Source organism: Helianthus annuus, chromosome 6 (genome assembly GCF_002127325.2).
Source record: "Helianthus annuus cultivar XRQ/B chromosome 6, HanXRQr2.0-SUNRISE, whole genome shotgun sequence".
Classification (NCBI taxonomy): Eukaryota; Viridiplantae; Streptophyta; class Magnoliopsida; order Asterales; family Asteraceae; genus Helianthus; species Helianthus annuus.
The window spans coordinates 44,774,073-44,846,161 of record NC_035438.2 but is presented as its reverse complement, the minus strand read 5'-3'; the positions used below and the strand labels follow the sequence as shown (position 1 = coordinate 44,846,161).

The 72,089-nt window shown below is 39.8% G+C and overlaps 3 protein-coding genes, 1 long non-coding RNA gene and 3 other non-coding genes across 7 annotated transcripts; 2 read left to right on the top strand and 5 right to left on the bottom strand.

Annotated features, from left to right (window-relative positions):
• Window positions 1-15,373: 15,373 nt before the first annotated feature.
• On the top strand, window positions 15,374-25,903 carry LOC110865536 (calcium-transporting ATPase 4, plasma membrane-type). The gene is made up of 7 exons (XM_022114813.2): window positions 15,374-15,602; window positions 21,200-21,254; window positions 21,319-23,270; window positions 23,799-23,954; window positions 24,026-24,197; window positions 24,934-25,232; window positions 25,320-25,903. The coding sequence occupies exons 1-7, from the start codon at window positions 15,432-15,434 to the stop codon at window positions 25,623-25,625; spliced, it is 3,111 nt and encodes a 1,036-aa protein (XP_021970505.1). The 5' UTR covers window positions 15,374-15,431; the 3' UTR covers window positions 25,626-25,903.
• Window positions 25,904-26,494: 591 nt separating this feature from the next.
• LOC110865537 (UDP-URONIC ACID TRANSPORTER 1) lies at window positions 26,495-28,670 on the bottom strand. The gene is made up of 3 exons (XM_022114814.2): window positions 27,962-28,670; window positions 27,278-27,381; window positions 26,495-27,186 (listed from the first exon to the last, which is right to left on the bottom strand). Exons 1-3 carry the CDS (start codon window positions 28,658-28,660, stop codon window positions 26,811-26,813), a joined length of 1,179 nt encoding a protein of 392 aa, XP_021970506.1. The 5' UTR covers window positions 28,661-28,670; the 3' UTR covers window positions 26,495-26,810.
• Window positions 28,671-33,925: 5,255 nt separating this feature from the next.
• On the top strand, window positions 33,926-36,338 carry LOC110865538. The gene is made up of 2 exons (XR_002550791.2): window positions 33,926-34,506; window positions 34,538-36,338. It is a non-coding gene; the product is annotated as an uncharacterized LOC110865538 (long non-coding RNA).
• Window positions 36,339-43,591: 7,253 nt separating this feature from the next.
• On the bottom strand, window positions 43,592-43,698 carry LOC118479956. Its single transcript, XR_004861598.1, has one exon. It is a non-coding gene; the product is annotated as a small nucleolar RNA R71 (small nucleolar RNA).
• A 5,672-nt stretch (window positions 43,699-49,370) lies between these two features.
• On the bottom strand, window positions 49,371-49,477 carry LOC118479930. Its single transcript, XR_004861572.1, has one exon. It is a non-coding gene; the product is annotated as a small nucleolar RNA R71 (small nucleolar RNA).
• A 3,748-nt stretch (window positions 49,478-53,225) lies between these two features.
• LOC110919058 (protein NYNRIN-like) lies at window positions 53,226-54,857 on the bottom strand. Its single transcript, XM_022163334.2, has 2 exons — window positions 53,973-54,857; window positions 53,226-53,927 (listed from the first exon to the last, which is right to left on the bottom strand). Exons 1-2 carry the CDS (start codon window positions 54,855-54,857, stop codon window positions 53,226-53,228), a joined length of 1,587 nt encoding a protein of 528 aa, XP_022019026.2.
• A 13,930-nt stretch (window positions 54,858-68,787) lies between these two features.
• On the bottom strand, window positions 68,788-68,893 carry LOC118480026. Its single transcript, XR_004861667.1, has one exon. It is a non-coding gene; the product is annotated as a small nucleolar RNA R71 (small nucleolar RNA).
• Window positions 68,894-72,089: the final 3,196 nt, after the last annotated feature.

Below are 72,089 nucleotides of genomic sequence, written 5' to 3'. Positions count from 1 at the left end.
TTCGATCGGATGTCAATCTGTTTGGATGGTCATCCGATCGGATGGCCATTCGATTGGATTGACATCTTGTTTGGTAAGGATGTGTTTATGTATGATGGCTTTGAAGTTTTCGTTGTAGCATTTTGAAAACAGAGAAGTATCTCTGCCCTTCAGGTCGATCGATCGAATGACGGTTCGATCGGGTGGCGATCCGATTAGTAGGACACTTAGTGAGAACAAGTTCACAGCAGGTTGTCACTCGATCGGATAGCAATCCGATCGGGTGGCAATCCGTTGGTTACTGATTATGCATTGGACATGTTGAAAATTGTTTAAGTGTTGAAGTTCCAAATGTCATATGGTCGGATGGTCGTTCGATCGGATGCCAATCCGATCGGATGGCAATCCGTTCGACGTTCAGATCCTTGAAGAGTTAAAATATAAGTTTGAGTGTGGAACCAAGTGTAAGCCAATCGGATGGCTGTTCGATCGGATGGCAATCCGTCCCAATGACCTGATCGTCTTTGACACTTGATTGTTTTGAAAGTTTTGCAGTTTTGATCGAGATGGTGTGATAACGTGCTAAACAACAGAAACCCCATCATGACCCAAGTGATCCGATCGAACAGGAATCAACCTAGTCCGGTCGGTTAACTGTTCAAGACGCTCGTTCATGTTTAACCCAAAATCGGTAGTCTCTTTGATAGAAACCAGATCTTGAACCAATACATCACAAAGAAGGAGTAGAAGATCAGAACAAGCTCCGATTCTATCGGTTTTAAGTGCATTGAGTGTAAAAGAGTTGAAAGAAAGTTAGAAAACCATCTTTCAATTCTTTTAACCATGAATATGCGTAGATCTATGCAAAAAAATTGGTAAATCTTGTGGAAATCCTTCAGATCTGAGTTGTTCTTGGTGGAATGAGGCCAAAGCTTGAAGTTCATAAGAACTCCATGATGACATCACCCTAGAACACCTCAAATCCACTGATTTCACAGTTAAAAGTTAAGATTCAAAGGTGAAAAAGATGAAGGAGTGCGTGTAGATCATAGAAGTACAAGATTTAGGTTGAAAACTTACAAGAATCGCGAGAAATCGAGAGAAAGAAGGCTTGAGTGCGGCTGGTTGAGTTGAGGAGCTGTCACATCACAAATGATGTGACAGCAGGGTATTTATAGGGTTTCCAAAAGAGGAAAGTGCTCAGGGTCGGATTGGCCACCGATCAGATGGCAACTCGATCGGATGGCAATCCGATCGGATGGCCACTCGATCGGTTGGCCACTCGATCCAGGTGTCTGGCGTGTTGTGTTTTGTCATTTCGATTCGCGCGTTGAGCGTTGCGATGCGTTTCGAGCGAGTGATGCGATAGATCAATAATAAGCACAAAAATGCTATATCTAACATACAATCATCATAATTAACTGGCGTTTAGCGTTTGCGATTTGATTGCGATAGAGTTGCGATTGTGTTTTGATTAATTACCACAAAAATAAAGTAAACATGCACAAGTAACACATAAGTGGCACACACACGTAAAACTATATCCAGAACGCATAATTGGGTTGCGAATGCGATTGTGATGCGATAAGCGATAAAGCTATTAAACATGCGATAAATATCGATTAAACCTCGATTATTCACAGATACTCCACATAATACAACTAAAGCAAATAAAATAAAGATTCGATTACAAGTCAAAGAAGTCAAAACAGTAGTTAAGCAAGGAGTGGCAGATCGCAATTAGCAATCTTTTTTCCTTTGACTTCAATCTTGACTTTGATTTTGACTTTGACTTTCGAAACACGGGGTGTTACAGGGCGCCGGGGGGGTGAGGTGGCTGGCTTGGAGTGACTGGTGAGACTTGACCGTTTGGGCTAGCCGTTGCCAACGACTACTTCATTTAAAAAAATTATTTCTTTTTTAAACATTATAAATACTCACCCATTTTTTTCAATTTCTTACCACTTCTCTACTTCTTCTATCTCTACATTTTTATAAATTCAACCCACTTAATCCTCTACAATGCATCCATTTAACCGAAACTACGACCCTACCAACCTCGCCAAAAAACCGTCAATTAACAAACCGCGACCATCCTCAAGGTTTAGTATACTCACTGTGTCCTGATCTCGCGGGATTTGCGTCGTATTTAGAAAACTGTGTATTCACGAACTTTTCATACAACGATTCATCCATTCCTGTTAACCTTTCCCAGCCTGATTTCGTACCTGAAACACAACTGCAAGACGTTGGTGGTTCGTCATCTAAACCGACCAAAAAAAAGAAGTCACAATGTTAAACAGATGAAGAGAAAGCACTAGTGGCCACTCAACGAACACAAATAAAGTGGACGCCTCAAGAAGAAACCACTTTGACAAGATGTTATATCGACGAATCGCAAAATCTGATTCAAGGTATTTTTTATCTAACAATATTATTGTTTCCAGTTTTATTATAATTTTTTATAATGCCTTTTTTTGGAATAGGGAATTCAGGACACCGCAAAGATTTTTGGGATTCCATAAAGAAATCCTTTCATACGCAAATGCAAAGCATTGAGGTGTATCGTGAAAATGATAGCCTCTCTTCCACGTGGGGTGACATAAATACATAAGTCACCGAGTTCAATGGTTGTTTCCATAAGCGAAGAACTCGCCAAGGAGCAGTGAAACGGAGGCCGACTTTATCAAGAATGCCATGGTATCATACAGAGAAACCAAGAAGCACAGGTTCAAGTACATGCATTGTTGGGATATATTTAGGTACACTTTTAAATGAGCGAGAGTCCCTACTGCTAATGAATCAACTTCATCCAAAAGGGTAAGAGCTTGATCTAAATTTGGATGATTTTGTTGATTCTCCTTGCCCACCAAGTAAAGACACGTCAAAAAGCGGATTCAAAGAGGGAGATCGGGTTCGGCCTCTAGCTCGGCCTCGGGTAAAGGGTTTGGTTGTGTGACAACCCGAACTTTCAAGGTCTGTATCTCTTCGTCACGTGATCATGTTTGTTGATATTTCTATTTCACATCCTTTACGATGATAGAAATTAGTAACACTTGTGACGGTAATTTAGTTGCTAAATGTTTAATGTATGAGTGTGTGAATTGGGCCGGACTTAGTATAGTGAATATGTTTGGGCCGCACCTCAAATAACCGAAGCCCACCCCCTTAATCAATAAGTATTGGTTGTTTGCCAATGTGTTTCGACCCACTTGGGCTTAAGCCCATTATCACGGCCAAAAAGGAGGAACCGCCCAATCAAGTTTATTAATATTATGTATACGTATCATGTTTTAGTTTGGCACAAAACAAACCCTACTCTCCTATATACTCTACGTACGGCAGAGGAAACCCCCCTCCTTGTGTTGCGACGGCAGTAGGACCCTCCCCATCTCGAAGACTTCCTCAACTCAATCTTGATTTCCTTCGGTTAGTTTAATCTCAATATGTTTCGAACCAAATCCTCTCGTCATGCATAATTGTTTTGATACTTGATGTTATGATTGTATGCGGATATAATCGTGATAATCACTAGTAATATACTTGATCAGATCTGTTTTAGTGTTGTTTATCAATCTGTTTTAGTGTGTTTATCAATCTGTTTTAGTGTTGTTTATCAACCTGATCCAAGTTGTGTGTTTAGTTTTGTATAACCGATCTGAATGTTGATGATATAGGTTGCTTATGCATGATGTATTATGTGTATAGATCATACAGTATAGTTTCTTGATTAAGGTATGAAAATTGTTGGGAATGTATGTATAATGATAAAGTTAGTGAACATGAAATATTTGAAAGCATGCATATGAAATCGTATGATTTAATAAACTAGGTTTTAGTTTTCTTGAAAGCTTGAACATGTATAGATGCCTAAGGTACCACACCTATGGAAGTGTGTAATTTGAATCTTGTATGTTGTTTCCTATTAATCAAAAAGGGACAAAACAGAATATAATGGGCTCCATAGAATGAGTTACATCCATAAGTAAATTAAACACTCACTTAGGGGATTTGTTAACTTGTAATGTGCATATGGATTTGGGGCCTTACACACACGTTAACTGGGCTGTTTCAATTGGGTGCACACTCCTGGGCACGAGCTGATGACAGGTGGGCTTCATCTAGTTGAAGCCGCACTTTGCTTTGGGCCGTTCTTTGTTTGGTCTACATCTGGGTACTGGCTCAGTTACAAGCAGCCGGGACCACTCCGTTTAGTTGGGCTGCATGTTAACATGTTTGTTTGGGCCGGGTTTCAAGGGTTAATGATGCTATTTGGGTAATTGTGGATCGATTAACCAAATCAGCTCATTTTCTACCAATGAAGGAAACCTTTAGCATGGAAAGGTTAGCCAAGTTGTATGTAGATGAAGTAGTATCCTTACATGGAGTCCCACTCTCCATTGTATCGGAGAGGGATAGTCGTTTCACTTCCTGTTTCTGGACAAGTTTCCAGGAGGCAATGGGAACTCGACTCAATTTAAGTACTGCATATCATCCTCAAACGGACGGACAAAGTGAAAGGACGATACAAACAATGGAAGACATGCTCCGAGCATGTGTAATTGATTTTGGTGGTAATTGGGATAACCATCTACCATTAATTGAATTCTCCTATAAGAATAGTTATCACTCAAGCATCGAAGCCGCTCCATTCGAAGCACTGTATGGAAGCAAGTGCAGAACTCCCGTATGTTGGGCATAAATAGGAGAAAGTCAATTATCAGGTCCAGAAATCGTACAAGAAACCACTGACAAGATAACTCAAATCAAGGAAAGATTGAAAACAGCCAGAGATCGCCAGAAAAGCTATGCAGACAATCGCCGCAAGCCACTAGAATTCCAGATAGGAGATAAAGTACTTTTAAAAGTTTCTCCTTGGAAAGGAGTAGTACGATTCGGTAAGAATGGAAAACTGAGTCCCAGATATGTTGGACCATTCCCAGTGATCCAACGAATAGGACCAGTAGCTTATCGCTTACAACTACCAGAAGAACTAGCTGGAGTACATGATGTATTTCATGTATCCAATCTCAAGAAATGTCTATCAGACGAATCCCTGGTAGTACCTCTTCAAGACGTAGAGGTAAATGAAAAGCTGAAATTCATAGAAAAACCTTTACAAATAGAAGATCGAAAAGTCAAGTTTCTCAAACACAAGCGACTAGTACTGGTGAAAGTCAAGTGGAATTCAAAGAGGGGACCAGAGTATACTTGGGAACTGGAGTCAGAAATGAAGCGGAAATACCCTCATCTATTTCAATAAATCTCGAGGACGAGATTTTTCTTAAGGTGGGAAGGATGTAATAACTCCCATCAAAATCCATAATTAGGATGATAATTAGTCAATAAGAAAACCCTAATTAAGACACCCAAGTAATTCTGCACTAACCCTAAAATTTTCAGAACAATCGGAATTAGGATCAGGGCCCTTAAAATTCAAGGGGGGATTAAACCCTATTGATAATTATCTTAAAAATGTGTTGTACAGATTGAATTTCGATTTTTAGATGATTCATGCAAGCTAGTCCCGTTTCCAGCTAGTCTACGTAATTAGACTGCACCCCTTACGGACCGTAAGGGGAAATACCATACGGTCCGTAAGCCTGTCCAAAAATCACTATAAATAGCAGACATTGGCACTTGCCTTATGTTGTTAATACGACGCATAAATTCTGTGTAGACGTCAAGTTATAAGCTGAAACAGTTCAAAAACACACTTAGTATCGAATTGCTGCCGCAAAACAGGGTAATCACTCGATCGCTATTACGATTCATTTTCCGACTGATCAATATATCCAATGAATGTTTAAGTGCCGCCCACATCAGGGTGATACTTTGTCGTTCGTCGTTAAATCGATGGATGTTTAAGTATCGCACTTTGTCGTTCGTTGTGAGAATTTGATCTCGTGAGTTATCGTAACTGCTGTATTGATTACTAACCCGGTTTTGTGTGCATTATTATTAAATTAGGTTAACAAGGCTAAATCCATATTCTGCCCGTGTTAAATCTGCAATGTGAGTCATTCTCTTTTTATCAAATGTTTTACAATACTCCAAATTATTTTCAGAATTATAATTACAATGATTAAGTTTATGTAATCACCAAATTACAGCCGGTATGTGGGGTATTGTGCACATTACTACTGTTTTAATCACATTAGGTGGGCGAACCTAAAATTAAGTGATATACGTCATTCATTGGGGCAGCCAATGGTGATATGACCACAGTCACAGATACGGTCGAGTGACAAATACTGTGGGTAGTTGGTTGATATCTGAAACATATGTAAAAACTCTTAATACTGTAAATTATAATAAATGTGTCGTTTTCAGTAAACTGAATGATTCACTCAGTATTTCCCCGCTGACAAAATCTTTTTCAAACATGTTTCAGGTGATCTATTGTAATTCAGGAAAAGTGCTGGGAAGCAGTGCAGGCTTAAAGTAGTGGCTCATTATAAAATAAAGAAAATATGTTTTGTAAAAATAAAGATTTCTCATTAAAACCATGTTATTGTAAATTACCGGGGTTTTATCCCGAGTTGTGAAATAAAATAATCGGGAAAAGTTTTTAGCTTTAAAACGATCCTGACGATAATAAACTTCCGCTGCTAAATAAAATCACATAATTAAATATCACGGGATTCCTGTCCCGCGGCTCCTGAAACGGGTCAAACCGGGTCGGGGGCCGTGACACTGAACAACCTCGAAAATCGACCATGACACTCAGCTCCAGATTGCAAGGTTCGTCTTCTGTTTACTTTATGCGTTACTTGTTTTGTAGTCACACACTCACAGCTTGCATGAAACGACATACTAGATACTATGGTGATTTGATAGTGTGACACTACTCTTCGACTTTTGTGATTTGTAACCCTGTAATACCTTTCGTTATGTTAATTGAATGTGGGGAAACTTCTAGCGCAAGTTAAGAGGCACTGAGATAAGCATGCAAATTACCTTATTATTGTGGGTGCACACATAATAATAACGTGAGGTGCATGTAAGTCCCAGTGAGGCTTAACGAGTGTGAGGAGGGTTCTACCCTATTGTGTGTAAACTTGGTAGTTTGTAGATTTCAACGTGAGACTTGACTCTTATCTCACCTCGACTCTTAAGTTTGTTCTCTCTCCTTATATAGAATCATGAGCGGACGAGGTCACGGACGTGGTCACATTGCGATGACCCAAGCTGAGCTGACAAATCTGATTAATACACGTGTGGCTAAGGCTTTGGCAGGCTACCAAGCTGGTACGATATGTGCCAATTACTTTTGTCCTTGTGTCGCGTACACCACCCTTACCCTTGTAATGTATTTTCTTTCGTCCATTAGGTCAGCAAGCGCAACAAAACCAAAACAATCCACCTGCTTGTACGTTCAAGATGTTCATGGATTGTAAGCCACAGACCTTCAGTGGGACTGAAGGGGCTGTAGGACTCCTGCGATGGTTTGAAAAGGTAGAATCGGTGTTTGCGATGTGTAACTGTCCTGCTGGGGACAGAGTGAAGTACGCTACGGGTACGCTCGAGGATGGTGCCCTGATATGGTGGAATGCCCAGGTTCAGCTGTTGGGCATCGAGGTGGCAAATGCCACTACTTGGGACGACTTTAAGGAGTTAATAAGGGAGGAGTATTATCCTCGTGATGAGATTCAGAAACTGGAGAATGAGTATTATGATCTAAAGATGGTGGGATCCGAGATTAAGGCATACGTGAAACAGTCTCATGAGTTGGCTATCATGTGCCCGAACTTGTCCCGACCTCCGCACCGGAGAATAGAACTGTTCATCAAGGGATTAGCTCCACGAGTGAAGGGTTTGGTTACTGCAGCGAACCTCAACAACTTGCCTCAGATTGTCCTTTTGGCTCACAAGATCACCGATCAGGAGGTGGAGAGTGGTTTGCTACCACCGCGCGTTTCTACCACTTCTGCTGCTGCAACTACAGCTACTACGCCCGCTACTGATAGCAAGCGGAACTGGAATGATGTAGATAAGGGGACTAACTCGAATCAGTCACAGAAGCGGCCAGACAATAACATCAATCGCAGCTTCAGTCAGTCTTCTGTTAATCAAAGCCAGGGCAACAGTTCGGGTCAAGGTTCTTACGCGGGGAAACTACCAAAGTGCAATAAGTGCAGCTATCACCATCGGGGATAGTGTACTCGAGTATGTCACAGGTGTAACAAAGTGGGGCATATGGCCAAGGATTGTAGGGTTTCACTTCCGAATCAGCAGCAACAGCACATCCCGCAACATCAACAGTCCCAGCAGCACGAAAGGCAACAACCCCAACAAAACCGTGGAAATCGTAAGGGATGTTTTCAATGTGGAGCCGAGGGTCACATCAGGCGAGACTGCCCTTAGCTAAATCAGAATGCTGGTGGCAACAATAATGGGGGCAATGGTGGAAATGGCGCGCATGGGAGAGTGTTCACTATTGGAGCTGGGGAAGCTCGTAACGATGGCAATGTTGTGACTGGTACGTTTTCTATGAACAATCTGATTGCTTCTGTTTTATTCGACTCTGGTGCTGATTGGAGTTATGCGTCTTCGAGGTTCAGTCGTCAGTTAGGGTTGACTCCCACACCTCTTGTAAATAAGCATATAGTAGAACTAGCTGATTGTAAATCAATAGAAGCTTCTCATGTTTTGTTTGGTTGTAAACTTGATCTCATGGGCCAAGTGTTTGACATTGACCTACTCCCTGTTACTCTTGGAAGTTTTGATGTGGTCGTTGGCATGGATTGGTTGTCCAAGCATCAGGCGGAAATCCTCTGTAAGGAGAAAATCGTGCGTATCCCTCTCCTCAGTGGAGAATCCTTGTCAGTACAGGGGCATCGCAGTGGTGCCATGGTTGGCATCATCTCAGTCATGAAAGCCCAGAAGTGTCTACGAAAGAGCTACCCTGCTGTTCTAGCTCTTGTCACCGATTCGCAACCTGAAGAAAGGAAGATCGAGGATCTTCTAGTTGTTCGTGAGTTTCCTGACGTGTTTCCTGAAGAGTTACCTGCTTTACCTCCACATCATCAGGTGGAATTTCAGATTGACCTTATGCAAGGAGCAGCTCCGATTGCCCGTGCTCCTTATCGTCTTGCGCCAGGAGAGTTACAAGAGTTGTCTAATCAACTTCAAGAGTTGTTGGATAGAGGATTTATCCGACCCAGCTCTTCGCCTTGGGGAGCCCTAGTGCTGTTCGTGAAGAAGAAGGATGGGTCCTTTCGGATGTGTATAGATTATCGTGAGCTCAACAAGGTAACCGTCAAGAATCGTTATCCTTTACCATACATCGACGATCTGTTTGACCAGTTGCAAGGGTCAAGCTTTTATTCCAAGATCGACTTAAGGTCGGGCTATCATCAGGTACGAGTCCAAGAAGAGGATGTCCCCAGAACGGCTTTTCGAACGCGGTATGGCCACTATGAGTTTTTGGTTATGCCATTTGGGATGACTAATGCACCAGCGGTTTTCATGGATCTTATGAACCGTGTGTGCAAGCCGTATCTTGACGACTTCATTATCGTGTTTATCGACGACATTCTGATCTACTCAAAGAACAAGGAAGATCACGAGCGGCACTTACGTCTTATTTTGGAGCTCCTGAGGAAGGAGCAACTCTACGCGAAGTTTTCCAAGTGTGACTTCTAGATTCGAGAGGTACACTTCCTTGGACACATTGTTAATGAATTGGGGATACACGTGGATCCTACAAAGGTTGATGCTGTTAGAAATTGGGCGGCACCAAAAATCCTACGGAGGTGCGACAATTTCTTGGTCTCGCTAGGTATTATCGAAGATTTATCAAGGACTTCTCGAAGATCGCTCAACCTCTTACCTCGTTGACACAGAAAGGTGTTGTGTATTCTTGGGGAAGTAAACAGGAGGATGCGTTCCAACTATTGAAACAGAAACTCTGCAGTGCACCGATCTTGTCTCTACCTGAAGGTACCGAGGATTTTGTGGTTTACTGTGATGCTTCTATTCAGGGTCTTAGTTGCGTGCTAATGCAACGCAACAATGTGATAGCTTATGCTTCTCGATAGTTGAAGGTTCATGAGAAGAATTACACGACCCACGACTTGGAGTTAGGGGCCGTGGTGTTTGCATTGAAAACCTGGAGGCATTACCTGTACGGTACCAAATGCACCATCTATACCGACCACAGGAGCCTTCAGCATATTTTCGACCAGAAGGAATTGAATATGCGATAGCGTCGCTGGGTAGAACTGCTGAACGACTATGACTATGCCATCAAGTATCACCCCGGTAAAGCTAACGTTGTAGCTGATGCCCTTAGCCGAAAGGAATCGAAACCGAAGTGAGTACGAGCCTTACAACTTACCATTCATTCAAACCTTCCTGATCAGATTCGTTCGGCTCAGACTGAAGCATTGAAGGAAGAAAACATTGAAGCTGAGTATCTACGAGGCATGGAGAAACGACTTGTGGAGAGATCTGACGGCCTTTATTATTTTATGGAGCGAGTTTGGGTTCCTCTATATTGTAATCTTCGAGAGCTTGTGATGGACGAAGCGCACAAGTCTCGGTATTTTGTTCACCTAGGCTCAGACAAAATGTATCAGGATCTCAGGGTTATGTATTGGTGGCCAAAGATGAAGGCTCACATTGCGGTATACGTGAGTAAGTGTTTGACTTATGCTAAGGTTAAAGTGGAGTATCAGAAACCCTCGGGTTTACTTCAGCAGCCAGAGATACCCACGTGGAAATGGAGCAGATTGCTATAGATTTCGTCACAGGTTTACTGAGAACTCAGGCTGGAAACGACACTATTTGGGTGATTGTTGATCGTCTCACGAAGTCAGCGCACTTTCTAGCAATCAAGTAAACAGATAAGTTCTCACATCTGGCAGCGGTTTATCTTAAGGAAGTGGTTTCTAGGCAGTGCCAACCTCTATCATCTCAGATCGAGACCCACGTTTTATTTCTGACTTATGGCAGTCGATGCATAAGTCGTTCGGTTCACGTCTCGATATGAGCACTGCTTATCACCCACAGACGGATGGTCAGAGTGAGCACACTATTCAGACACTTGAAGACATGCTGCGTGCATGTGTGATTGATTTTGGCAAGGGCTGGGAGAGGCATTTGCCTTTGATAGAGTTCTCGTACAACAATAGCTACCACACTAGTATTCAAGCAGCTCCATTCGAAGCATTGTATGGGCGGAAATGCCGTTCTCCTCTCTGTTGGGCTGAGGTGGGTGACAGCCAGATCACGGGTCCTGAGCTTGTACTTGAAACTTCAGAAAAGATTGTTCAGATCAGGAACCGTATGGCAGCTGCGCGTGATCGTCAGAAAAGCTACGCTGACAAGCGTAGGAAACCGTTGGAGTTTGCAGTAGGTGATCGTGTTATGTTGAAAGTTTCGCCGTGGAAGGGTGTTGTACGTTTCAGGAAGCGCGTCAAGCTCAATCCGCGTTACGTTGGGCCATTTAAAATCCTGGAGCGGATCGGTAAAGTGGCTTACAAGCTTGAGTTACCTGCTGAGTTGGGTAATGTTCACGATGTTTTTCACGTTTCGCAGTTGAAGAAGTGATTGTCTGATGAAACACTAATTGTGTCGTTCCAAGAGCTGAAGATCGACGACAAGTTGCAGTTTGTCGAGGAACCTATAGAGATCATGGACCGGGAGGTCAAGGTGCTAAATAGTCGTATCCCGATAGTGAGAGTTCGTTGGAACTCAAGACGTGGACCGGAGTTCACGTGGGAGCATGAGGATCAGATGAAGCTTAAGTATCCTCAACTTTTTCCTGATGACCAATCTAAGTCTGGTAGCACTGGTGAATTTCGGGACGAAATTCCTCTTCAAGTTGGGGATGATGTGGTACCTGAGCAAAATCAACAACAATCTTGATTTACCACTTCACTCCTCTATGCTTACTTGTCAAATTTCGGAATGAAATTTCTTTCAAGTTGGGGATGATGTGACAACCCGAACTTTCAAGGTCTGTATCTCTACGTCACGTGATCCTGTTTCTTGATATTTCTATTTCATATCCTTTACAACGATAGAAATTAGTAACACTTGTGACGGTAATTTAATTGCTAAATGTTTAATGTATGAGTGTGTGAATTGGACTTAGTATAATGAATATGTTTGGGCCGCACCTCAAATAACCGAAGCCCACCCCCTTAATCACTAAGTATTGGCTGTTTGCCAATGTGTTTCGGTCCATTTGGGCTTGAGCCCATTATCACCGCCAAAAAGGAGAAACCGCCCAATCAAGTTTATTAATATTATGTATATGTATCATGTTTTAGTTTGGCACAAAACAAACCCTACTCTCCTATATACTCTACGTACGACAGAGGAAACCCCCCCTCCTTGTTTTGCGACGACAGTAGGACCCTCCCCATCTCGAAGACTTCCTCAACTCAATCTTGATTTCCTTCGGTTAGTTTAATCTCAATATGTTTCGAACCAAATCCTCTCGTCATGCGTAATTGTTTTGATACTTGATGTTATGATTGTATGCGGATATAATCGTGATAATCACTAGTAATATACATGATCAGAATCTGTTTTAGTGTTGTTTATCAATCTGTTTTAGTGTGTTTATCAATCTGTTTTAGTGTTGTTTATCAACCTGATCCGAGTTGTGTGTTTAGTTTTGTATAACCGATCTGAATGTTGATGATATAGGTTGCTTATGCGTGATGTATTAAGTGTATAGATCACATAGTATAGTCTCTTGATTAAGGTATGAAAATTGTTGGGATTGTATGTATAGTGATAAAGTTAGTGAACATGAAATATTTGAAAGCATGCATATGAAATCGTATGAATAAACTAGGTTTAGTTTTCTTGAAAGCTTGAACATGTATAGATGCCTAAGGTACCACACCTATGGAATTGTGTAATTTGAATCTTGTATGTTGTTTCCTGTTGATCAAAAAGGGACAAAACATAATATAATGGGCTTCATAGAATGAGTTACACCCATAAGTAAATTAAACACTCACTTAGGGGATTTGTTAACTTGTAATGTGCATATGGATTTGGGGCCTTACACACACGTTAACTAGGCTGTTTCAATTGGGTGCACACTCCTGGGCACGAGCCGATGACAGGTGGGCTTCATCTAGTTGAAGCCGCACTTTGCTTTGGGCCGTTCTTTGTTTGGGCCACATCTGGGTACTGGGATTGGTTACAAGCAGCCGGGACCACTCCGTTTAGTTGGGCTGCATGTTAACATGTTTGTTTGGGCCAGGTTTCAAGGGTTAACCACTTGGGCCGGTCATGCGTTACATACTTTTGGGATTGGGTCAGAGATGGAGTGGCCCAATAATGACTTGTTAATTTATGATGCACGAATACTTGTTACAATTAACGAGTGTACTTGAATGTAAACTGAACCACTTGTGATATGGTGTGATATGAATTTGTATTGCTTTTACACCCAATCGCTTGCTATGATCTACGTTATAATATACGTGCTACTTATTCGTAATCTGTGTAGTAAATGCAAGTACATATGTATTGTGTGTTCATGTAACTGACTAACTCTGGTAACCACGGTAGGGTTGGGTTGACCACTTTTGTTAAACGAGTAGCTAAATCTACCGAGCAAACCAAAGGGGAGTTCACTACTCTTGAGCATGCGTCCTGGTGGTTGGGACAGTCAGTGGGTATCCCAGGGAGGGATAGGTTTGTTGGGTAAAAACTGGAATATTGGATAATAATCTCACTCTATCACTCTTAAGTCCCATCTTTTTGCTACCGGAGAGGTAACGGGGTATTAGTTGGTAGCGCTACTTAGGTTTGGCACCCTCACCCCATATCGGAGACGACGGGTGTGAACTAATGACCCAGTCATGCCCAGTGCTTTGATAGGAGCACTGGGGAACGGGCAAAACATACATCAGGAGCCGTCTTGTTCAGTATCGAGATATTATCAATATTACTTTCGGATTTGTTAACAAACTGGATTAAACACTTGGTAAATTAACGTTTTCGTAAAACTGTGAACTCGCCAGCTTTGTCTGATACACTTGTTACATGCTCGCAGGTCGTTAGATTACATGGATTTGGAACTTGCTGTCTGGAGTAGCTGGAGTGGTCATGGGTCGATCTGGATGGATACATGTGATGGAATTATTGATACTATACATTGGTTTTGAAACAATTTAACTATGGTTTTCTATTTTGCTTCCGCTGAACTTGTTGGGATTTATTAAACTTATTATTGGTACAATTTATTAATAATGGGTATTTTCATTTACAAATTTATTATGAGTTCAATGTAATTAGTGGCTCTTTGTTGGTACGTCACACGCCTAACAGGGACATTCCCTAGGTGGTATTTTGGGGGTGTGACAAGTTGGAAGAAATTGGGACGAAAATCGACACATTCAATTTCATCCAACAACAAAAGACCGAGATAAGAAAAAATATCCAAGCGTCGTACGATAAAAAACATCTCTAAAAGAAAAAGGCGAAAATATGAATTTTCTCGCCATGCCGGTTGATCACCTTACTGGCCCAGAATTGGAATTGACGTTGTAAGTGAAACAAGAAATTTTGAAAAAATATGAAATAGATAAATCATGAAGTTTTTAATCTTTTTTTATTTTATGTAGCTTTTTTAATTTTATGTAGAGCTTTCTTAATTTTATTTGTAGTTTTTAAAAAATTATATGCAATCTTCTATTTTAGTTAGTGCGTTAATTTAATTAAATGAAATTTTAAATAGTTAAAATAATTTTTTCTTTTATCAAAATCCATAAGAATTGCCTTATGGACTCCATATCTGCCATGTGTCGAGCAATACACACAACCCAACAGTCTTAAAAAATAAAAAAAAAGAGTAAATTACAACCAGTGTCCTTTACGTTTGAATCAAATTACAACTGGTGTCCTTTAACTAAAGAAATTACATGCTCTGTCCTTTATGTTACAAGTTTTTAGCATGGTACGTCCTTTAGCCCTAACCTAGTTAAGTTTTTATAAGTTAAGACTACTCATTATTTAAATATTTTACTTTGATTATAATTCCAATTTTAGACCATGCATTATATTTTTGTTTTAATTAATTGAAAAAATTGGAGGGGATAAAAGAGATTTATTTATTTCATTTTTTAATATAAAATTGAGATGAAAATACGATGTTGCCCTCATGTGAGAGGCACATGGTAAGACTTAAAAAAAACTTAACTAGGTTAGGTCTAAAGGACCTAACATGTTAAAAACCGATAACATAAAAGACAAAGTCTGTAATTTCTTTAGTTAAAGTACATCGGTTGTTAGTTTATACAAATGTAAAGGACACTAGTTGAATTTACTAAAAAGAAAATGGACCCGAGTCGGCCCACACCATGCTGTTTAATTGGGCCCAATATAATAACATGTGAAGATGGTCTTGTAGACCTGTACTTTTGTCATCGTGACTATAAAAGTAACCACAACCTTTACCTTACAGTGGTGGTACAGAAATGGAAAACTACCTGAAAGATTTTAATGTTCCGGCGAAACATCCGTCGGAAGCGGCGTTGAAGAAGTGGCGTAACGCCGTCTCACTCGTCAAAAACCATCGCCGGAGATTCCGTCATGTTGCTGACCTCGATAAGCGATCTATTCACCAAAACCGATTCTCCAAAATCAAGGTTCGATTTCTTCTCTTTCAAACGTACATACGCATCACTGTACTTCGATTCGTACTTATGTTATAGTATATATTGCTCTTTCGTCGTCGATTTGGAATCGCCGGACAAAAATGGAACACGACGGTTTTATTACATTTTCCGTTTGATATAAATATGTAATTAATTCGTTTTTTAAGATATTAAAGCCAAAAATAGTTAATTCGTTTTTTAAGATATTAAAGTCAAAAATGACGAAGGTAATAAAATTTGTTGTTGTAAAGTAGGTTGAAATTTATAGCCTTGAAAAAGACGATGATTTTGGTTTCTAGTTTTCCCATTCAATATTTTCGGCTTAAATCTGATAATATTGTCTAAAATTAGATTTATTTTTATTTTTTATTTTTTACCGATGATAAACCCCTCTTAATAAGTACTTTCAAAGAATATTGTCTATTGTAGTACTATCAATATCAATTTACTTTAAAAAAATCTATTGTCCGTAGAACTCGAAGTGGTACTAATTTAGTGGGGATAAACATCTAGGGTAGGTGTCATTTTACTAGTTTGAACGTTGTTTAAATCCTAGTCGAGACCAATTTTAGCTATCAAATTAATGACCGAATGGGGACCGATATACGACTTTTTTTTTTAACAGAGTACGCTTAGAATATCTACTAACCGAGTTAGTAGTTAGCATCATCATGTTAGTATTAAAACCCCTTGCCTGGACTTGAACCCAGGACCTCCAAGAGAAGCAAAGCTTCTTAGCAGTGGCGTCCATTTCGATTGCTAATTTTGCGACCATTTCGATTGTTCACTAGTTTTGCTACCGATGTTGTCTTAGCAGTGGCGTCCATGTATGTGTGACAAAATTAAACATAAAAAAAGTAGACGAACAATGGAGCTTATGTTACTAACGGTTATTTGGTAAACGACATTCACCCTCTTAGAATTTTCGCCTTTACGTTCTATTTATATATATCATCGTGGGGACCAAGGTTGCCTTTTCACGTTCATTTCTATAAATATTTATTTTATTTTATAAAGGTTCATTGTATATATACTACGCATATATTGTCCATGAGTTCACTGATATGCTTAATATTAATTTTATTGACTATGATCGGAATTTTCTACCTTTTGTCTTTGTCAAATAAATTCATGAGATCTGGCTTTTTTTATTTATAAAAGGAAGTAGAATATAAAATTAATATACAATAATTTTCTGACTTCCTTTTTATGAATCCCACGTTACTGTTAATGGTATAAAAAAAATTAAAATAGATTCGGAGATTGCGCAAAGATAGTGGGCCTGCACCATACTTTGTTCCCTATTTTTAAAGTAATTCTAACAAGAAAAGCTATAAAACTGTACATTATTTTATTACATGAACATGTTCAATTTTCTAGAGTAAATTGGCAAAATGGTTTGTGAGGTTTGGTTAATTTTTTACTTTAATCCAAAACTCAAACCTTTTAAATCTGAGTCCCTGTCTTATTAATTTTGTTGCCATTTTGATTCAAAATCAAAATTTAATCAGATTTTTCTGTTAACATCCAGCTTTTTTGTCTTTTTCCTCTCTTTTAATGAAGGGCAAAATGGTTAGATTTTTTTATTTTTTATAATAAAACGTTAAAAGACCATTTTGCCTTTCGTTAAAAGGGAGAAAAAGACAAAAAAAAACTGGATGTTAACTGAAAAATCAGACCAGATTTTGATTTTGGATGAAAGTGACAACAAAATTGAAACCACAAGAGCCCAAATTTAAAAGGTTTGAGTTTTGAACTAAAGTGGCAAAAGTGACTAAACCTCAGGGACCATTTTCGCAGTTTGCTCAGTTTTTTATTACATGAACATGTTCAATTAAAATCGAGTTTGTTAATAAAAATAGTTCTTAAAAAACATTAACGGTAGAATACCTGGTGTATGAGTGTATCTACGTTATGTTTGTTTAAGGGGGGTTTGGGATTCAAATAATAAAGCTTTCTATGCAACTATTCCTAATAATCACTACCACCTTCCCTGCAATTTACATATACATTCATTCCACATCAAGTTGGCAAATGATTCTCCTTCCACATCAAGTGGGCAAATGATTCTCCTTCCACATCAAGTTGGCAAATGATTCTCCTTCTCACTTTCTTCATCATTACGTAGACGACTTGAGACTTAGGTTTGTAGAATAAAGCGATCAGAGACCAAGACTTAACGTCATGAGAGGTGTTAGTCTTCATTGACAAGTGAGAGGGGTCACTACTCACTACCCTGCATTTTACATATACATTCTTTCCACATCTCGATGGCGAATGACTTTCCTTCTCACTTTCTTCACCCTTACGTCGACGTAAGGCTTGGGCTTGTAGGGTAAAGTGATGAGAGACCAAGACTTATCGTCATGAAAGGTGCTAGTCTTCATTGACGAGTGAATGAATATGTACTTGTTTCGTAAGGTAATTGAGGCATATGTATAAATGTAAAATACCTGTGTGTATAAACGCAATATTAAACACCAAATTCGCTTATAGGAGAGGTCCCAGATTTCCATCAATATCCTTCCATAACCATTTGAAGGGGACCTGCCTAGCACAAGCTACGATTTACCTGATCCTGTTAGTTAGCAGGGTGTTGATGGGTTTCTTTGATTTTTCCAGTGATGGGTTCTCATGTTAAAAGAAACATTTTTTTAAAACCTATAATACTTGTTTATTAACATAAAAATAAAATAAGATATATGTAACAGTTTTGTTAGGCATGATTCTTTTAAACATTAATCCAAAACAGTTATTTGTAGGTAGTGTTGGACCATGTTTATAGATATGTAGCATTGGACCATGTTCATGGATATTATACATTAATACACCGGCCAAAACAGGCCTAGACCTTGAAATCTTCCAGATATGGAAAGGTGTGGCCCCTTGTATGTGTCGAAAATATCAACCTTGATCTTTACTATCATTAAGAGAGACCCTTCATGTTTTATCAATATGCATATGGCCGGTTTATTTAATATTATGTTGCATCATGTGATGACTTTAATCTAGAAAATCTCATTGACATTATGTCTAATCATCTATTCCTGTGGTTAAGTGGCATTGGTGATTTGCCCCTATAAAAATTGTGTGAATTTAAATCTTTACATACATAGGTTGATAGGTGGTTTAGATGAAAAATATGTTAGTGAAAAAGCTATATTTTGATTTTTTTTTCTTAGAAAGGGGTTGATTTAGATAACTTTTGTTTGCTTGATAAAAATATTTAAATCTAGTGAACTTATACAATGGGTTAAAATTTAAAAACTTAAAATTATGTCACTTTTATAAAACTTGCACGCCGAATAGGTCCAAACGGGACAACACAGGCACAGCCCAACGTTGCTTGTTACCACTAGCAACTACAAAAACAAATATAGGAACTAGTTTTGACTTTAGCAAGTTGACATGTTTTTTAAGTTGTCCGCTTTTCCACCCGCGCTGCCCGTTTCCAGAGAAGTGATAGCGATAAAGGTAATTCTTTATACTACAACTCCCAGTGTTTACTTTAAAAAGTAAAGTGAAAGTGACACCATGGTCCCAAAAGTAAGTTATAAATTACACAATTCATAAGTTAAGGGTTAGATTGATATATCTACAAACTTCAAGGGTATTTGGGCATCTAATCCATTTATCCTCGAATTTGGCAACACTTTAAGATGCAGACAGATAACTGGATAACAGAGGAAATTTCTTCGAACTTTCATCCCACTATAGATGGGCCCACTTAATTGTCCACTAGTAATGAGCGTACGGCATATAGCAGGAGGAATAAATACATATTTTTTATTAAACGAATATACATCGTCTAGTATATCTATTTACCAATAAAACATTATATATCTGGTGTCTACTTCCTCCATGGTTTCATATGTTTTGGTATTTGCTCCTGCAGTATCTTTAGCACAAGGTAGTTATGGTAATATATATACATATAGAACGATTAATACAAAATTAATTTGAAGTAAAAAAACTGCATAAATATTAGCATAAATAATTGTACCTTTTGTTCTAACTATGATATGTAAGACGATTATATAACTGCTTACGTCACTCATTTATCTAACTACATGTATTATGCGGTTCTCATAGTTTTTTTTTCAACTTATAATTGGTTTGTATTAACCATGTTGCTGTATATATTAGTGTTAGATAATCAGATAATGTAGTTATCAAAGAAAACAACTTTAATTTGTGGGCCTCTGATGTGAGTCATCCATTTAGTCCTCAGTTGATGATGCTATGAAAGTTATTGATTGAAATACACATTTTTTGTTGGTTTAAATAATAGCAATAATAATTATTATTATCACTGATATCTTAACAAGAAATTTACTTGTTAACATTGAAAAGTAGGAGCATCAAAGTTTGAACTTGTCATATATGCTAGCATACTTTATAAATAGTTTATTTTAGACCCTACAATGTACCTCTTAATGCACAACTTTCTTAGAAGATTATAATGCCAACTAGATCATGTAATTTTGTTAGGCTATGTGCAGGCTATATATCCTAAGTCCCGTCAATCTCGTCGCACTACGTCACTTAGACTGTCCACTACCCTAAACTACCCTCTTTGGTGGCACCACTACCCTAAACTACCCTCTCCCTTGTTTCGCTTTTCTTTTTATTACACATACAAACAAAACTATCAAAGTCAAGCGGCAACCACCCAACCCACCCCTACCCGCCGGGCCTTAGCCACAGGATTGGTGACGGTGTTTGGCTGTGGGTAAGGGGTACCCGAGGGCAAGGGTTTGAGTGGCCTGCCCCCCTAATGGTTTAATCCATTTTAATTGCCACGTCAAAAAGTCAGTGCCACATCACTAGCACATAGTCATGAACTCTCACTCACTGGTTTTCACCTTTAGTGTGAAATGGTTTCACAAGTTTTCACTACCCGCCACCCATTAAAATAATATATAAATCTGATAAGTTAAAAAAACAACAATACAAATCATGTGATTCGTTGTAGTACATGGGCCCCACCATTCTCCTTTCTCTCATGCTGGTTAGGCAGCTCACGGAGGGGGCTTTCACACCCCTTTTAACTCCCCTAGGAGCGGTGTTTATTGTTTAATGCCCTTCACGCCCACAAAGTTGCCACCTCACCAGGGGCGTTAGTCCACATGTTGTTAGGGTTGGGCGGCTTGGGTACTTGGTGCCAAAATGGGTTCATCTTGAAATAGTTCCTCTAGTATATGGGGCAATATGAACAGGATGAGTTGACCTTCCAACAACTTTTACCCATTAGTTATGATTAGAAAATCAATATTATTGTTATAATAAGAATTAAAATGTTTAAGTCAAAACGATTTATGAAACTGTATGAATTAAAAAAGACTTTAGAAGGACTTTAACCCTGTTTCAACTGTTCTAGCATTTCTTACAAAATGATTTCTGATTGAACCAAGTAATTTTCATACATCAGGAACACTAGTTTGAATCTACATTTGATGAAGGTATACATGGTATGCATGAGTCATTGAGTCTACACATTACATGCATACCAGTTAATCATGATCTGCTTGTCCAACAAAACTTATTTTCAGATAATAACTTGATCATTTCGTTTTCACCTTTGGCAGGAAGATCTTCGGGTTTCTTTTATCGCCGTGAGGGCAATGATGCGTTTCATAGATGGTACGTTGTTTTATACCACAAACACATATTTAATCCTTCAACTTACGCATATGTTTTTCAACAGCTGGTGGTCAGCATCGAAATACTCAAGAACATCACCAACCAGGTGCAGTAAACGTTTCAGAAATCAGCAAAGATCCAGATAAACTTGCAGCCGTGGTTCGTAACTACGACATGAAGACTTTGCGGGCGGTTAATGGGGCCGATGGAATAGCAAAAGCATTAAATGTGTCGGTTAACGAAGGAGTCAAATCTAGTGAATTGTCTACCAGACAAGAGACTTACGGCTTCAACAAATACACCGAAAAACCTTCCAAGAGCTTTTTAATGTTCGTATGGGACGCGCTTCATGATCTAACGCTTATTATCCTTATAGTTTGCGCCATTGTTTCAATCGGTGTCGGACTCGCAACCGAGGGCTGGCCCGATGGGATATATGACGGGTTGGGAATTTTACTAAGTATTTTGTTAGTTGTCACAGTTACCGCTGTAAGCGACTACAAACAATCGTTGCAATTTCGAGATCTCGACAAAGAGAAAAAGAAGATTTCATCTCACGTAACGAGAGACGGATGTAGAAAAAAGGTGTCGATTTACGACTTAGTTGTTGGAGATATTGTCCACTTGTCGATCGGTGATCAAGTACCAGCTGACGGAATATTCATATCAGGATACAACTTGTTGATCGATGAATCTAGCTTAACTGGTGAGAGCGATTACGTTCATACCGACGAGAATAAACCTTTCCTACTTGCGGGAACCAAAGTGCAAGACGGCTCAGCTAAAATGCTTGTTACAGCTGTCGGGATGAAGACCGAATGGGGAAAACTAATGGAAACGTTAAGTGAAGAAGGAGAAGATGAGACCCCGTTACAAGTCAAACTAAACGGTGTTGCTACAATCATCGGTAAAATCGGGTTGTTGTTTGCTGTGTTGACCTTTCTTGTGTTGACCGTGAGGTTTCTTGTGGAAAAAGCAATGCGTAACGAGATTTCAAGTTGGTCATCGAGTGATGCTTTGAGCATGTTGGATTACTTCGCCACTGCGGTAACTATAATCGTTGTTGCGGTCCCAGAAGGATTACCACTGGCTGTTACGTTGAGTCTTGCGTTCGCGATGAAGAAGTTGATGAACGATAAGGCACTCGTGAGACATCTTTCTGCTTGTGAGACAATGGGTTCTTCGACTTGCATATGCACGGATAAAACAGGAACGTTAACCACAAATCATATGGTTCTCGATAAAATATGGGTATCCGGTGAAACAAAAGACGTTAGAGACAACAAAGGTCATGCGTTATCTTCCAAATTATCAGAAACCGTATCAACGGTTCTTCTGCAAGGTATATTTGAATGTACGGGTTCCGAAGTCGTAAAGGACAAAGACGGAAAAACTTCTATATTGGGTACCCCTACGGAATCAGCGATATTACAATACGGTCTGGATGCGGGTGGTGATTTCGACGCCATACGCAACGAGATTAAAATGCTAAAAATGGAACCGTTCAACTCCGCCAAGAAGAAAATGTCGGTACTTGTAGCTCTCCCCGATGGTCAGACACGCGCTTTTTGCAAAGGTGCATCGGAAATCGTGTTGGGATTATGTGACAAGATTATTGACGGCAGTGGAGAAACTGTACCGTTGTCGAAAGAGCAAACAGAAGTTATTACTGATGTTATTGAGGAATTTGCAAAGGATGCTTTGAGAACCCTTTGTTTGGCTTATATGGATGTCGAAGGCGGTTTTGATAACGGAAACAACATACCTGAAAGTGGCTATACGTTGATTGCTGTTTTTGGAATTAAGGACCCGCTTAGACCGGGGGTTAAGGAGGCTGTTGAAATTTGTTTAGCTGCTGGTATAACTGTTCGTATGGTTACCGGTGATAATATCAACACCGCTAAAGCCATCGCGAAGGAATGTGGCATACTTACTGACGGTGGATTGGCCATTGAAGGCCCGGAATTTAGAACCAAAACTGCGGATGAATTGAATGAAATAGCTCCTAAACTTCAGGTATTACAATTCCATTATACATAGAATTTATCGTAAATCAGTCAAAGACTGATATTTGAGATATAGGTTATCGCGGTGGGATATCGGTAATTTTAATATCATGCATAATTTATATATATATAGCAATTTAACACTAAGAAATTAACGTTTTGCAACTTGCAAAACACTAACAATTGTAGTAAGTAGGAACTGATTAAGACTTAAAAGTTAAAACAACATTTAACACTAACAATTAACAATTAAGACTTAAAACACTAATAGCAGCAATAAGAAGGAAGACGAAGGGTAGAATTATGAAGAAAGGCACTGATATCGGGAAAATCGGTGATATATCGGTCAATATCGCCGATAATATCAGTACCAATATTCTGACCGATATTTTTCACCAATATCTCACGAGGGGACATTGGTGATATATCTGCAATGTTAACTGCATAGGTACTGATTGAAATGGCTAAGGCTTTTGATTTGACCCGTTCGAGACAAAACACAACCCGTTCATAAGTAACTGATTTTTCATGTATACAGGTAATGGCTAGATCATCACCAACAGACAAGTATGATCTTGTAAAGCATCTGAGAGGCATGTCGGAAGTTGTTGCAGTTACTGGTGATGGCACAAATGATGCCCCTGCTTTGCATGAATCCGATATTGGATTTGCGATGGGGATAGCAGGAACCGAGGTTGGTAATGGGCATGTTTTTTGTACTTTTTACCCGAGTCTTGACATATATATTGCGTGCGATATATGCAGGTTGCAAAAGAACAAGCTGATGTCATTGTGATGGATGACGATTTCGCAACGATTGTAAAAGTGGCCAAATGGGGACGTGCGGTCTACATTAATATTCAAAAGTTTGTACAGTTCCAGTTGACCGTGAATATCGTCGCTCTTATGATCAACTTTGTTTCTGCATGCATCACAGGTGTGTTGGTCTTAACAATATTGTTGCTCTTCACGCAAATTATCTGTAATACAATTATCAACTTTGATAAACAGTACTTTGACTTTTTTACTTTTTTTTTGTTTTTTTGTCATTTTTGTATTTCTTTTTTATCCCTGAACTTTTAGCCTTGACACTTACAACCTCTCAACTCTCTAAAGACTTTGTAATCGAGTTTTACGTGTCGATATAAATTCAAGTTGATTTATGTTGTACGTTTTTTAGTTGGTCTACGTTTTGACATAAATTTTAATTTTTTTTGAGGGAAATGAGTCGGGTCAAATATAATACTTTTTCGTATTTATCTTTATGTATGTTTCCAATTGGTCTACGTTTTGACGTAAATTTTGTTCGGAAATGAGTCACTTTACGTTCGACACCACTGCTACGCGCCGCACCATTCTTTAACTTAAAAAACACTATTTTCTTACGTGCTTATTTTTGTGTCTGTATAAATACAACTTGGTTTACGTTTCGACGTAAATTTTCATTAAAGTTAAATTTAAGAGAGCGTTTACGTTTCCATTTACAATTAATTTAAAATCAGTCCGCCCCGCTGTCCAAATTAAATTTAATTTATGGTTTTTGGTCAATGTAAAACATGTGTCGATATTCTTTTGAGCATATTTCTTTAGGTTGCTATATTGAATCAAAATAGATATCAACCAAAACCCCTTAACTTAAAAAAATGTTAAATTTTATTCTTTCAAAACTGCAGGGTCCGCGCCTCTTACAGCTGTGCAACTGCTCTGGGTCAACCTGATCATGGACACTCTGGGTGCACTAGCACTGGCTACTGAACCACCAAACGACGGTCTGATGCAACGCCCTCCCGTTAAGCGTACTGACAGTTTTATTACCAAGACGATGTGGAGGAACATCATTGGTCAAAGCATCTACCAAATGGCCGTACTGTTCGTTTTCAATTTCACCGGGAAGCCAATTTTGAAGTTACATGGGGAGAATGCGACCGCGATCCTTAATACTTTCATATTCAACACTTTCGTGTTCTGTCAGGTTACACAACTTCTAATCACTTCATTTATGTCACTTTCGCGTATATTTTCCCATATTTTAGTATACATGTATATGTTTTTTTTGCAGGTTTTTAATGAAGTAAACAGCCGTGACATGGACAAGTTAAACGTATTCCGTGGCATGTTCAGCAGTTGGATCTTCATGGCTGTTATGGTTGCAACGGTTGTATTTCAAGTGATCATAGTTGAGTTTCTTGGCACTTTTGCAAGCACTGTGCCCCTAGACTGGCAACTATGGTTGCTAAGCGTTGTGATTGGATTGGTGAGCATGCCAATTGCAGTTGTTTTGAAGTGCATTCCTGTTGATAAGACTGCTGTCAAGGAACAACATGATGGTTATGACAGACTGCCCGATGGCCCAGAGCGCGTTTGAAGGAAAGCTAAAGCGTATACATATTCTACATCCTGCTTCGATTTTTCTTTGCTATTTTCCTGCTGTCAGGTTTCAAGTAGTTGAAAGTCGGATGGTATATAGCTTATTCAACTATCGTATTTTGGTCAAACCTCAGGGACTAAAATGGCAATTTACTCTTGTTGAAATGAAACTTTCAAGTTTTGTTTTTGCCCAAATAATAAGTTCTTTATTATGAAGGATTTTGGATTCTGTTCATTGTGTTTTTATTATTTGTTGGTGATTGATTTGAGCTCTTATTTTTCTCCAAAGATTGTACAAGTTGTTCAACTAGGGATAATTAAAGAATTATAAATGTAATATATATGACTATGTATTTTACATTTAAATGTAAAGATGAAAAAAATAGCATCTAATCTATAGTTTAAAAGTAGGAAAAATTACAAGTTTTGTCCTTTATCTTTATATCACTTTTTAGGCGGTGTCCTTTTTAATGAATGTTGACAGGCGGTGTCCTTTACTAGGTATTTTGTTGCAAGTTTAGTCCTTTACACCCAACCTAGTTAAAAAACCCTGTTAATTGTTGGGTGTAAAGGACTAAATTTGCAACAAAATACCTAGGTAAAGGACTAAACTTGGAACAAAATACTTAGTAAAGGACACCGCCTGTCAACAATTAACAGGGTTTTTTAACTGGGTTAGGTGTAAAGGACTAATCTTGCAACAAAATACCTAGTAAAGGACACCGCCTGAAAAGTGGTATAAAGATAAAGGACAAAACTTGTAATTTTTCCATTATAACTATTTTATATACATTTTCTATTAACTCTATAGTTTAAAATGTAAATTAATAATTTTACAGTATTAATACGCAAAGATTAGAATAAAACTTCAGGTTAAATGGACTATGTTCGTACTAACTAGTATTGTGTTTAGGTTCATGTTTCTGAAACGGTCCAATCTCCGGCTAACAATTACATACCACAAATCGAACAAAAAATTCCTATCGAAAAAAAAATCAAATCTTACGTCTGAGAGAGTGGACGCTGCGTGTAAAAACTCTTTTTATATGCTTGCAAAACCAAGGACTCGTGGTGCATCAAAATCTGATACAAGAATATGCTCACCTTCCTGCATTTTACTCGCTGTAAATAACCCAACCAATCGCTGTTAAAATATTTGGTCCATAGAAAATGTGACTAAATATCATTGGTATCTCCTCTTGGCTTCTCCATAAGCAACCACACCCATAACCGTCATCGAGTAACCAGCTATACCTATAAACGTAACTGGGTTTCTGAAAAGGAGTATCGAGATGACAACGGCTACAGCCCCTTTCGCATTACCAAGTACCTGGAGTGTTAATGCACTAGTGTTCTTAGTCACCAAGAAGTTGGTCAAGTTGGCCGCATAAGCCATAGTTGAGTTAACCAAAAGCAGTAGCCACATGAATCTATGTTTCAATGCTAGAGAGACGGTAACATCAATCACATCCGGTTCCATTACAAGTGCAGCGGGCAATAAAACAACAATAGCAACCGGAGACATATATAGCAACAGATTCATGGAGTTCAACTTTTCCCTGCATATATCATATGCTAATTATTATAAACTCATGCTACTGACGTCGAGTTTGTATGGTCAGTGTATTTTGTGGACGAAAAATGAATTACCCCTCAGAAGAAAGTAGGATCCCTTGAAGAACCGACTTGAAAGCCCTAGCAGCGGTCGCGCTTATGCACATAATGAACCCATATAAATGAAAACTTGGCTCACCCTGCCACAAATTAACGAAATAACTTATTAATTCTTTCCTTACACACTTCAAGAATCAAGATACTATGAAGTGATAGCTTTTAAGTGTGAATGTCTAAAATGCCCTTAAGCGGAGTCGAAACAGGGGATTGTAGTCGATCAAATTGATATCAACAATACTTCATGATGTAAACAATGAACAAATATGTAACTTTTTGATCTGAAATTGACCCCTGTTTGACCCTCAAAGGACTGCAGATCAAGATATTATGAAGTGCTGGCTTTTAAGTGTAAATGTCTAAAATGCCTTTAGCAGAGTCGAGTCACTGGATTGTTGTCGATCAAAATCGATACTTTGTGAGGAAAACAATGGGTAAATTGGTAACTTTTGATCTAAAATTGACCTCTGTTTGACCCACAAAGAACTACAGATCAAGATCAATGATCACTCAACAAAAACTAACAATCTTTACACAATAAAGATCACACATTTATGCACAGATCAAGACTAAATCCATCCAAACAACAAGAACCACATAATCAAACCCTAACAAAATAATTAAAATCAAACAATCACTTAAAAAAAATAATAATAAACATACCCCACTAGCAATCATAACACCAGTAACAACAGGAACAAGAGCACAATAAGTAACCCAAGCTTCTCTCTTAAACGTCATCAAATAAGCAAACAAAGCAGTAAAAAACGGCGTCGTTGCACCCACAGCTTGGTTAAAAGAAACCGGTAAATATCTCAAAGAAATATTCCCACCAACAACAGACCCACAAAACACAATGCTCAGAGTCCCAATTCTTAAAAACTGGGACCAAGATTTTATCTTTTGCAACGGCACAACTTTAAGAAAAACAATTGATATGTAACTGAGTATTGCACAGGCTGACATGTGGCACATTGTAAGAAAAATTGGGAATTTAAACCCATAATTAGAGAGTAGTAACTTGTTGAGAAGAAGTACACCTATGTTTGATGAGTACCAGAGGATTATTAGTGATGAAATGAAGAATAAAGATGACATTTTTGTGGGATTTTTGATGGTTTTTGAGGGATTTAAGGGTGAATGAGGAGATGGGTCATTGGGATTTAGGTTAAGGAAGGATAAAGTTGGGATTTTTATGGGTTTTGATATGGATCTGATAAGGGTTTGTTGGAGAATATTGTTGAAGTTGAGATGTTTGTGCCGTGATGGGGTGAATCTGTGTCGGGAGGTGGAGGTGATGTGGGGATGTTTGTGTGCAGTGAGGATGGAAAGAGGGGGTGGGGTATGGTGTACGTGTCTCATTTTTATTTGATGGGTTGGTGTTTGATTTTGGGTTTGGAGGAAATGAAGATGAGAAGCATGTTTTATTGAATTATGTGGATTGATATTTACAAGTTAGTGAAGGTTTACATTCATACATTCATCAATCTACAAAGTATTGGAAGACATAAGAGGACTTCTTTTTAGATAGAAAACTAGAAGTTTGTTTCATTCTTTTAACCGGTTGAATCGGTGTAATTTTAATACTTTAAAGTTTTCTATCAGTTGACTTTTATTTGTGTTTTGATGGATTCTGTTATAGCATGTTCTTAAACGGTGTTATACAATTAATAAAACTATCCATGTTGTTCATTCTTTTTACAACAAAATGGTATTTCTTCATTTTGAGCTCGTGAATCGTAATGCATGATGACTACTTGTGTTAAAGAACAGTGACGGATTCAGAAAATCCTTATATGTGCAACGTTTCAAAGAAAAAGAGTAACAAAATCGGAAAAACGTCAAATTATTCCAAAATTTACACTATCGCCGGAGCGTCAAGGGGCTAACAAAGTAGATCTGCCCCTGTTAAAGAAGTTACTAGTTATATTTTAGTTGTTACCGGGTTTACTTAGTTGTTTCCCGTATATTAAATTTACTTGTAGTACTTGTTATTGTTTTACTTAGTTGTTTGCGGTATGTTGTATGTATAGTTACTTACATACTATTACACTACATTTCTTCTTTGTATCCTATGTATTTTTTCATAGTATGTACCATTGATTTTGGTGATTTTTTTTCAAGATTCAATTGCAATAACATAAATCCCTAAGTCGATTATGCAATACAAATTATAAATATGAATGTAAAGTCTTTATTTTATTCGTTATAATCGAATATAAACTATTTAACTATTTATAATTAAAAAGTTAATTGTAAAAATAGTTCAAAAATTAAACAAAATACTAAAAAAAGCCATCAACGTGCTGCTAGAATAGTTGGTGCCACGTGGAGTGCTTTTTGCACAAAGTTTTTTCTTCAATTTCGTTTTTGCACAACGAGTACACATGTTATGCACCTGTTGTGTCTAGTGCAGTACGTTTTCACACAAAGATAGACACATGGATTGCGTTTTCACACATAGTGTACGAGTCATTTTTGAAGATTTGAAAAGTAAATATATATTTTGGGGAAATTGACCGGTCATATGCTCATTTTTGAAATTTGACCCGTGCACTTCATCTCAACTTGAGGTGGCAAAGTGGGCAAGTTGAATGGGTTTGGGTGATGGGTCAAGATGGTTTTGAGTTAGGATGGATATAGGTCAGAATAGGTATTTTAAAAAAAAGGGTTGGATGGGTAATGAGTCAAGATGGGTTTGGGTAAAGAAGAGATGAAAAAATAATTAAAAATTAAAAAAACATAAAATAAAATATACAAAAAAAATATTAATAAAAAATCAAAAAATTTCTAAAAAATAAAAAAAATCTAAAAATCTTAAAAATTTAAAAAAATTCTAAAAAAATATACAAATTCTAATAAAAATCCTCTAAATTAAAACAAATAAAAAATTGTAAAAAATTCAAAAATTATAAAAAGTCAAAAAAATCCTAAAAAATAAAAAAATCATAATAATTCTAAAAAATCCAAAAAATTCTAAAAAATAAAAAATCTAAAAAATCAAAAAAATTCAAAAAAAAATATAAAAATTAAAAAAAAAATCCTAAAAAATAAAACAAATAAAAATTGTAACAAATTAAAAAATTTCTAAAAATTCAAAAAAAAATCTAAAAAATCAAAAAACATTATAAAAAATAAAAAAAATCAAAAAAAAATTCTAAAATATCAAAAAAATTCTAAAAAATAAAAAAATCATAAATATTCTAAAAAATCCAAAAAATAAAAAAAATTAAAAATCCAGAAAATTCTAAAAAATTTAAAAAATTCTAAAAAATAAAAAAACGCTAAAAAATAAAAAAATTCTAAGAAATCCTAATTTTTTTTGAATTTATTGAATTTTTTTTGAGTTTTTAGATTTTTTGGATTTTTTAGAATTTTTATGATTTTTTAGATTTTTTTAGATTTTTTAGAATTCTTTGGATTTTTTAGAATTTTTTATGATTTTTAAATTTTTTTTGATTTTTTGATTTTTTTTTATTTTTTAGAATTTTTATGAGTTTTTTTGATTTTTTAGATTTCTTTTGATTTTTTAGGATTTTTTAGAATTTTTATGACTTTTTGGAATCTTTTTTGATTTTTTTAGAATTCTTAGAATTTTTTTTGATCTTGTAGAAGTTTTTGGATTTTTTATGATTTTTTAGATTTTTTTAGAATTTTTTGGATTTTTAGAATTTTTTTGATTTTTTAGAATTTTTAGATTTTTTAGAATTTTTTGATTTTCTAGAATATTTTGATTTTTTAGATTTTTTTTATTTTTTAGCAATTTTCTTATTTTTTACAATTTTTTTATTTTTAGAATGTTTATTTTTAATTTTATTTATTAATTTTAATTTTTTTTATTTTTAAACGAAGAACGACTGGAGAGTACTACTGCTGCGTTTTGATGCGGGCCCAAGTGTGGAGGAGCGGACCATCTTGTATTTAGAGGCCCAAGATCGCGTGACAAAAGGGGCTTCACTAAAATGGCTCTAACTTGGGCTACAGGCGTCCGTTTTGGGTGTGTGACTAGGCGAAACCAATGTGAGAACGAGCTCTATCTTACGGCGGTTTCGGTCATCGTCCGGGCCAAAAAACGCTTATTTCTATTAGTTATTTACGTTTTTATGTTTTTTGAAGTGTTTTGGGCATTTTGTTTTTGGGCTTGTGTTTGGCCCATTGTCTTTTTGAGGCCCATTTCGAATTTCTGTTTCTATTTATATGTTTCTCTTGTAATTTGAAAGATCAGACTTGAATTTTGGATTAACTCATTTTTCACTTCAAATTCTGTGCTCTTTGGGTTGAATTTTGGGGGTTGGGGAAGAACTACACGGGTATTCACTGAATCAACGTGTTAGATCTTCATTATCGTTTCACACGCTACATCACGATTGGTGAAGTCGCAGTTGTGAATAGATATCTACGAGTAGTAATTAGTTTAGTGATTTTATCTCATACAGTCATACTCATACTGACCCGCTTGGGTTTTATCTCATACCTATCTTAACCTACTCTTTTTTTATCCACCACTTCATAATCCATCCTAACCTAGTGACTAATTTTGTTTGAGCCATCTTAACCTCTCTTAAAATTTAAAATACACATATCAACTCAAAATAAAATGGATGGAACAATTTTGCCACGTCTAATCTCAACCAAATTTCAACCAACCTAACCCAATATCATGTGACTTATGCCCAACAATTGTTCAATCTCATTTTTCCTTTTGACTTAGTACTTTATTTCATTTTGGGCTTGATCAATTTTACTCACGGGCTTCATAATAGCCGAAGCGATAACAGCTTGGGCCTAAATATTTCCCCAATAACAACTAGATTGTACATAATTTTTACTTTTTTTTATTGACAGTTGATTCCATTTCCTCCTCATGGCACATGGATCATTTCTTCACTCGCTCATTATAGGCAAGACTGGAAAAGATTAGTCTAAGGAAGGAATGCTTATACTCACATGGCATAGGATGTTTAGATGGTTCATGATGCGACACCCTAAATCCGTTTCGAAAAAAGTGATCATTAGGCTACACGGTATGGGGACGTCTCCACACCGTCGAGGTCCGTCGCCGCAGCAAACACCGTGCTCCCCCCCCCCCCCCCCCCCCGTCACGGCTTCCCCGTCCGAATCTCGCCGTTGGCGACGTTCCAAAAGTGTGGGCCCCATTCTGAATTTGACCCTTAAAAACAAAGAAAATTAATTATTTTTCAACGGCTATTTTTTTAATCATCCCTCATTTCACTTCCATTTTTATAAATACTCACCTCTTTTACTCATTTTTTCACAACTTTTCACCCACTATAATCTCACATCTCTCTCACATTTTATAACCCTCTTCCCTTTTCATAAAAACTCATCTATTTTTTTACCCGCTACCACCCCATCTCTCGCTAAAAAATTATCATGGCTTCACCCATTTCTTCCATTTCTTCAATTTCTTCTATGTCTTCATCGTCTTCGTCTGCGTGGTATTCATCATCTTCGGAAGAGGATGCTATTATGCACAACATGATTATGAACGCGGCTCAGGTGTTCATGGCGTCTGATGAAGGGTCGTCCCAACGGCTAACTAGACGAGCAAAATATAACCGAGACCAAGAAGGTATTTTACTTTTTTTTTCCTTATGTTTTATATAGATTTGAAAATGTATTTAATAATTAATTTCATTTATGTTTCGTTTTAAATTTATAGCCGGCCACGATAAACTAGTAGCCGATTATTTTGCCGACGAACCCGTGTACCCAGCCGAGATTTTTCGACGTCAGTTCCGCATGAGTCGTCCACTGTTTTTAGGTATTGCAGGCGACATGGCCCAGTCTGATTTACTTTGTTTATCTCATTACACTCTTACATTCAAACACGTGTAGTTCCTAGCTTAACAAAAAAACTCTTTTAACCTCCATCATATCTTGTTTAGACCATGAGAGCGCTAGCTTAATTCGCTTTCTACTTCTACATTCGCTTTCCATGACTCGTGGCCCTCTCTGATTAAGCATTTTCTCATCTTTCCACCCGTTATGTTTCTTTTAATATACAAAAAAGATGAATTGCAACACTTATAGTACTTCCAAGCCTTGACATGTCATTCATTGTGACATTTGTGGCTCCTCTCCTATCGTTCCAATTACGGCCACTTCATCACATTTTGATATTTATTGATGTATCCTATATTCCCTATTCCCAAGCTATTGAATAGTTTGACAATCATAAAACCTTTTTTGAGAACTTATTTTTCCTACACTATCAAACATTCACAATCCAATGGTTATCTTGAGCTCTCTTGAGCTCACTCGAGGCCAGATGGCTCATTTTCTTTCGATTCGATCATTAAATATCATATTTCATGTTGGTACACGCCCTAACAAAACCAATGACTAAAAGAAAGAACCGCCACCTCTCAAAGATTGCATGAGCCTTATTCGACTCTTGATCATTCTTTTCTCTATGAGGCCATTTTTCTGTCTAGACCTGATTATACATATTTACATAGCTTTGGATGCATTTAGCATCCATTCTTCATTAGGGATATTCAACCAAATAAGCTCTCACCCAAATCTATTCCTTGTATATATTCTTCGAATATGCCCTTAGCCATCAAGGATGTCTGTGTCGCGATCCTCACACACTCCGTACCTACACTTCTTGACATGTCACCTTTCATGAGACTACTTCCTCATTCCTTCATCGCCCTTGTCTTTAATCCTTCTACTACGACTATACCTCAATTATCGGTTATTCCACCTTCCATGCCATCCACATCTAATACTTCATAATTAGTTGAATGTACGTCCATATCCTCATCCCTACCCCTCATCTAATCTCTCATTCTTCTCATCTGATGGTTGCTCGTTCTCATGACTATACTCACCAACCAACCTAAACCCTTTCATGATCATATATTCTTCATGCATCTTCCACTCCTACTTCTAGAATTTTTTGCATAAATAGGTGGTTTGAACCACAAAAGAGTGTTATTAGGTGGGTAAACATTTTGTTTTCACATTTAGGTAGGTTGTGGTTCCATACATCGACTTTCATGAAGCATTTCTGCCAAATATCAGAGTTTCTGCAAAAGCTGCACAAAATGTTGAAGGTTGCTGTTTGATACAGCGACCTTCTGAAAGTCGCTGTATCAACTTGCAATGTTATAGAAAGTCGCAGTTTCATCTTACAACCTTATTGAAGGTTGCTGTTTCATACTACAAGCTTATTGAAGGTTGCTGTTTCATACTACAAGCTTATTGAAGGTTGTTGTTTCATACTACAAGCTTATTGAAGCCTAAAATAAACAAAAAAAATAGATTATCAAAGTTGCATTACTAATGTTACTCAACCTTAATTACATGAAAATAACGCGGTCAATGATTTCTGCTTTAGAATTATGTTATTTTTCTAAATGTTCTACTCATGTTATTCTACTAAAATGATTACAAAAGGATAATACTGATCAATGACTATGTTCGTTGATCCTATACTCATTGTTGGGGAGATATGATCCTTTTATCGTCATTGTTAAAAACATATTTTTACACCTCACGACCCGACCCGACCCCCACTATACACGAGTCAGTAGTCACAATCATCATGTAGATATAAAATATAAAATATAAAATTCTAACTCTAATTCCTAAATTTGTGATTAAGCCTTAAAACGGTTTGTTAGTTGTAGCTAGACCTGGCAAAACAAGCCTTAAATAAACGGTTTCTTCTTCCAAAATCTCATTCGTATTTATATTCATAATCTATTTTTTGTTTATTTAAGGCTTCATATTTTATTAATTTTGCAAATCCATGTAAATTAATAAAGTTGTTCCATATTCTATTTTTAAATTAGTTATATAATTATATTTGGTAAGGTTGCTGTTTCAAACAGCGACCTTTGGTAAGATTGCTGTTTCAAACAGCGACCTTTGGTAAGGTTGCTGTTTCAAACAACGATCTTATGAAGGTTGTAAGATGAAACTGCGAGTTTCTATAACATTGCAAGTTCAAACAGCGACTTTCAGAAGGTCGCTGTATCAATCTGCAACCTTCAACATCTTTGGCAGCTTTTGCAGAACTTGCCAGATTTTGCAGAAAAATTCATTGAAGGTCGCTGTATCAACTTACAACTTACCTAAAAGTGTAAACAATATGCATGAGCACCTAATAACACTCTTTTCTTGTTCAAACCATCTATTATTGCAAAAAATTCCTACTTCTAAGCTTATATATTTCATGCTAGCGTAGAATAATGGTTAGTAAGGTAGATGATATGTGTACGAAGTTGCTTTACGTTCTAACCAGGGGCGGAACCAGTGTTATGTGAGCAGTAGCACGAGTTATGGCTGAAGTCCATATGCGTAGTGTAATTTTTTTTTATTTTTTTCGGTTTTATATAAAGAATACCCTAAAATAATACAAGGATACCCCTAACCAACCCAAAGTTATAAAATAAGGGAGCTGATTGTAACAATGACCCAATTGATTAGATAAGCCCAACTGATTATATTAGCCTAAAAAACACAAATTACGTATGGCGGCATTCTTTCTGATCGTCGCCCAGGTTCGGTTCTGGAAGAAAACCAAACGTCGCTGGTCATCCTTTACGCATCGGTCTCCTGTTTTGCTGCTGCCAATAACATTGGTTCGATAAAAAAAATCCACAATTCTGCAGTTTGCTGCGACGATAACAATGGTTCCGTCCGTTCCGGCCCTACCCTGTAGTTTTGCTGCTGAAATCGGAAGGAAATCACTGACTTGGTAAGTGGTAACTTATATGATTACACCGTAATTTTTTTGGATACCCCTGATTTAATGAGCTAGTTCCGCCCCTGGTTCTAACCAAACCTAAGAATAGGTGTCAGCGTATTCGGCAAGATGATGTCAACAATACCTTTATTCATGGGATTTATAATGTGTTTTTGGCACAACATCTTGGCTTTGTTGGCCCAACTCACTTGAATCATGTGTTCTTTTTGTAGAAGGCTCTTTAAGACCTTATGTGTACATCTAAATCTTGGTTTCCAAGCTCTCTACACGAATAAAACTTTATTACATTTGGTTTTATTTAATGTGTCTTTGGTACATTCTTATATTCTTATATGTTTATTTCCAAGATTCGGTTGCATGCTATATTCATGCTATATTCTTGTATATGTTGATGACATTACTTTTCCAGGAGTTCCCCATCTTTTGTTGTTGATTTGGTCAGGTGTTTACATCCTTAGTTTGCGTCAAAGGACCCATGCTCACTAAGTTATTTTTGGAGATACACGCCACATTCTTTATTGATGTTCATCATCTTTCTCAGCAACGATACTTACAGGATCTGTCACTCGAACTAGTCTTAGTTAGTGTCGATCATTGTATATTATCGTTTATACCAGATGACTACTCTCACTCTATCCTTGTCTACCTTTGGAGGTCCTCTGCTATATTGAAGTATTGTTGGTGTCTTACAGTATCTCATCTTGACTCGTTTAGAGATTGCTTATTCTTAGGGCTGTAAACGAACCGAACGTTCAGCGAACAGTTCGTGAACCGTTCGGCGGAAAGTTCGTTTATGTTCGTTTGATAAGCTTAACGAAAGAACATGAACAAAAAATTCCGTTCGATAAGCTTAACGAACGAACACGAACAAAGGTCTCGTTCGTTCGATTGTGTTCGTGAACGTTCGGTAATATGTTCGTTTATGTTCGTTCATTTATGTCCGTTCGTGTTCGGTTTTTTATGTTTATTTTTGTAAAAGTTTTTAATGTTTTATTAATTTTTTACTTTCCCCCCATATGTATTTCCCTCTCTCTGGCCCTCTCCCTCTTTGATATCACGCTCCTTCATTCAGCCTATCTCCAATCGATTGAACCCAATATCATCCATCCCTTTAATCATTAAATGGTTATATTTAACTACTTTCTTTGTGTACAATGTTTAAGACTAAAGGTGCCTTTTTAATTTTCAATGTATTTCCCTCTCTCTGGCCCTCTCCCTCTTTGATATCACGCTCCTTCATTCAGCCTATCTCCAATCGATTGAACCCAATATCATCTATCCCTTTAATCATTAAATGGTTATATTTAACTACTTTCTTTGTGTACAATGTTTAAGACTAAAGGTGCCTTTTTAATTTTCAAAATTAAAGTTCATTTGTGTTCGTTTGCGTTCGTGGTTAGTGTTCACGAACTGTTCGCGAACAACCAAATTTCCTTAACGAACGAACACGAACACAAACTTCTGTTCGTCATATGTCCGCGAACAGTTCACGAACATCCAAATTTCCTTAACGAACGAACACGAACATAGCCTTGTTCGTGTTCGTTCGGTTCGTTTATAGCTCTACTTATTCTCATCTTGACTCGTTTAGAGATTGCTTATGTGGTCATTAAGGTCTCATGAGTTGGAGTTCCAAGAAACAACATATAATTACTCGTTCTAAGTCCTTGTGTAATGGGGTTTTATATCACGGGGAGAAGGACTATAGCGCCCCATAGCGCCGCCCCACACCACTACGAGGGGCGCTATGGGGGTGATTTTTCTTGGAGCCGCTATGTGTATCGCGGCATGAGAGGGAGGAGATTTCAAAAAAGGACCGTTGCAACGGTCAGAAAATAAAAAAAATTAATTCATTTTTAATATCTATAAATACTTCCCATGTCTCCTATTTTTTAAAAATTCATCACACTCTCATTCCCTCTTCTCTACCTTTTCTTATAAAAATCTAGAAATTACTCCCACTTTCTTCTAAAAAAATAATGGGTTCCCCATCGGAAGATCCGTTCACCGATATTTACCGAAGATTTTTTTTCACCCGAAGAAATCGCGGAGGAGGAAGAAGCGGTTACGAGTGCATGTACTCTCGTGATACAAGCAATGGAACACGTTCGACGTTCTCCTCCACGCCCCATTTTGAGGCGCACCTTTATCTTGCGAGACCGTGAAACCGCGAATGAGCGTTTGATGAAAGACTATTTTGATCCCACACCGGTTTACGGACCCAATGTTTTTAACAGCGGTTTGGGATGAGCCAAAGGTTATTTTTGCGCATTAATAATGATTTGGAAGCTAAGTATGACTTCTTTAAGCAAAGAATGGACGCGAGAGGATATTTAGGGTTCACCTCAATTCAAAAGGTAACTTCCGCTTTACGCATACTAGCCTACGTAAATGCGTACGACATCAAAGACGAGTACTTGAAGATGGGGGAGAAAACAACACGAGATAGCGTGGAATAATTTTGCTATGATATTTTTTTACTCATTTTTATATATTTATTTTTATTTTTAAGTACATCACTAGTAAAACTTTTATATATTTAATTATATTTTAGGTATATGCCAGTTATACGGAAAACGTTATTTGAGAAATCCAACTTGGAACGACCTTCAACAAATATACGAGGTGCATCTAGAAAAGCATGGAATACCCGACATGATTGGTAGCTTGGGTTGTCGTCGATGGCGTTGGTATAATTGTCCAACCGCATGGCGAGGTCAACATACACGAGGTGACCAGAAAGGGCCAACTTTGGTTTTACAAGTGGTTGCGTCATACGACCTTTGGGTTTGGTTGGCTTTCTTTGGTGTAGCTGGGTGTATGAACGACATTAATACCTTCGAGTGTTCACCATTGTAAGAGAGCTACATTTCTGGAACGATACCAAAGGCCGGTTTTCGTGCAAATGGGAACGACTACGAGCATGGCTACTATCTGGGCGATGGTATATACCCGGAGTATTCGAATATTGTTAAAACGTTTTCTGAAACGTTCGATGCGAAAAGACAGTATTTTAAAAAAACTACAAGAGTCTTCGTGAAATGACATGGAGAGGTGTTTTGGGGTTCTTCAACAACGATGGCATTTTATCAGAAATCCTTGTCGTATGTGGCATAAGGATAGAATACGAATGGCCATGTATGCTTGCATCATTATGCATAATATGATCATAGAGGATGATGGAAATGCGATATGCCAAAAGTATTTTCCTGAAGATGTAGTTGAAGGAACCCAAGCAACAATGGAAGAGAGACTCGTAAATGCTAAACTATTGCAATCTAAGGATATATATAACGCGTTAAAGGCCGATTTGGTCGAGCATGCTTGGGCGATTTGCGCAATTCGACACGATAGTGACGTCGAAGAAGATTCTGAGGAAGAAGAATTGAGGAATTCGAAGCCGGGAACTTTGAAAACACAGGTTTGGATGCTGGAGAAAACGAAGAGGAAGAAGTAGAGAACGACGATGAAGACGAAGAATAAATGTATTGTTTTTTTTATTGTAATGTTTTTTAAAATTTAATAAAAGTGTTTTTCTATATAATTTAGAGATTAAATGAAAAAAATATGAAGAAACACGGAACTAATTTTAGGTTTATTAGTTGGGTTTATGTTTCAAACATGAGGGTTAATCTTCTTAATCCTTCCTGAGCTCGAGTGTGATCCTTCCTGCAAAACAGTAGCACCCCGTTAAGCTCGTTAAGAGGGAAATATGGGGGTTTCCCTCTTAACCACTCTCCGCCGTGAGAATAAGTAACTGCTTTGCAGGAAAATAAGTGTGTGTTAAGAGTGAGATTATAGAGAGAAGAATGTTTAACCTGTGTATGAAGGTCCATATTTATAGCCGGAGTGATGTAGGAGGATATGGGCTGATGGGCCTTGGGCCAGAAGGTGACAACAAGGAATATCCTCTTTGTCTCTCTGGTGTCGACCGTTAGTGACTTCTAGAAGATCCTCGGTGCTGGCGCACCTTGATTGGAGCCACGTATCCGGGTTTTCGACCCTGTTGTCCTTCTGACATCAGCATGTGAGTGGAGATTGTGGGGCAGTTGTCGCCGCCTCCTAATTGGTGCCATGTAGGCGTCCTTGTGTACCTTTTGTCTCCTGCAGGATCGTTAATCGTGGAGCACGATAGGGTACAGCCTGCTGGACGCTGATTGGCTCATTCTTCTGCCACTTGTACCTTTGATGCTTCCTAAAATGGCCCTGCGCTGCTACCCTCGCGCGACCTTCGGTGTGTGTCCAAGTAGTCGGCGCAAGGTTCTGGGGTTGAGGGCTCTTATTCAGGTTGCTAAGTGTGAAACCTGATGTTATGTCTTGCTTTGACCTTGCGCGCGGCTTATGTATTGACTAAGTAGTTTGCGCGGGGTCTGCAGAGTAATCAGATTAGTGAATAAGGAGTATGGTTCAGCGCGTGACCTGATTCGTCTGCATGGCTTTTTGGGACCATACCCCTTCAAGTCCCCCCAGTCCAGTGCTGCTTCCATGCACGTAGTAAATGGTTGGAGCTCTGGACTCAGAAAAAATAAAGTGTGTTGGGTTTTTAAAGCGTTTGCTATGTCCTGGTGGCCGGCGCGCGTGTAGGTGCTTTTCGATTACTACGGCGTGACTACCGGACTTGCTTACTGATAGATGTTGCTTTTGAGGGTTATCGTGCGAGCTCATTGGCTAATGATGTATGCGGCACAGTCCTTGCTAACTTCTGCATGAAGTTTTATTATAAATTTAGGCGGGAAAGTCCTCGAATTTTGAATTCTGACAAGTTGGTGCAAATGTCGTTGATGGAGACAGTTGAGTTGACTGCTGACACGTCGATCATCATGCTGTCACTGACGGTTCGTCTTTCTATCAGGCGAGTGAGGCCCATGCGCGCATCGTAATTGTCACCCCGAGAATCCCGCCTTACGTGGCGGTTGCTGATTAGTTACGCGCGCGGTGATCTCGGCATGTTTACCCATCGCATTAAATGCGATGGGTATATATATCCGGTGGTAGAGAGAGAATTGCACAATCATTCCTTTGCACTCTTTTCTTTCCTCTCTCTGATCTTCAAACCTCCTTTAAATCTTCAAGAATTTCTTGAGTAGTCTTCAAGTTTTTCCAAAAACTAGAAGATCATCATCTGACTTTTACTTTTCTTATACACATGGCTGAAGAAGAAGCAATCCAAGTCGAAGAAGGTCCAGTCCCGGTGTTGAAGTGGGATCAAGGATTGTTTAAGCAAATCGTGAGAGGATTTCAGTTTCCTCCGGAATGTGATGCACGTTATCCCCGGCAAGGCCAGACGGCTGCCGACGCACCACCGGGATACATAACTTTGTTTGCTGACTTTTTTCTAGAAGGAAACTTCCAGCTGCCGGCCACTAACTTCCTGGCTTCCATCTTGCACTTTTATGGATTCCATATATCGCAGATGTGTCCGACAAGGATGATTAGGGTTAGACATTTTGAATTTTTATGCCGATCTCAGGGGATAGAACCCACTATTGAGAAGTTCCGAGCCTTCTACCAGTTGATTAGGAATATTGGGTTCTATTCCTTCGGTAACTGTGGTGCTGCTAAGAAGATTTTGATAAGCCCTCCGAAGAGCTTTCATGATTGGAAGATGAAGTTCTTCTTCATCAGGGAGGAAGTGATGCCGATTGCGATGATCTTTCGTGAATCGGACAAGATCGAGAAGGAAGAGCTCCCTATCCCGAAAGGGGCTGACTGGTACATGAACTTACTTGCAACACCCAATCGTATCTTTGTTGAGCATGTGTTGGTCGCTGCGGCCATGAGTGATAATGGTCGGATCGCAGTGAAGAAGTTCCAGTTCTGAAGTTCAATGGCGAAGGTATGTTTTATTCCCATTTCCTTTTCTTGTCATATACCTGCGCCTGATTGTTGTTTTTTATCGCAGAGGCGCAACTTTATCAAGTTGCATTTCCCACTTTTGGTGGGTCAATGGGTCTACGCCCGCTACAAGCTGGAGAGGCTTATTGGTATGAACAGATAAAGGGAAACTTCCTCTATCCACCAGCGGGAGCGTTTTCCAATCCTTCTACCGCAACCGAAGGTGCGCAACTTCCCAAACTGAGACCTTTGCGCACCGTGACTTCTGCTTGAAAGGAGATCTTGTTTCTTTCCAGCGAGGAGTCCGTAGGCTAGTCGCAAGAAGAGTTGAGCTCATGGTCTAACATATTTGCAGGTGTGTTGCGCGACCTGGGGATAGACCCAGAGGAGAGACCCAAGAAGGCTCCTGCAAAGAAGAAGGCTTCCAAATAGGTGACCGTAGATACTGGCACGACTAGTAAGAAAGGTGGAAGTAGCCGCGCGACTGTTGTGATGTGCACAAAATGCAACATATAAATTACATCAATTGTGGCATAAAACTAACCTTTTTTTAGTACTAATGTTGGAAAAAGTGTGCTTTTGTCTTCCTTTTGTATTTCAGGATTAAATGAGTTCAAATGAACAAAAGAAGCAAAAATACAACCAAATCCAACATAAATACAAGAAAAGGAACAAACGTGGCATGCCCGACCTCCCGACAACATCTTCCCAAAGCAAAACAAGAAGGCAGAAGGCTGAACACGCCCCATGCTCAGTGAGCATGGGGGCGTGCCCAAGTGTCAGCAGAAAAGACAAAGTGATAGAAGCTTCTACTGCCCACCACGGGGCCGTGCTCATCGGACACGGGGGCGTGGTCAACTGTTGCAGACGCATTTAATGAAATTGCGAATTGCAATTAATGAAGAGAGAGACTCGGATGGACACGGGGCCGTGCCCAGTGGACACGGGGCCGTGCCCAGTGGACACGGGGCCGTGCCCAGGCTCCTGTTCAGCCTATAAACAGGAGTGCTTGGAGTTCTTGCAACTCATCCCTTGGCACACCACCTCTCTCACACTTCACCCACCACCCACCACCATCACAACACCATCATCCACCACCATCATCCATTGTCCATCATAGAGTGTGTGAGTCGTCTCGGGATCCAAGATTGATCGTAAGAGTTCTTGACAATCAAAGGCCATGTTTGCCTAAGTCTCTTACATCACTTGGTGAAGACAAGTGTTTAGTATAATACTTTTTATTTTTAATCTTTTGCACTTTTTAATTGGTTTTGTATTAATGACTTTAATTACTAGTTTCTTATGTTGAAGGTGATTCTTCCTTATCGTTTGTCCGTGGTGTCTTGGCATTATTTTACTGTCTATATAAAATAAAAGATTTTCACCATTCATATCTCCACGGTCTATATGGAGGTATGTTGGCTAACAACTTCGAACTTCGGCCACATTTGATACAAATGCTTCAAAACTCCGCAACCTTCCATGGGCTAGCGGATGAGGATCCCCATCTACATATTACTAATTTCTTAGAAATATGTGATACCTTTCGGATCAATGGAGCATCAAATGACGCCACCCGCCTTCGAATGTTTCCATTTTCACTAAAAGACCGAGCAAAAGCTTGGCTCAACGCCCTCCCAGTTGGTTCGGTAAACACCTGGGATGAACTAGCCCAAAAATTTCTATATAAGTATTTCCCTCCCGCTAAAACGGCTAAATTAATGACTGACATTAATACATATTCACAAGAGGATGGGGAATCCTTATATGAAACTTGGGAAAGGTTCAAGGAGCTATTGCGAAAGTGTCCTCATCACGGTCTTGCGCTATGGCAACAAGTATCCACTTTCTACAATGGGTTGTTGCCACACACATGACAAACTCTTGACTCTAGCTCCGGGGGACTTTTAGGTAATCGCCGCCCACATGAAATATACAATCAAATTGAGGAAATTGCTCAAACCAATTTTCAGTGGCACACTCCCCGAGGCAATAAATCTATTGTCCCGGGCGCCCATAAGGTTGATGAAAGCACTTCTTTACAAGCCCAAATCGAGGCCCTTTCTTCAAAAATAAAAAAGTTAGAAATGACAAAAACGGTCTCGATTATGGCTTGTGAAGGGTGTGGTGGGCCACATGAAAATTGGAATTGTATGAAAGAAACAGATGATCAACCAGAGTCGGTAAACTACACTGATAATAGACCTAGGCCGTCGGGTCCTCCAACGGGTACCTACAACCAAGGATGGCGTAACCACCCTAACCTTGGTTGGAGAGAACCCGGCAACAGTAGTAACCAACAAAGCCTAAACCAACGAACAAACTTTCAACAACCAAGAAATGAGTCACAAAATTTCCCTCAACAACAAGGTGGACGAGAAAGGCTTGAAGATACTGTATCTCGCCTCATCTCCGACACTAAAAAAAGAAAAACTCGGATCGATTTCAACAATTGGAATTGAATTTTAGAAATCAACAAGCTAGTATACAAAACATTGAAAAACAAATAAATCAATTAGCTCAAAATTTCTCCGAGAGACCACAAGGCGCGTTACCAAGTAATACCGAAACAAACCCAAAAGCACAAGTCCATCTCATAACGTTAAGAAACCGCACCGTGGGTTCCGAAGAAGCTCCACACCACCAACTAAGGGAAGCGCAACTCCTCAAGAGAAAGCTTCTCCTCTAATTCAAGAGCCTACCAAGGCTCCTCCGGTTCCATACCCTGGTAGGTTAATTCGTCAAAAGACCAATGAGCAATTCGCAAAATTCGAAAATCTACTAAAACTATTGCATGTTAATATACCTTTTATCGAAGTCCAAACTCAAATGCCTAAATACTCAAAATTCATGAGGGACTTGCTCACTCAAAAAAGGAAAATTGAATCATTGCAATTAGTTAACTTAGGCGAAGAATGCTCCGCCCTCGTACTCAACAAACTCGCATAATAAAAGATTGATCCTGGAAGCTTCACAATTCCTTGCTCGATCGGGGAATCCCCCGTTCGTAATGCACTAGCCGACCTTGGGGCTAGCATTAACCTCATGCCTGCATCAATGTTCAAACGACTCGGCCTAGGAAAAACGAGCCCTACCAAGATGAGTATACAACTTGCCGACAGATCCATCAAATACCCACAAGGTGTCGCTGAAAATCTATTGGTCAAAGTCGACAATTTCGTCTACCCGGCCGACTTTGTCATACTAGATATGGAAGAGGACACCGAAGTCCCCCTCATACTAGGGAGGCCATTTCTAGCCACCGCACAAGCAGTGGTAGACATGAATGACGGAACACTTACTTTGAAGTTTGGGGATAAGGAAGTGAAGTTTGGAGTTGGGAAGAGAGTAGAGGACGATGACCCGGTCAATTACATGAAGGTCATTGATTCGAGTTTGGATGATGCTCTCCGACGGTGCAACATGGGATGCAAAACATCCCGCTCGGAAAATATATGACCTCACTTTGGGTCTAGCCAAGGACCCTTATAAACGTGGCGCACCACGGAGGCATTCCGCGGAACTATCCTTAGTTTAGCTTAGATTAATTTTTAGTTTAATTTGCAGGACTAAAACACACTCGGGATGGTCAAGGATAACAAGGGAAACGAGAAACATCACCCCATGCACAAAAACAGGGCCATCCGACAAAAATTTCTTCATTACAGCAAGATCAGCACGGGCCGTGTCCGCCCAACACGGCCCCGTGCTGCACAATCTGCAGCAATCGCCCAGTTCAGGTAACTGGACACGGACCGTGTTCACTGAACACGCCCCCGTGTCCAGGCTTCTGTTCCTCTTTATTAAATTTTGTCACTGGCACCTGAACACGGGGTCGTGCCCGGTCACCACGGGGCCGTGTCCAGAGTGCCAGTAACATAAAATTTTGCTTTTAACACCCTTTTACACATTCAATCAACCTAAAAACTTATTTTTGGGACACATTGAGGACAATGTGTAATTTAAGTGTGGGGGGGGGGATACTAAAACTTTGAATCTTGCAAGTCCTAATTAACAAGCCTTACACAAAACTCTATTGGTACCTCTAATCACCCCAAATTTTTTTTCAAATTTTTTTTTACTTGTCTAAGTTTAAGTTGGAAATTTCAAGTTCTAACAAGGTTATATTTTTACAAGTTTACAACCGATAGCGTCGTGATAAAAAGAACCAACATAAGAAAATTATGAAACGACATGACAAGCTTAGTTAAAATTTGATTATATATACTTGATCACATAAAAACCCATTCCCACAAAAGTGAGTTTTGAGCCTTTATTGAGCATACAAATACATATCTTTACACTAAATGCTCATTTTTCGTTTCTTGTGTGAATAGCCGCTTGGTTCGTACGACTCTAGAACTTGCCATGACAATACATTCCCGGTCCTTACCAACTTAAACCCGAGTAAGTAAATGATGGAGGCATTAGGACTAACCCTTTTTTCTTTCTACACAATTATTTTTCATTTTTTTACCACCTACCCAAAAATCCCCGTTGTTAACCCATTTGAGCCTAAACCTTTTCATTTCTTAACCCAAAACAATCACCCTTTTTACCCGCCTAAACCTTTTTATTTTAACCCTTTCTTTTAGTAACAAAGCTCGGTTTTTCTTATGACTTAAAAAAATATCGTTGATGAAACCAAATAAACAAACAAGTTCATCAAAATTAACCTTGTTTGAAAGAAATGGTTCATCAAAATAAAAATAAAATTGTGAAAAATAAAAAGTCTTTAAAAAAACCGATGCTTTTTACGCTTTTCGCCCTTTTACTAACCACTAACCCAACCACCCACCTTTAGCCCAAGCCTAACCCTTCACCCAAAAAGTCCTCTTGATATTTACAAAGGTATAAAGTTAAAAAGGAAGAGGATTGATTGCTTGGCAAGCCTATGGTAGGAGTAAGTTCCATGCCGCTCTCGAGTGATTCACTAAAAATACACCTTCGGCCGAGTGTTGAGTGATCCCCCGTGAGGTATGTGAACTTGTATATAAATGAAATTTTAAAAAAGGCATGTTATGCCCTAATAAGTAATTTATCTTATGAAACGTTTTTAATAAATCATGACGAATAGGATTGTAAATAAATAAAAATAAAACTTAAATAAAGAATCTTGGAAATCCCGACACTCTATGACAAGTCCAAAAACCTTCTCTTCTACACATTCCATTTGGGAGTGAAAAAGCCACATTATAAAGAGTTTTGCTTGAGGATAAACAAAGATTCAAGTGTGGGGGTATTTGATGTGCACAAAATGCAACATATAAATTACATCAGTTGTGGCATAAAACTAACCCTTTTTAGTACTAATGTTGGAAAAAGTGTGCTTTTGTCTTCCTTTTGTATTTTCAGGATTAAATGAGCTCAAATGAATAAAAGAAGCAAAAATACAGCCAAATCCAACATAAATACAAGAAAAGGAACAAACGTGGCATGCCCGACCTCCGGACAGCATCTTCCCAAAGCAAAACAAGAAGGCAGAAGGCTGAACACGCCCCGTGCTCAGTGAGCACGGGGGCGTGCCCAAGTGTCAGCAGAAAAGACAAAGTGATAGAAGCTTCTACTGCCCACCACGGGGCCGTGCTCAGCGGACACGGGGGCGTGGTCAACTGTTGCAGACGCATTTAATGAAATTGCGAATTGCAATTAATGAAGAGAGAGACTCGGATGGACACGGGGCCGTGCCCAGGCTTCTGTTCAGCCTATAAATAGGAGTGCTTGGAGCTCTTGCAACTCATCCCTTGGCACGCCACCTCTCTCACACTTCACCCACCACCCACCACCATCACAACACCATCATCCACCACCATCATCCACCACCATCATCCATTGTCCATCATAGAGTGTGTGAGTCATCTCGGGATCCAAGATTGATCGTAAGAGTTCTTGACAATCAAAGGCCATGTTTGCCTAAGTCTCTTACATCACTTGGTGAAAACAAGTGTTTAGTATAATACTTTTTATTTTTAATTTTTTTCACTTTTTAATTGGTTTTGTATTAATGACTTTAATTACTAGTTTCTTATGTTGAAGGCGATTCTTCCTTATCATTTGTCCGTGGTGTCTTGGCATTATTTTACTGTCCATATAAAATAAAAGATTTTCACCATTCATATCACCACGGTCTATATGGAGGTATGTTGGCTACCTGGTCGGGGGTTAAGAGAACGGTTTGGTAAGAGTCTTGCCATTGTTCAGTGTATAGATCCTGCAAAGGACCTGGGTCAAATTTAGTAGGACCTCCTTCAATACCCAACGGTATTGGATGGCGGGGGTCCCAACTCTTTGACCCCCTCATAAGTTAAACTACTATTAAAACTTTAACCCGGCTACTTAGGACTGTATCCTTGCTGACTCAGACTACTTAGCCGAGGGTAACGTCACCTTCAAAAGAGGGGCCTACCACATTATGCATTAATAACTTAATTATTATCTTTCAATAATCCGACCCTTTAGGATTGTATCCTTGCTGACTCAAACTACTGGGTTAAAATATACACCTAAATTATATACACACTGACACGCATCAAGTTTTTGGCGGTGCTGCCGGGGACATAGGGATTTTAAGAAAGTTAGGAATCAGCGGCCTAATCATTTTTTCTATTTTATTTTTATTTTTTTAGGATTTTCTTAGTTTTTCAGCTTCTGCAGAGCTCAGCACGGGCCGTGCCTGGTCGGACACGGGCCGTGCCCAATAGTGTCACTGGCAGTTTTTATTTTCCAAGTTACAGAGAGCTGAGCACGGGGCCGTGTCGGTGCAACACGGGGCCGTGTCGGTGCAACACGGGGCCGTGTCGGTGCAACACGGTTCCGTGTCGGTGCAATACGGGGCCGTGTCCAACTTTCCAGTAACAGGGATCTGGAAAACAATTGCTGTATCTCTGACCACGGGCCGTGTTCACTGAGCACGGGGCCGTGGTCAACTTTCTGACCAACGTTCTTTTCTATTTTTATTGCATGACTTGGAACCAGACACCACATCCGAACTTTCTACGTAGTGTATGAGCTCCAGTTCTAGTAGACATAAAAGAACCTCTAGAAGAACCCGAACGCTTTCTAAGAAAAAGACTTAAAGCTAAAAACTAAGAGAAGGTTTCGGGGGACCCACTTCCAATGGCGGACCAACGTACCCTCATGGATTACCTACGACCCACCGTGGGTAATCTCGCCGCCGCTATCAATGCACCGAATGTTGAAGCTAACAATTTCGAACTTCGGCCACATTTGATACAAATGCTTCAAAACTCCGCAACCTTCCATGGGCTTGCGGATGAGGATCCCCATCTACGTATTACTAATTTCTTAGAAATATGTGATACCTTTCGGATCAATGGAGCATCAAATGACGCCATCCGCCTTCGAATGTTTCCAATTTCACTAAAAGACCGATCAAAAGCTTGGCTCAACGCCCTCCCAGTTGGTTCGGTAAACACCTGGGATGAACTAGCCCAAAAATTTCTATATAAGTATTTCCCTCCTGCTAAAACGGCTAAATTAATGACTGAAATTAATACATATTCACAAGAGGATGGGGAATCCTTATATGAAACTTGGGAAAGGTTCAAGGAGCTATTGCGAAAGTGTCCTCATCACGGTCTTGCGATATGGCAACAAGTATCCACTTTTTACAATGGGTTGTTGCCACACACAAGACAAACACTTGACTCTAGCTCCGGGGGACTTTTAGGTAATCGTCGCCCACATGAAATATACAATCAAATTGAGGAAATTGCTCTAACCAATTTTCAGTGGCACACTCCCCGAGGCAATAAATCTATTGCCCCGGGCGCCCATAAGGTTGATGAAAGCACTTCTTTACAAGCCCAAATCGAGGCCCTTTCTTCAAAAAAAAAAAGTTAGAAATGACAAAAACGGTCTCGGTTATGGCTTGTGAAGGGTGTGGTGGGCCACATGAAAATTGGAATTGTATGAAAGAAACAGCTGATCAACCAGAGTCGGTAAACTACATTGATAATAGACCTAGGCCGTCGGGTCCTCCAACGGGTACCTACAACCAAGGATGGCGTAACCACCCTAACCTTGGTTGGAGAGAACCCGACAATAGTAGTAACCAACAAAGCCTAAACCAACGAACAAACTTTCAACAACCAAGAAATGAGTCACAAAATTTCCCTCAACAACAAGGAGGACGAGAAAGGCTTGAAGATACTGTATCTCGCCTCATCTCCGACACTGAAAAGAAAAACTCGGATCGATTTCAACAATTGGAATCGAATTTTAGAAATCAACAAGCTAGTATACAAAACATTGAAAGACAAATAAATCCATTAGCTCAAAATTTCTCCGAGAGACCACAAGGCGCGTTACCAAGTAATACCGAAACAAACCCAAAAGCACAAGTCCATCTCATAACGTTAAGAAACCGCACCGTGGGTTCGGAAGAAGCTCCACCACCGCCAACTAAGGGAAGCACAACTCCTCAAGAGAAAGTTTCTCCTCTAATTCAAGAGCCTACCAATTCTCCCCCGGTTCCATACCCCGGTAGGTTAATTCGTCAAAAGACCAATGAGCACTTCGCAAAATTTGAAAATCTACTAAAACAATTGCATGTTAATATTCCTTTTATCGAAGTCCTAACTCAAATGCCTAAATACTCAAAATTCATGAGGGACTTCCTCACTCAAAAAAGGAAAATTGAATCATTGCAATTAGTTAACTTAGGCGAAGAATGCTCCGCCCTCGTACTCAACAAACTCCCACAAAAAAAGATTGATCCTGGAAGCTTCACAATTCCTTGCTCTATGGGGGATCCCCCGTTCGTAATGCACTAGCCGACCTTGGGGCTAGCATTAACCTCATGCCTGCATCAATGTTCAAACGACTCGGCCTAGGAAAAACGAGCCCTACCAAGATGAGTATACAACTTGCCGACAGATCCGTCAAATACCCACAAGGTGTCGCTGAAAATCTATTGGTCAAAGTCGACAATTTCGTCTACCCGGCCGACTTTGTCATACTAGATATGGAAGAGGACACCGAAGTGCCCCTCATACTAGGGAGGCCATTTCTAGCCACCGCACAAGCAGTGGTAGACATGAATGACGGAACACTTACTTTGAAGTTTGGGGATAAGGAAGTGAAGTTTGGAGTTGGGAAGAGAGTAGAGGACGATGACCCGGTCAATTACATGAAGGTCATTGATTCGATTTTGGATGATGCTCTCCGACGGTGCAACATGGGATGCAAAACATCCCGCTCGGAAAATATATGACCTCACTTCGGGTCTAGCCAAGGACCCTTATAAACGTGGCGCACCACGGAGGCATTCCGCGGAACTATCCTTAGTTTAGCTCCAAACTGCTGAAGAGCTGCTGTCTAAGGAGCGCGCGGAGTGGAAAAAGGTATGTGAGAATGACAACAAGCGCATGTATGCTGCACGCTCCAAAATTACCAACCTCGAGGCTAAAATTGCCACTATGAAAGGGAAGGTTGAGGAATCTCAAGCAGACAAAGAGCGTGTTGAGGTTCAACAGACTAACTCTTTTTCCTCTTATGTAGCTTTACTTGTCGAAATATTTCTAACTTCTCCTTTCACGACTTACAGGCTGAGCTGAATGTGCGGGGTGAGAACAGGGATAAGGATTTGGCTGCGAAGGACGTGGAGATTGCGGAGCTAAAGCGTCGATTGTTTGAGGCTCACGAGAAGAATGAATCGTTAGAAATAGATCTTGAAGCCGAAAGGGTGAAGGCTGAAACCGCCAAAGAGGCAAAGATCGCGGACGTGGAGGCGCGCGACAACAGTACTTCCGCCCTGAATGTGGCTCAAAATAATTGTGCTGAGGCCCAAACGATCGTGGATACGTTTGTTTCTGAGTCCGAATGGATGCGCAGTAGAGGAGTAACTGCAGTGAGTTTCTCCTCTTTTGCCTTAGGTTTTATTTATTGCTAACTTGTTTTCATGATTTCCTTTTGTATAGATTGCCAACTCCATATTAAACGCTACTGAGTTGGCTGAAGCGGTTGCCGCACTGATGGATGCCGCGCGTGCCGTGGGGCATCGCGATGGCTATCTAGAGTGTGCTTAGCATGTCGAAAAGGCGCTTGGCCAGCATTTCGATACTCGTCATTGCTCAGTGTCTGATCAAGCTGACTCTATGCTTTCTCGCGCCGAAGAAGTTTATGACCATCTTTCATTACCTGTTATGGATTTGGTCATCGATGCGTTAAAACATGATGATTGGAGTGCATGACTGAAGTACATTATTGATACTCTAGAGACTATGGAGTTAACAGATGAAGAGGAGGAAGCGGGCGGTGATGGTAACGGTGGTAATGAATAGGTGATAGGATGTGTAGACTTTTGGGTTGAAATATTTCATATTTTCAAGCTTGTAAACGTTACGCGTGTGAGCTTTCTGTTAATGGAATCTAAGTTTACTTTTTATTTTGTCAAGTTACAATTATTGCATTGTTGTTAGGAACTTTGGTTAAATTAGCTCGAATAAATGTAAGTGTGGCTCGTTTATGAGTATTATTGCCCGGTCTCATGCTTTGTTCGTGGAGGACCTTGTAGGCTTAACTCAAGAGCTCGTAATTTACTGAAGTGTTTTCGTGCTAATAAAAAGTTTAACATGCATTTGTAACGTAGAAGACATAGGATGACATATCATAAAACGTATCCAACGTTTGTATTAATTGAAAAGAAAAGGCGCATGGCCAACATACATCACTAAAAAAGGGTGCGTGGCCGACATAGTTAAGTAAAAAGGTGCATGGCCAATCATAACTAATTGAAAAGGCGCGTGGCCAGTCGTACACTTAGGGTAATCACATGTAGCACTTGCGCAGTTGTTTCGCGTTCCATGTGCGCGGGATGATATGGCCATCTAAAGTGCGCATTTTGTACGCCCCTTTTCCTAGCACTTCATGAACCAAGTATGGGCCTTCCCATTTTGGTGCTAGTTTTCCAGGGCGCTCATTAGAGGCTTCGTTGTCCCTGAACACATATTCTCCTGGGGTATACGTACAGATGCGCACCCTCGCATTGTAGTATCGCTCCAGCTGGGTCTTGTACTTGGCCTCTTTGATTCGCACGATCTCGCGCCTCTATTCGAGTAGGTCCAAGTGTAAACGGCGCTCTGCCACGTTATCAATCTTGTTGACTGCTGATAAGCGCGGCGAGGGGAGGCCTATTTCTACTGGGATAACCGCCTCTGAGCCGTAAAGAAGGCTAAACGGGGTTTCGCCGTTGCTTGTTTTTGGCATGGTTCAATGAGCCCACAAAATGCTAGGAAGCTCATCAACCCATCCTCTTCTTTTGGTGCCCAGACGGGCCTTTATCCCTTCAACAATGCTTTTGTTGACACTTTCTATTTGACCGTTGCCCTAAGGGTGCGCAACGGAAGAGAAAGTGTGCTCAATGTTCAGCTCTTTCATCCATTTTTGAAGGTCTTCAGAGGTGAAATTGGTGCCATTATCAGTCACGATCTTGAGTGGGAGGCCAAATCTGCAAATGATGTGCTCCCAGATAAATTTTCGCACCATCATTGCGGAGGTTAAAGAAAGGGCCTTTGCCTCCACCCACTTAGTGAAGTAATCAACAACAACAATTATGAACTTTACAGCGCCTGGGGCTTCAGGGAATGGTCCCACCATGCCAATCCCCCACTGTTGGAAGGGCCAAGCTGTGGATACTGGAATCAGATCATTCTTTGGGTGCAGGGTCTTTGACGCGTGCCTTTGGCAGACATCACATTTGCGTAACTCATGTAATGCGTCAACGTGCATCCCTGGCCAATAATAACCTGCATTCATTATCTTTGCAACAACCATGCGCGGGCCCGCATGTATTCCACAGATGCCTTCATGAATTTCTCTTATCAGATAGCTTGCATCTTGGGGGTCTACACACTGTAGTAGTGGTCCCAAAAAAGATCTCCGGTAAAGAATGCCCCCGTTCATCTCGTAAAACAGCGCCTTGTTCTGTATTTTTCTAGCTTCCGCCTTGTTTTCTGGGAGGATCCCCTCTTGAAGATATTGAATGATAGGGGTCATCCAAGAAGGTGGCCCTATCTCTATGACATTCACCTAACGCAGTAATACAGACGGGTTTTTCAGGACTTCAATTCTTACATCTTTGGCGAGGTGTTGGAATGCTGTTGAAGTAAGCTTGCTTAGCGCGTTAGCTGGCTTGTTTTCTGATCGGTTGATATGAACAACCTTGTATGATTTGAACTTTTGGAGTAGCTCTTTTGCTTGTTCTAAGTATAAAGCCATGACCTCACCCTTTGCATCATACAAACCATTGATTTGACTCGCGATCAGGAGAGAGTTGACATGCACTTTTAAATTCTGTGCCCCCATCTTGATGGCCAGGCGCAAGCCTGCCAAAAATGCTTCATATTCTGCCTCATTGTTGGTATTTTTGAAATCCAACTTGATGCCATTGGTGAACTCATGCTTTTCTGGACTGACGAGGCGCAAACCAGCTCCTGCGCCGTTTTCATTTGAGGCTCCATCGATGAATAACAACCATAATTCATCCAATGTATCTTTGATGGGAGTATCTACTGCTTCACATTCCTTGATCTTGTCTTCTGGGACTTCAGTGATGAAGTCTGCTAATACTTGGACTTTGATAGCTGGGCGCGACCTATACAGAATGTTGTGGCCTCCCAGTTCAATTACCCACTTCGCCAAACGGCTTGATTTCTCTGGTTTTTGCAAGATGGTGCTAATATGGAAGTTAGTGAGTACAGTGATGATATGCCCAGTGAAATACCTGCGTAACCTCCTGGAGGCGTGTAGTAGCGCGAGCACTAAGTTCTCCATAGTTGAATAGCCTGTTTTCGGATCGGTGAGCACCCTACTAACATAGTAGATCAGAGTTTGGACTCCATCCCTTTCTACCAATAATACCGACCCAATTGCCTTGTCTGAAGATGACAAGTACAAAATGAATGGTTCATTCTCGAATGGCGCGGTTAAAGTAGGGAGCTTGATCAAGCACTCTTTCATCTGTTGGAAGGCTACTTCCGCTTCTGGTGTCCATTTAAATTCTTGCTTTTTTACGCAGTTGCGCAACGTACTGATGAAAGGATAAGACTTTGTTGCGTGATTTGACAAAAAACAATTGAGCGCGGCTAAGCGTCCTGCTAATCATTGCATTTCTTTGATTGTGCGTGGCGATGGCATCCGCTCAATGGCTTGAACCTTTTCAGGGTTAACTTTGAAACCTCCATTTGTAACCACAAAACCCAGAAACTTGCCTTCCTCCATACCAAAAGAACATTTCGCTGGGTTTAGCTTCATGTTCACGCTTCTTAGAGAACTGAACGTCTTCTCTATATCTTTCAGCATCTGGTCCTCTTCGGGACTCTTGATCACAAGATCGTCAATTTATACTTCGATATGCTTTCCAATGTCATCACCAAATATACTGTCCATTAATCACTGGTAGGTTGTGCCAGCATTTTTGAGCTCGAAGGGCATATTTGTGTAACAGAAGATTCCAATGTCAGTGCGGAAGGCTGTTTTATCTTCGTCTTCCAGCTTCATCTGGGCTTGGTGATATCCCTTGTAACAGTCTAAATAACATTTCCACCTGAAAGGTGCAAGAGAGTCTATCTTCTTATCGATCTTAGGCAATGAATAGCAATCTTTGGGACCCGCCTTATTGAGATCTGTGTAGTAAACACACATGTGCCATCCTCCTGTAGACTTCTCGACCATTACAGGGTTTGCAACCCAGCTTTGGTAGCGCACCCCTCTTAGTATTCCTGCCTTCAACAGTTCACAAACTTGCTCATTCATGGCCTTTTTCTTATCCGATCCTAGGCTGCTTTTTCTTTGGACCTTCGGCTTGAAGGATGGATAAGTATTCAAACAATGTTCAATGATGTCACGCGGGACGCCTGTCATGTCAGACAGGGTCTAGGCGAAGATTTCCATGTTTCTAAACAATAAGTGCTTGAGGTGCGTCCTGATACTTGGTGAGATTGCATGGCCGATCGTCACCGTCTGTTCTGGGTACTTGCGGTTCATGACCCATTTTACTGGTTCGGTTGGTGAGATCTTGGCTGTTGTGACCGGGCGCGCATCTTCTGTCACCATTACTTACTTCTTTGAGTAGATAATCGCCACCCCTGTTTCAGTTGGGAAGCCAATGGCTGAGTGGGGTGTGGAGGTTACCATGTTCATCTCTCCTTGTGTCTCTCTTCCAATTAGAACGTCATGTCTTGACTTGGCTGGCATCACCATGAAGTTGACGTTCGTAGTTCTTGAATGCTTCCCGTCAGAAAGCGTGACAAGGAAGCTGATTTGGCCCAATGGGAAGACTGTCTCATTGCAGAATCCGGATAGAGGATAATCAACAGGCTCGAGACGCGCTTTGTCTTCTGGATCAAACTGGTTGAAACATTGTTAATAGATGATGTTAGCTGTGCTTTCTGGATCGATGAAGACGTATTCTGTTTCATAGTGGCCTATGATGCCGGTAATGACAACGGGGCGCGTGGCGCGTGGTCCCCCGCGCACTACCAGAAAGATAACTTGTTGTTCCTGCTATGCTGGTTCGAATGGGCGCTTGCCCTTGTTCCTCGCGCTATGTCTTGGTCCATTGACCATGTGAGTTTCCAGTCGCCTAACCTTCTTCTGGTTTCCTTCATCGTTTCTTTAAATCTGGCGTGTTTCCTTGCGCACGTTCTTAAGCAGATGGCATAATTTGCCGCTCTTCAATGCCTTCTCAATCTCCTGCCTTAGACTAATATAGCCATCTGTCAAATGACCTGTATCTTTGTGGAAATCGCAGTAAAGATTCGGGTCTTGCCCTTTCTTGTTTGTCATAGGATTTGGAGCCTTAAAGTCATGGACCTCCGTCATGAGCACCTCTTTAGGTGTTTTAATGAGCGGAGTCCAATGCTTCTCTCGGTTTTCATTCTTGATGACCTTGCGATAGCCGATGCGGTCAATTGTCTCTTGCGCATCTTCTTTAAAGCGAGGTCTCTCATCATAACCGCTGGACTGGCTTGCTTTCCAGCCAGGGTTCCTGTTTCTGTCGTGCCTGCCATTGTAGCGCGAGTTCACTCTTGAAAAACGATCTTCAGTGTAAGAGTTTTTGGTCCTGCCAATGATTCTTCCGTCTGCGCAACAATCTTTGCTGCTGCCATGAGTTTGTCCCATTCTTTGGGCATACTGTCTTTTCCTGTGACAGTCCTGATTAGACTATCACAACGGATGGCCTTTTTGATGTGGGCGCGCATTAGGTCTTCGCTGACTCCTCCAATCTCTAAACACTCCTTGTTGAAGCGAGTGATGAAATCTTCTAACCCCTCGTTTCTCTGCGCCAGATGTCTGTTACTTCGGACGTGTCACGCTGATAACGTCTCTGCTGGCTGAAATGGGCTACAAATTGATCTCTAAAGTCGACCCATGACTTGATTCTTCCAGATGGGAGGCTGTCGAACCACGTGCGAGCAGCCCCTGTTAAAGTTTGGACGAACAGATGGCACCACATTGGCATGGTCCGTTGTCCTAGAACACCAACACTTGTGAATACTCTTACATGATCATCTGGGTCAGTAAGGCCGTTGAATTTCCCCACAGTTTGTGGCAGCTTTGCTTTTTCTAGCGGGGCTAGAGCGATGCTTCGGATAAACTTTGAGTGTTCAGCAGCTTCAGCTGGTCTATAGACAAGACTAAAATCATTATCTGCTGCTTCATTGTAGACGGCGCGCGGCCTTGGTCTGTAAAACTCATGATTTATTTGCAAGCGGTTGAAAACTGAAGAACCTTCATCTTCTTGCCAAGTAGGATCATCGGGATCTGTGTCATCCCACTCTGTTCATGTTGCGCGGCCCTAGCCGGCTGTGAACTGGACGCCTGTGTTGCACATTAGATGAATGGTCATAGTAACTGCCTGTCTCCCCGTATGTGTCGCGCATGTCGTGCACGCTTGGTCTTCTTTGGGGAGGAGTTCTGTTGAATTGCCTTTGTATGTTTTGCTGGGGGGGGGTGTGTGGCGCGCCCCCTGCGTTGGACCCGGAGGTGTAACCAAGGATGGTTCCGTTTGTAGAATCGCTTGTTGTGCGCTCAAAGACTGATAAGCAACATTTATAGTGGCAATCTGCTTGGCATACCAGGAAGCTAAGGTTTCGCCTTCTGGTAGCCCTAATAACGCCGAAATGTTCGGGTTTAGAGCTGAGTTTGACGGACCAACGATATTGCTTGCTGGGGTACCCATTTGAGTGATGCAAGTGATACTCGTGCGGGGTCCCCAGTGTTTGTTGCTTCGCCTTCGACTAACTCATCAGTAGGTTGGAGTTGGACGTGCGAGTTGTCCTCCCCCACTCCTACGTTAGAGTGTGTACCGAAACCGAAATCGGGTATTCCCTGACCAGCCATGATCGAGAGAACAGAAAAACTCAGAAAAAAGAAGATAAAGTGATTGTAAAAAATCGGTGGGCGCCAATGAAGAAACACGGAACTAATTTTAGGTTTATTAGTTGGGTTTATGTTTCAAACATGAGGGTTAATCTTCTTAATCCTTCCTGAGCTTGAGTGTGATCCTTCCTGCAAAACAGTAGCACCCCGTTAAGCTCGTTAAGAGGGGAATATGGGGGTCTCTTAACCACTCTCCGACGTGAGAATAAGTAACTGCTTTGTAGGAAAATAAGTGTGTGTTAAGAGTGAGATTATAGAGAGCAGAATGTTTAACCTGTGTATGAAGGTCCCTATTTATAACCGGAGTGGTGTAGGAGGATATGGGCTGATGGGCCTTGGGCCAGAAGGCGACACCAAGGAATATCCTCTTTCTCTCTATGGTGTCGACCGTTGTGACTTCTAGAAGATCCTCTGTGCTGGCGCACCTTGATTTGAGCCACGTGTCCGGGTTGTCGACCTTGTTGTCCTTCTGACATTAGCAGGTGAGTGGAGATTGTGGGGCAGTTGTCGCCGCCTCCTGATTGGTGCCACGTAGGCATCCTTGTGTACCTTTTGTCTCCTGCAGGATCGTTAATCGTGTAGCACGATTGGGTACAGCCTACTGGACGCTGAGTGGCTCATTCTTTTGCCACTTGTACCTTTGATGTTTCCTGAAATGGCCCTGTGCCGCTACCCTCTCGCGACCTTCGGTGTGTGTCCAAGTAGTCGGCGTAAGGTTCTTGGGTTGAGGGCTCTTATTCAGGATGCTAAGTGTGAAACCTGATGTTATGTCTTGCTTTGACCTTGCGCGCGGCTTAGGTATTGACTAAGTAGTTCACGCGGGGTCTGTAGAGTAATCACATTAGTGAATAAGGAGTATGGTTCAGCGCACGATCTGATTGTTCTGCGCGGCTTTTTGGGACCATACCCCCTCAAAATAGAAAAGTGTTTTTTTAAATAATTAATAAAGATAAAAATTAATGATTAGGTAATAGTGGTTAGGGGCTTTATGACTACGGGCGCTAGTGATATAACGCCTCATAAAGCCCCTTTATGACGTGGCGCGCCACGTGTCGCATAACACCCCAAAGGGGCTTTATGACTACACATGGCCTAATATTAAGACTATGTGTAGTGGGGCATTATGATAATACCCTTCCCTTGGGGGGTTATGTGACATGTGCCATCAAACTCTCCTTTCAAGATCAATCCCCTCACTCGGGGTTTTCACAATCACGCCAACACCCATTGTCTGAAAATCACGCCCCAAGGTGAGTGTACGGGGCATTATGGGACACCATCTTTATTATGTGTGCACAACTTCACGCCCAGTCACATTACCACTACACATGCTCTAAGGTAGAGTATCATGCTCTCGCTCGTAATATTGTTAAGATTCTCTCGTTCAGAATCTAACCTTGTGAACTCTTCGTTAGATTGCTTCCAAAGTCAAGATATATATCCACTTGATTTTTTATATGTGCTTCCAAATTTACCAGAAGTATCAATTTAATTAAAGTGGAAAATTCAGAGGGTCAATGTGTAGATTTATTTTCTATAAGTAGCAATTATTCTCAGATATTTTAGCAAGTCTTGAGTTTTACAAATAATCTTCATTCCTCTTTATGAAATGAGAGTCATACAATTTCATCACCTGATTCTACTTCTAATCAAAGGATCTTTCATATCTCTCTCATTTTCAGTAATATTATTATTCTCTTATCATACTCTCTTCTGCGTCCCTTCGATAATTTATCAAGAATTGACGTCCTCCCTCTAATTCGTTGTAGTTTTTAATATCTTTTTTGGAATTACGTTGAATTGTATTAGCTTACGGTTTAAACATATTGGAACTTGCGTTGTGACGCATAATTTTTGAATTTATGTCATTGTAACTTCGGTGAATTTTGTAAAACAGGTTTTTGGTATTACAGATTATTTCTGGAATTTTTTGCCAGAGAAATGCAGAAATAATAATTATTTTTTGCAATTTTTTTATTTAAAAATTAGGTGGTTGGAAATGTGTCACAACCAAAATAACGAAGTTATTTCTTATACATCGGCAGTGTGTCACAACATAAAAAGCTTTGTCGGAAAACGGTAAAGAATAGAAGACCTTTTTTTATTTTGTCAGAAATTTGTCACAAATGCTGACTCAGTTTCCTCGGAAATTTGTAACAACCCTTCTTATTTATTTGTTGGAATTGGGTCACAAAACATACTCGGTTTCCTCGGAAATTTGTAACAACGCTTCTAATTTATTTGTCGGAAGTGGATCACAAAAAATACTTAGTTTCCTCGGAAATTTGTAACAACACTTCTAATTTATTTGTCGGAAGTGGGTCACAAATAATGTTGTATTAAAATTTGTTAATTTTTTTTGTTGGTTGGAAACGTGTAGCTAAAAAAATAAATCCTAAAAGATAATAATTAAATATATTGTAGGAGATTCGTAGCAATTTGCGACGAAGTAGTTTCGTAGAAAATGTGTAGGAAGTTGAGTAGGAAATGCGTTGAAAACGGGTTTCCTACGAGGTGTTTTCCTACATCAGGTGTTTGTCATAAATGCGTAGAAAAGCCAGTTTTATGACGCATTTCCTACGAAAACTGGTGTAAGAAGTTTTAGATTTTCTAGTAGTGTTGTGATGGTATATATAACCGGGGTGTTTTACTTTAAAGTCTTGTGTAATGGGACACCATATGACGGCAAAATTGGGCATAACGTCCCCATAGCGCCGCCAACACCACTACGACAGGCGCTATGGGGTAATTTTTCCCCTCCCGCGATGCATTTCACGGCATGATCAATCATTTCCCACTCACACACATATACTTACATACATATATATAAAGCCTATACATATATAACCACACTACACACTCAAGTTATATAAAGCCCATCTCTTACACAATCCACCACTTGTCGCATAATGCCCCACAAGGGGCTTTATGACTACACATGACGTAAAAGTAAACTACTAAAGTTATAGTGATTCCATTGAACATTTGGGCAGTAAACTTTATATTAAATATATATATATATATATATATATATATATATATATATATATATATATATATATATATATATATATATATATATATATAGAAACGGGATCAGGAGAAAACGCTCAAAAGTGTGAGAACGGTGAGAACGCTTCCTGGCCTAACACGTGTCACGCCGCTTAGAGAAGGGCGGATGGGCTTTTTTGTCCTTTCATATTTCTTTTTTATTAACGCGTGCCCCTTCATCTTTCCATTTTTTGGCGTTTATTAAATACGCGACGTTTTTATTGTTTTTAGATCAGAATTATAGTAAATATTTTGGCGTTTTAAGTATTGTTTTGGCGTTTTTATTGTTTTTTAGATCAGGATGCAGGCTTTTAATGTAAAAAACATCAGTAATTTTCTTGATTTTATTATATCAAGTATTTTGCCATTTAGGATACAGGCCTATAATGTGACAGTCAATTATGGCGTTTTGAAAAGATAAGCAATTTTCAATTTTTCATGTAGTGGTATTAATATAACTATAATGTTTTTGGCAATAAATGATACCGTCTCTTTATTTTACTGTTTTCTTTAAATTTTCATCTGTCAATTAGTGTTGATTTTTCCAGTAATACTTTGTTTGCGTTTTTGGCGTTTTATATAGCAACCTCGTACTTTGCTAGCATTCGTTCTCACAGTTTTCAAACTATCAGGCGTTTTGGTGTTTGTAGTTTTTGGCGTTTTATACTCAATTTTTTTTTTTAAAATAGCAGAGAATTAGATGATAAACAACAAAGAATTACATAACAAACAATAGAAAATGAAAAAAAATTAAAAATTATAATCTAATTTCTCATTCAAATCTTCACTGTCATCAGCCTCTTCTACTTTAACCTTTTTGACATTTTTAAGCTGTTTTTGAATGCCTTACGTAGATCCTTATTTTCCTACATAACGGCCGTCTTTTGAAGATGCTTATTTTTTGTGGCATCCTTTATGGTGGGTGGATATATACTTGTTTGATGACATGTTGAAGACCAACGCCTGCTCTAATGTATTGATCCCTTCATGCCATCCATATATCCATCAAGAACAAAGTGACATGATGTCATATCAGTGTCATCAGTCTCTTTGTCTTGAATATTTGTCCATCTCATTCAACAAAAGATTATAGAGATACCTAACTCAGAGAAGAATCCATTTAGTGAAACTTCATTCAGATTAATACTCAATATAGCATAATCGAGGTTTTGCATCTATGGCTTTTTTAAGTATTTTTTTTGGCGTTTTTAAAGTGAATGGTTTCTAGGGAATATGGCGTTTTTTTTCTGGTTTTGTGATAAGTTGTTTGTGCAGGGAAGTCTCTCTTTATAGGATGTTTTTGGCACGTAGTTTAGGCGGGATTTTATTTATAATAAATGATATTAATAAAGTAGCCGTCTTTTCAGTTTACTGTGTATTTTTTCTGTTTTTTTTGTTCAGCTTTTCAGGTTTGGCGTTTTTGAATGGATTTAAGTAGTTTTTGGCGTTTTTTTCCATTTTTTGCTTTTTTTAATTAATACTTCTGCAAATTACTTTCATTATAGTTTGGGAGTTTTGGCGTTTTTACTCCATTTATGGCGTTTTCACATGTATTATGACTGTTTGGCGTTTTATTAAGATAATGTATTTTTTATTCTAAGTTAAAAAATACATAGCAAACAACAGAAAAAGAAAATTAAAAAAATAAAAATAAAAACAATTCATCTTCCAAATCTTCACTGTCATCTGTCTCTTTCTTCTTTTGAATCATGTTCGCTGGTGGTTTGGCTTAGCCATGCTTGTGTGTTTGTGGTCGTTTGGAAAGAAAAAATGACATGAGTTTTTTTTTTTAATATGTATCTTCAAACAACCCAGTAGTGTCATTCGTCTTTTTATGCCATTAAAATATTCATCAAGAACAAAACACAGAAAATGGCATAAGTTTGACCCCAACATCTTTTTGTTTATGATTTGTCCATCTCATGCAGCAAAATGTTATTTGAGTCACAACACCTCATGGAAGAATGCATTATCCGACACTTTGGCATAGAACAATATTTTGAATATACAAGAAACGATATTTGGCATTTTTTTGGCGTTTTACTGAGGAAATAGTGTATCTGAAAGAGCCGTCGATCTTTTGGAATCTTTTGATGTTTGAGTGTTTTGGCGTTTTCTAAGATGAATGATATATAGTAGAAAATATGGCATTTTTGAGTAGTTGTGTTTGATGTTTTGGGGATTTTGGCGTTTGGAAGTTGAATGGTATATAGTAGAAAATATGGCGTTTCAGGTTATGGGGATGTGTTTTTATGATGTTTTTTGTTTATATAGCGATGTGATTTGGTCCGTAATGACGTTCTATTCATCAGTATGGCGTTTTGGTATAGAGGTGTAAAGACGCTTTTACCCTTAATGAGGCGCGTCCACGTAATAAAATTGATGTTATTTACGAAAACGCCACCGCGCCAATCTAGTCCATAGTTTGTTTTAATCGGACGATCCATATGCGTTCTCACCGTCCTCACACTTTCTACCGTTTTCTCCAAATCCCGACTCTCTCTCTATATATATATATATATAGGGTTAGGTTAACGTACAAATGCCCTTATCGTACATTACGTACGCTACAATCTCAGCCGTCCGATCATCTTCCCGCATTGACTTCGCATGTTGTTTTTTTGTAACAATTTCGCATGTTGGTTTTTTAACATGCGATTTCATCAAAATTACTACATGCGAAATTGTTACAAAAAAACAACATGCTATTTCATCAAAATTATCACATGCGAAATTGGTACAAAAAACAACATGCGAATTCATAAAAAATTATCACATGCGAAATTGTTATAAATAAACAACATGCTATTTCATCAAAATTATCACATGCGAAATTGGTACAAAAAAAACATGCAATTTTAAAATGCGGGAAGATGATCTGACGGCTGAGATTGAAGCGTACGTAATGTACGATAAGCAATATTGTACAATACTCTTTACCTATATATATATATATATGAATTGCTTTACGTAGTACGTACTCAAAGTGGGAAGAAGAAAACGCTTAAACTTGATGTAAATTTATTCTATGGTTTATTGAAATTTATGTTAGTTTTAACAAATCTTGGATATGTAGAAATTTAAAAATTAAAAAAAAAATTCGGGTCAAACGGGTCATGTTCGTGTCAACCCAGATAATATACATGCCGGGTTTGGGTTCATGTGCCTGAAACGGTTTTTGGGTCGTGACGAGTTGGACCAGACAACTCGCAAACACAACCCTATTAACACCCCTACTCCAAAGTTGATAAAAAATGGCCTCCTTTTCTTAACAGCAAGTTTTTCACCTAAATACTACCTAACAGCCAACTTTAACGTAAAACTGGCCACTCTTATAAACAGATTCTAAAGCATTTTGAGATTGCCCCAAATTCTGAATCCTTGTAGTGACTTGGTGAGTGGGGGTGTGAAGAGGTATGGTCCCAATTCCTTGCCCACATGGCAAGGACCACACCACTTTTTCATCCTACATGGCGCCTACATCAGCAAGATAACCCAGAAGCTTCTAGAAGCTTCTGGAAGAAATCAAGGTGGCACCAAAAATGCTCCATCTGACAAAAAGGACAACACATGTCACCAGTCATCGAGTGCCATGTAGGCCTGCAACAAATCAAGGAGCAGAGCGATAACGCCAGTACGACGTCTCTAACATGAGCAAATGCAAGCGCGCCACGTGTACCACTACACCGGCCATGGCAGAGGAGACCAAGAGGATATTCCCCTTGGTCGGACAGCTGGCGCGCAACCACAGCTGGCATAACTGCTCCTCCCTCCTTCACCCTCCGGCTATAAATAGGACCCTTCATCATTCAGGTTGAATCATCTTACCCTCCATACTCACACACTCAACACACACTGTTTATTCTCAGAACAGTACTTATTCTCACGCTGGAGCCTGGTTAAGAGGGAAACCCCCATATTCCCCTCTTAACGAGACTAACGGTGTTGCTGTTTTGCAGGATTCCGGCCATTCCACGAGCAGAGAGAGAGAGAGAGAGAGAGAGAGAGAGAGATTGAACCCACAGAAGGAACAACCCCACAGTTTAACCTCAGTGTTATTCTGCGTTTCATCATTGGCGCCATCCGCATTTTGCAAAAACCACACTCATCTCTTTTCTCTTCGAAAAACACTCGTCAAAATGGCTGAAACAAACCCTTCACACTAGGTGGACAGAGAAGTTTCTTCCTTTGAGCTCATTTCGGACACATCACACGTCCAAAGGGGCCAAAGGAACGAAATCATCCAAGAAGGGCAAATGAACAACGATTTTCCTAGTATCTTTGGAAGTGCATCCAGGGTTGTTAGCCAAACCACAACAGGACCCACTTTCCAACCTCCAGCTAGGATCATCACCCAAACTACAAATGGAGCCACTTTCCAACCTCCATCTGGGGTAGTCCAACAAACACCCCCACCAGTGCAAACACCAAGCCATAGAGCTGGCCCCTCAGCTCCATCGGAACAAGCACAACTGAACTTCTCTGCACTTCTAGGGCTACCCGAAGGAAAAACTCTGGCTTCCTGGTATGCCGAACAGATGGCGTCTATAAATATCGTTTACACACAACTTAGCGCACAGCAAGCTTTGCTTCAAGCGCAAGCCAACCAGTCCGCATTTGTTACCCCACCACAAAGATCTCTGAGTACGCACACAACTCAGCAGAACAATGCATGGAACTTGCGCCCAGAGAAGGGACATGTGCCAAACATCAGAAAACCAAGTGCGCACGACACGCGCGACACTTATGGCAAAACAGAAAGCAATTACGTACAACACTTGACGGGTGGTCCGTAGGACAACCCTTAAATGGGCTAAGTATGTGCACATCTCATGCTTTATTCGGTTAATTGTGGGAATTTGGTAACTACGGCGCGTTGGTATTTGCAGGTGTTAAAGTGCATAAAAGTTGGATGATATGAAGTTTGGATGGATGCTAAATGATCGTGGAAACAAGAAGTGTAAATTCCACTTGTAATGAAGCAAACAAAGAAAAGTATAACATACAGCACCGTAACCTACGGTTCCCAGCCTTAGGTTACGGCTCCCATCATTTGCCAAAAGATCCTGCCGTAAAACAGGAGCTGCCAGCCGTAGGATTTAGCTTCTCGCCGTAACCTACGGCAGGCGGCCGTAGGTTACGGCCTCATGTTGACCCGTTGACTACCTTGCTCGCCGTAACCTACGGCTGGGAGCCGTAGGTTACGGCTCCGACTGATGTTTTCTTGTAACTTCCTTATTTAAAGCTGCTTTCAAGATGTTTTATGGGACTTATCATTGTCATTCGGTTACCACCTGCTTGTGAACGAGAATTGGAGGATTTTTGGAGATTTTGGAGCTTGAAGAACAATAGTAATCTTTGGTTTTTATGTTGGTGATTCCTTTGAACATTGAAACTTTTGTTATGATGTTGCTTCAAGCCATGCGTGGCTAAACACTCTAGGTTGAACATTGAAACTTTTGTCATCCTAGGTTGAAGGCTTGTTTGAGACAATTGTGTTTTGATTCCATATTTCTAGAATGGTAAACTTTATCTATGTCTTGTTTATCATGGTGTGTGATTGCTTATTTGTAAATTGTTGATTCTTATGATATTCTAGTTTGAAACCATACGTTCTTGGTGCCGTTGGCAATCGAGATATCATGGGTACAATTAGGATTGGGTAAGGGTTGATTAGTCATTGGGTAACAACCTGACGTTCTAGGAATCTGAGTACTTCGTTCCCTTTTATCACAACAAGTAATTACACATGAACTATGTCTATGTAGTTCTTTCTAGTGGATGATAGCACAAACGTTGAAGCAAACCGGAAACTTAGGATGGTCATTTGTCTCTAAATTGTTTACAAACTCAATTCTCATTTCGCAAATTAATTAGTAATCTTAGTTTTAAACACTAATCCAATTAAACCAACTCTTGAACTTTATTTTCTTGCATTTAGTCTAATTTAGTTAATCTAGATAAATTCTCAAATAGCACATATTCCACAAACTCCCTGTGTTCGATACCCACTTGCCACTAACTATTTAGTAGTAATTGGATTAAATTTGACTGTGACCACGACATCACGTCAAATTTTGGCGCCGTTGCCGGGGAGTAGTGCGCAACGTGTGTTATTTTTGTTTTTCTTAAGTTTGTTATTTTTCTGGTTTACACGGGGCGTGTTAGTGTGCAGGTATTTACAGGTGCATGCGTACTAGAAGCTCTCACAAGCTTTCACCACTAGTGTTTGATCCAGAAATCGAACGAACTTTGAGAGCAAATAGGATTTTACTAAGAGAAAATACAATCAGCGGTTCACCAACAACACCAATTACACCGATTACACCACTTCGATACATGGATCCACCACCACCACCACCCACTACGGGTGAACCTGTTCAACCATTCATACCAACATCCACTCAACCTTCACCAAATACCACCATTCCAACCAATACCACCGAACCCATTATACTTCAAAATGTCACACCAACCAACACCACACAACCCATTACTACTCAAGAAGAACCAACCATTACCTTCAATCCTTCCACTACTATACCACAATTATCCCATTTCTTTCCGGGTGCGGGTCCATCATACTCAAGCCATACCATAGCACCGAACTCGACCATTGTTCATGCTTCATCATTTCGACCATTGAACCAATCGGGTTTTCAATACTCGACTCTTCCATTTGGGGAATCTTCGGGAATTCAAGAAGATGGGTATGACGAAGGATATGAGGAGTTTTAGGGTTTTGATGAAGACGAGTATGCTTATGGGGGTGAAGGAGATCAAGGAGAATTCGGATACATGCATGGCTAAATGCAAGTAATGCCAAATGTAGGTGGAGTGCAACAACAACAACTCATACCACAACACATTAGGCCAAGGCCACAAGGGCCACAAATGCAACGTCCCATACCATTGCAACAAGTTCGTCCACTGAATGTTCAACAACAATTCCAAAGGCCAATTCAAAACCCATCGATGCCACAACAACAATTTCAACAACCAATTGCACCACAAGGGCATATGCCAAGACCAATGGGTCCTATGCGTCCAAGGGGGCGGTTTGGTGTACCAAGAAGGCATCTTAGAGAACATGCGAGGGGTATTGAAGCGCATTTTAGGCCGGTGATTACTCATAATCCTTCACCGGTGGTTATTCCTCACAACAACCAAGGAAGAACTTTTGAAGTAAGGACTAATTCCTTACAAAGTTTGCCGAAATATAAGGGTCTAGCAACAGAGGAACCTTATTTTCATTTGGAGGCCTATGACTCAATTTGCAATACTCTTGGGAGTCAAGGTTTTTCGGCCGATGATGTAAAGTTGGTTTTGTTTCAATTCTCCTTGGAAGATAAGGCAAAGAAGTGGTTCTACACTTTGCCTTCGGCATCTATTTACAGTTGGGGGGAAATGCAAAAAATTTTCTTAGACGAATTTTATACCGCCCAAAAGACCAATGATGCTAGGAAGGGGTTGAGGAGTTTCCAACAACAACAAGGCGAAATGTTCCATGAAGCCTTCGAGCGCTTTAATATGATGATCAAAAATTGTCCACATCATGGAATTGAGCTCTGGGAGTTGATGAATGCCTTTCACGAAGGGTTGTGTGCCGAAGATGCACGTGATTTAATGTCCATTACAAATTGGACTTTTGGCACCAATTATGAGATTGATGATTGGGAGTTCTTGGAACAAATGGCCATTACCTCAAAGAGAAAAGCTCAAGCATCAAGGAGAGCACGACCGGCCGTTACTCGAACACAAGTGCATGCAGCCGATGATGGTAATGTACAAACTTCTAACCAAATTTATGATGTTTGTGCTATTTGCAATGAAATAGGTCATGCGGTTGAAAATTGCCAAGGAATGGTGGAAGGGCAATATGAGGAGGTGAATGCTTTGCAAGGTCAAGGAGGGGGGTGGTAGAAACTTCAACATGAATTCTAACACTTACCACCCCGGGTTGAGGAACCACCCAAACTTTCGTTATGGGAACCCTTCAAATCAAGTTAACCCGAATTTCCAAGGAAACCAAGGATTTCAAAGGCAATACCAAACGGGTCAAAGCTTTTCGGGTGGAAACGAAGTAATGGAAATGTTGAAGGCGATGCAAGTCGAAATGCAACGAATGAATCAACGTGATGAAGTTCGTATGCAAAAGGACGAGGCCCATGATAAAGCTATTCAAACTCTGACTACTCAAATGGGTCAACTTGCGAGTGAAGTGGCAATTTTGAAGAAAGCAAAAGGCCAGCTACCAAGTGACACGGTGATAAATCCCAAAAACATTAAAAGTGTTAACACCAATGTGGTAAGTACCATTCCTAATAGAGAATTCAATGAAACATTTTTAACATCTTCTTGTCAAGTGAATGCAGGTTTGGAAAAGGATGCCGAGGTTGAAACGGACAGAGAGCATGGAGCACCAATCGTGCCTATTCGTGTGGGAAAATTAAAAATCCCTCACGCATTGTTGGACTACAGGGCAAGCATGAGTGTGCTATTGGTGATCTATACAATATGTACGACTTTGGTCCGCTTAAAGATATAGACACCATGGTGAGCTTGGCGGATGAAAGTTGGAGGCATCCACGGGGAATGGTTAAGAATGTTATGATTTGGTTGGGAGAATTCGAATACCCTGTGGATTTTCTTGTTTTAGATTATGCTACTACCACAATGGCATCACAACAAAGGGTGATTTTGGGTCGACCATTTCTCTATACGGCAAATGCTCAAATTGATTGTAGAGAAGGAATCATTAACATGACCGAAAAGAACCGTAAGTTGTCATTTAATGTTCAGACGAAGATGATTAGTTACGAGTTTGTTGAGGTGGATGATAGCAGGTTTAGTGAAAAGGTGTTCCAAAGAATGAGAAGAAATCACCCACCGGATCATGAAGAAGAGCATACGGGTTCAAGCAAGAGCGTATTTGATTATCCACCAAGTCAAAACAAGATGGATGCATTTTGCTCAATGGCACAAGGAAGTGATGGACATGGCAGAAATCGCTTCTTTGAGCCACCTTAAATGGGGGTGGCACGGTCTGGCTGAAGACTCGAAACTTAGTGCTGCTCGGGAGGCAACCCGGGGTTTTATATTGATCTTGCTATTTTTATCTTTCTATGTTTCAGGGCAATGGCGACATTCAAGTGTGGGGAAGATGTACGGATATTTGGGTGAAAGTGGTGATAGGAAGTCAGATTATCTACAACATCTGTTGTGGCAAACTTCACCAGGTTAATGTACTCTTTCCTTAGTCTTGTTGTGTTCTTTAGCTTTGAAATATTGGTAGTAGTTTGTTTGATTTTGTTTAAAAAATATAAAAAAAATATACAAAAAGAAATTTGGGGATGTTTTTGGTTAAAGCCATCTTTTCCTCAAAACCATACATTGGGACAATGTATCCCAAGTGTGGGGATGGGGGAAATTTTTGAGAAATTAAAATTTTTTTGTAAATCCAAGCGAAAAATGTAAAAATTTGAAAACTTGATATTGTGCCATTTGACACACCGACACCCGTTCTTAGTCTTTTCTTGGTGAGAATTGAGCCACATATGAGTGTTATTTCTTTGTTTGAGTGGCGGTGTGTGTAGTATGTTAATAAAACTTGTGTGTGAATACTTGTTAAATCCTAGAGTTAGCATGCTTTTGAAGATGATAGGGGACTTTTAGGTAGCCTCGTCTAGAGGTGTGAGAGTGCGGGATTGGTGGGTTGGACCTCATGCTTTACATATATGAGCTTGGTATTGTGAGGGGTGGGGGTTTGGTCCTTAGAAAGCCATGTTGAGCCTTAGACCATTCGATTGCGACCCAAGCCTACGTCCTACAAAACTTTACCTTTTGAGATGACCCGGTTTAGGAAACTTAGTATGAGATGTTGATGTTCTTGCATATATTGTTGATGAAAAAAAATGAATGAGAAAAAAATACAAAAAGAAGTGTTTAGTTGCAATGATAATTTAGAAGTTGATGATGTTTTATATATAGTTGTTTGCTTTGTTTAGTAGTGAAAATAAAATCGGGCCAAATCAATTAGCTCTTTCATATGTATTCCACCATTTTCCTACCCTTGCACCTAGCCCTGTTACAACCCGTAAGTCCTTCTTGATTCATAAGCATGCTAGATATTTGTTAGGAGGAAACTTGATTCTCATACAAGCTTATTGTCGCACACACACATACATGCATTGAGTGGTTTAGCATAACATGCTAATTTTTCTTGTCACCGAGAGTTTTTGTGAGGGGTGTGTCTTGTGGTACGTTTGAAGGTTAGTAAAAGGACAGCACATTTTAGCTTGGTTTGCATGTTGATCGCTTGTGGTTGTGAATAGTTTTGAATGGGTTGCTTGGGACAAGCAACGGGTAAGTGTGGGGATGTGACGGGTGGTCCGCAGGACAACCCTTAAATGGGCTAAATATGTGCACATCTCATGCTTTATTCGGTTAATTGTGGGAATTTGGTAACTACGACACGTTGGTATTTGCAGGTGTTAAAGTGCATAAAAGTTGGATGATATGAAGTTTGGATGGATGCTAAATGATCGTGGAAACAAGAAGTGTAAATTCCACTTGTAACGAAGCAAACAAAGAAAAGTATAACATACAGCACCGTAACCTACGGCTCCAGCCGTAGGTTACGGCTCCCACCATTTGCCAAAAGATCCCGCCGTAAAACAGGAGCTGCCAGCCGTAGGATTTAGCTTCTCACCGTAACCTACGGCAGGCGGCCGTAGGTTACGCCCCCATGTTGACCCG

Coding starts and splice junctions, on each gene's coding strand:
- LOC110865536 (XM_022114813.2), top strand. CDS start 15,432: ATGGAAAACTACCTGAAAGATTTTAATGTTCCGGCGAAACATCCGTCG. Junction 15,603..21,199: donor ACCGATTCTCCAAAATCAAG/GTTCGATTTCTT, acceptor CACCTTTGGCAG/GAAGATCTTCGGGTTTCTTT. Junction 23,271..23,798: donor AAATAGCTCCTAAACTTCAG/GTATTACAATTC, acceptor TCATGTATACAG/GTAATGGCTAGATCATCACC.
- LOC110919058 (XM_022163334.2), bottom strand. CDS start 54,857: ATGAAAGAGTGCTTGATCAAGCTCCCTACTTTAACCGCGCCATTCGAG. Junction 53,928..53,972: donor TCCAACACCTCGCCAAAGAT/GTAAGAATTGAA, acceptor TTACTGCGTTAG/GTGAATGTCATAGAGATAGG.
- LOC110865537 (XM_022114814.2), bottom strand. CDS start 28,660: ATGAGACACGTACACCATACCCCACCCCCTCTTTCCATCCTCACTGCA. Junction 27,382..27,961: donor GTGTTATGATTGCTAGTGGG/GTATGTTTATTA, acceptor AATTTGTGGCAG/GGTGAGCCAAGTTTTCATTT. Junction 27,187..27,277: donor ATCCTACTTTCTTCTGAGGG/GTAATTCATTTT, acceptor TGATATATGCAG/GGAAAAGTTGAACTCCATGA.